General features: G+C 38.6%; 3 protein-coding genes across 6 annotated transcripts; 2 read left to right on the top strand and 1 right to left on the bottom strand.

Moving 5' to 3' along the window:
- The first annotated feature begins 11,295 nt into the window (after window positions 1-11,295).
- hap1 (huntingtin associated protein 1) lies at window positions 11,296-26,876 on the top strand. 3 transcript variants are annotated; one of them, XM_055184030.2, is made up of 15 exons: window positions 11,299-11,658; window positions 16,548-16,624; window positions 16,730-16,846; window positions 18,138-18,229; window positions 18,339-18,447; window positions 19,454-19,532; window positions 19,617-19,747; window positions 19,883-19,957; window positions 20,304-20,515; window positions 20,593-20,808; window positions 20,888-21,207; window positions 21,283-21,477; window positions 21,670-21,772; window positions 22,463-22,497; window positions 25,342-25,481. In XM_055184030.2, exons 1-14 carry the CDS (start codon window positions 11,508-11,510, stop codon window positions 22,494-22,496), a joined length of 1,911 nt encoding a protein of 636 aa, XP_055040005.1. In that variant the 5' UTR covers window positions 11,299-11,507; the 3' UTR covers window position 22,497; window positions 25,342-25,481. The 3 variants fall into 3 exon arrangements, with proteins under 3 accessions (XP_055040006.1, XP_055040005.1, XP_055040004.1); XM_055184031.2 differs by lacking the exon at window positions 21,670-21,772 and having other exon boundaries at window positions 11,296-11,658; window positions 25,342-25,525; XM_055184029.2 differs by lacking the exon at window positions 22,463-22,497 and having other exon boundaries at window positions 11,300-11,658; window positions 25,342-26,876.
- An 81-nt stretch (window positions 26,877-26,957) lies between these two features.
- On the bottom strand, window positions 26,958-38,655 carry LOC129427503 (uncharacterized). Of its 2 annotated transcripts, XM_055184032.2 has the most exons (4): window positions 38,438-38,655; window positions 29,516-29,602; window positions 29,203-29,408; window positions 26,958-27,104 (listed from the first exon to the last, which is right to left on the bottom strand). In XM_055184032.2, exons 3-4 carry the CDS (start codon window positions 29,405-29,407, stop codon window positions 27,031-27,033), a joined length of 279 nt encoding a protein of 92 aa, XP_055040007.1. In that variant the 5' UTR covers window position 29,408; window positions 29,516-29,602; window positions 38,438-38,655; the 3' UTR covers window positions 26,958-27,030. The 2 variants fall into 2 exon arrangements, with proteins under 2 accessions (XP_055040007.1, XP_073732036.1); XM_073875935.1 differs by lacking the exon at window positions 38,438-38,655 and having other exon boundaries at window positions 29,516-29,999.
- Window positions 38,656-43,985: 5,330 nt separating this feature from the next.
- LOC129428103 (keratin, type I cytoskeletal 19) lies at window positions 43,986-50,342 on the top strand. The gene is made up of 12 exons (XM_055185003.2): window positions 43,986-44,315; window positions 44,917-45,045; window positions 45,308-45,390; window positions 45,719-45,875; window positions 45,974-46,135; window positions 46,516-46,641; window positions 46,912-47,132; window positions 48,866-48,961; window positions 49,224-49,297; window positions 49,376-49,420; window positions 49,499-49,555; window positions 49,689-50,342. The coding sequence occupies exons 1-12, from the start codon at window positions 44,091-44,093 to the stop codon at window positions 49,793-49,795; spliced, it is 1,482 nt and encodes a 493-aa protein (XP_055040978.2). The 5' UTR covers window positions 43,986-44,090; the 3' UTR covers window positions 49,796-50,342.
- Window positions 50,343-70,470: the final 20,128 nt, after the last annotated feature.

Genomic DNA, 70,470 nt, shown 5'->3' with positions numbered 1-70,470 from the left:
GATATTACGCAGTGCCCGAAAATAGTCCTCTACTTTTGTAAGCTACAAAGGGGACTATTTTTGGGCACTGCGTATATCTTTGCGCCCCCCTACAGCTATGTCATGGCAGCAAAGTCCTTGATTATTATGCCAGAATGAGAGTATAGTTCCTAGCCATATCTGCCTAAAAAAATCGCAACTTTTAATTTTCTGTTGGTCTTAGTACACGATGTAACTACAGAAGAGCCAAGTTTTAAATAGGAAAAATATCGAAACTCTTTTGTCATTTTTGAGCGCGATGCTAAATGGTCTAATTAGATTCAATGGATTCTGCTTACTAGCTATGCTAAAAGTGGTACCGCAAAACCCGAAGATTAACTGAATGGATTCCAAAACGGTAAAAATCAAATGTTTAACTCTAGGGGTGCTGGAAAATTAGCATTTTTTTTAAAAAGTGTAGTGTCCCTTTAATAGACATGGTGCATGATCTGTGAAAGCCAATGTTGATATATGAAATCACCTAAACAAACACGCACCTACCCCAATATAATTTCAATTTTATTTATATAGCGCTTTTCACAATTGTTAATTGTTTCAAAGCAGCTTTACATGAATAGATATAGGGGAAAACACAGAAACATCGATAGATAATATAAGAAGCAGAATACAGCGGCTAAGAATAAACCGTACAAGCAAGCGTAGTAATAATGTAACGTATACAGGAAAGTGCTAAGTTAAGCCAATGTTGGGATGAAAAAAACCCCTAGGAGAAAAACCCTGTGGGAAAACTCCTAGAAGGAGAAAAACCCTTGGGAGAGATTAATATTATATATATATAAACACGACAGGGATATGAAACAGGTAGGCGGATTAAACTGGTTCAGCCGGTGGTCGCTGGTCAGGCATCGGCTGGGCATCACAGTGAAGGACAGCCAGTAGATCAGAGGTGTGATGACCTTCACAGCATCAGGAACTGGGTCTGTTTGTCTCATTTTCCTCGGGGTCGAGGACGAGACAGGGAGAGAAAAACTGAATCCTATTAGCGTAGGGGCCATTCGCATGTAAGGCAAGTGTCATACAGTATTTTGGTTTAAAATCCGCTCGGTTCCAGACAGGCTAACTATTGCGGCATAAGTATATTACCCAGATGAGTTATGTGAATGCTTTGTTCTGGACACACTAACTATTGCGGGATAGGTACATTTACTTGACATTTTATGTGAATGCTTTGTTAAAGAAGAATGTCTTAAGTTTAGACTTAAAGTGATCGACTGTGTCTGATTCTCGAACATTATTTGGTAAATCATTCCAGAGCTTAGGGGCTAGATATGAAAAGAATTTGGACCTTCTTTTGATCGACCTGCCCCACACATACGCAACCCAGGCAACGATGTCATTTAGTAGACACGCCTCTTACTGCTTATTGGTTACAAGTGTGTTTTGGTAGTCGGCCCGACTCCCTTTTCCAAAGTGTTTTTCAAAAATCATGCACCCTGCCTTTAAAAGACAATGTCTGTTAAAGGCGGAGTCCATGATGTTTGAAAGCCAATGTTGATATTTGAAATCACCTAAACAAACACGCCCCTACCCCAATAGAATTTGGACCTTCTGTTGATAGACCCGCCCCACACATACGCAACCCGGCATTTGATTTGATTTGATTGGCTATAAGTGTGTTTTGGTTGTCGGCCCGTCTTCTTTTCCAAAGCGTTTTTCAAACATCGTGGACTCCGCATTTAATTTAAGCTCTATTTTCTTTTTTCTATTTTTAGATGATCAGTTTGTATTTTACCATTATAAGTGATTTTTTATGTCCCCCTATATACATTTAAAAAAATCATTTTTTAACTGTTTTGACCATTGTTCACATGTCGATGCTGCGTCCTACAATTGTTCATGACTGCCTGTGGTTCACTGATTTAAGTTTGTTATGATACATTTTTAGCGAAAAGCAGACAAAGGCAGGAAAGGTGCTAGAATAAGGAAGTTACATTATGTGCAAGCTGCTTTCTAATTATGGTCCATTGTAAGCAAATAGTTTGAGCTGTCACCTATAACACCTGCTATTTCTATATGCAGTATACGAAGAGTTTGGTTCCAAAACGCAATAAATCCATTTTGACAAATTTTGGTAAAAACGTGTTTTCTATACACTGTCAAAAATAAAGGAGAGTGTACCAAGAAAGTGACAAGATGAAAACAACTATTTTCTGTTACAAACTTTCACATAGCATCTTTAGGTTATAAAAACATAAAAAATTCAAATCCATAAGTTGATTTTCAAAGATTTATTATAAAAACGGATTATTTTTTCCACAAAATGCAATAAATCCATGACAAGTTTTTATTCAAAATGCTATAAATCTATTGAATCAATAGCCTATATAAATGTGCATTCATCTTTGCCATGTTATATTCATTTAGTTGACTAGTTGTACACACTAATTAAAAATATAAACATTAATGTTATTAATCAAAACACTTACTTTGTCATATTAAGAACCCTGTCATTGCGGTTACTTGACGTCTTCGCTTAACGTCTTTCACAGCGATCGACTGTAAAATGTTTTTGGTCCTGCTCGATTTTCGTTGACTTTGAGTAAAATTATGTACAGTTTTTCATAAGATCCTCTCCTCTGGGGTCAATGTGTTAGCATGAGAAGCTTGATGCTGTCGGGAGAACAAGCACCCGTCTCCCGAGTGCCTCTCAGGGAAATTGTTAGATGCTGATGGCTTACGTTTCTTTCCCATCACAGAAAACCATCACAGGTTTAGCGATGCAATTAAAGTATTATTTTGTTTTGTTTGTTGATCACGTAGTACAAAGTAGATGAGGAAAACCAGGACTCCGTGTACTACGCGCGTCCGCCATTGCTTGTTTACATTGCGTGAACGGTCCGCTGTAATATCAGAAATGGAGTTATTGCGTTCTGGAAAAAAGTGGGAGTGGCGTTTGTCGCATTTTGGGAAAAAAGGGAGAAAAGATGACAGAATAACACGGCGGATATTGGATTTTGCGTAAAATTAAGAATTTACTTTTAACTACTGACCTGATATAATACTGATTTTGGCAGTAACTCATTTTTTTCAAAAATGGCGTTTATTGCGTTTTGGAACCAAACTCTTCATATATCAACCCTGGTGATCTACCTATGAGATTAGGAGGATCAAAGTTTATTTTTCAGTCATTAATTTCACATTGAGATCAATCTTTGACATGACCTTACTCAGTCAATATTCAATATCAGCTGTATTTTCACAGAATGGGTCACAAATATTTAAGCTACACTATCAGAAAAATGTCAAGAATGGTCCCAAGCTGTCATTAGGCAAAAGGTCCTTATAGGTGCCTTATTGATAGAAATTAATATGTATTAATATGCATGCTTTGGAATCTCTGATATGCACTCACAAAATGTGCAAAAAGTGTACGTTTTGAAAGGGTATTTGTTACTATAAAAATAATTGTTAATATAAGTGCTGCTTCATTATGGTTTGCGCACTTTACGGCTCTGTTGCAGTAGAGATAAAATCATATTCCCACTTTGCGATTTTAATTGTCCAGTTTGGCTACCAGATAATTATATGCGTGTCGTTTCATTACATCAATAAATGTGTACAATCATCTGAATTATGTAACACATTTTTCTGTTCTTTAAATAAACACAGATCTGTGCTCCAGCGTGGATTTGCCAGAGGTGGAGATAGTCAGCTTGTTGACAGAGGAGTTGCCTAAATACACTCTGCGGGCAGACCATGTGTATGGGTACGAACATGATGACTGGCTGCACACCCCCCTGCTGCCACCAGAGGCTGCTCTTGGACTTACAGAGGAGCAGATCGACGAAACACTCAAGTACTTCTGTAAGTGTACACATTCATCCATTGTAACCTGCATGGTAATATGAGGGTCTGCTGTGAGGTCCTTACAATGTCTTTTGTGGAAAAAAAACATTTACAAAAAAAAGAGATTTTACAGAAAAATTTTTGCATGAATGAAGCAAATTAAACCATTTGTTTATATTGTATTACACAGTTTAAATGTTATAGTTACTTAGAGTTTCTAGGTCTGGGCTAGGGCTAAATTTGACTTTTGGCCAATGTCACAAAAAGTCTGACCATCTAGGTTAAGTTATTGTTTTAGTGGGGTCTCTCATAGCTGGAAGCTGCTATCCGTTTGGTTAAAGGAAAACACCACCATTAGGGTTGTGCCGATAGACGATAGTATCGTGTATTGACGATCTTCAGACATATCGCCAATGGCAGGCTTTCATGGCGATAGGTCATGACGATAGTTGGCGAATGGTTATTATTATTATCATCATAGTTTTATATTAACACCCACAATGCATGCTTTTCCTCACATGAGGGTTTGTGGGCTTCACTTTACGCGGAGAGCTTGTAAAGAGAGAATTCCTTCTTGCACGTACCTATGCGCGCGTCTTGGTCTCCTTCTACCACTAAATCCAGCGCGCCGCGTCATGAGCAGCTGCGCTTCTCTCTGTCTCATGTGCACGCGCTCTCGCGTCTGTCCGAAGTCTAAACATAAACTAAAGTAGTAATCCTTATGTATTTGTTCAGTTTAATGCGTTTCATGCGAGCTGCGGCAAACTTTACTTTTTGTTTAAAATATGACCCGCTGCATATTAGCGCCTCTCTCTCACTCTCGCGTACGTGCAGAGAGCTGCGCTCTGTCCGAAGTCAGATCACTAGGTATTAATCCTGTTTATGATATGCATTTCAATGAGTTGTAGCAACACGTCCCTCGTGTTTAATATATGATTGTATTTAAAATATGATTGCGTTCCACTGGACCGATGCGTTTAAAAAGGCACCTCATGAGAGCACCACTGCTTGACACGTGTAGTCTTCTGCAACAGCACTAAACCAACGCATTGAATTGTTTGTGTGTGCGCGCACGTGTGTGTGGGTGCACAGATGCATGTTTTTACAGTTATTAAGTAATCATGGTTAGGGTTTTAATGACGCGCTCGCATTAATGGCATCAGGTTTAAAAAGGTTGCGGTCATGACGGTGTTGCTCTTGATCTTTTTTTGTCCACCCATCAAGTGACTTGTTATAATGAGTAAAAAATTAACAAATAAAAAAATGAGTAAACTACTGCCCCGCCCCCCGATAATATCGTGTATCGCCGATCTCACAGGCTGACGATAGGGCGATCTGAAAATAGGGCATATCGCCCAACACTAACCACCATGTTTCAATATTTTACTATGTTCTTACTACAGCTTACACAAATTAATACATACCTCTCTTTTTTCAATGCGTACACTTAATCTTTGTACAGTGCGTCTTGAATGTGCTAGAAATTAGCCTAGCCCCATTCATTCCTTAGGATCCAAACAGGGATGAATTTAGAAGCCCCCAAAACACTTCCATGTTTTCTCTATTTAAAGACTGTTACATGAGTAAGTATGGTGGCACAAAATAAAACATGGCAATTTTGTAAGCGGATAAAAAGTGAGAACTATATTGTATGGCGGAAGAGCACTTAGTTTGCAGCACTTTGACCTCGATGTGCAGTAACATCATCACTCCTGACTACTCCCCCTCTAGCTCAAACTTCCGTCAATATTACTGCACCCGAGGTCGAAGTGCTGCAACATAAGTGCTCTTCCGCCATACAATATAGTTCTCATTTTTTATCTGCTTAAAAATTGTTTTATTTTGTGCCACCATACTTACTCGTGTAACTCGTCTTTAAATAGAGAATACCTGGAAGTGTTTGGTGGCTCCTAAATTAATCCTTCTTTGGATCCCAAGGAATGAATGGGGCTAGGCTAAATGCTAACACATTCAAGACGTGCTGTACAAAGATTAAGTGCACGTATTGAAAAATGATAGGTATGTATTAATTCATCTAAGTTGAGGTAAGAACATAGTAAAATATTGAAAAACTGTAGTGTTTTCCTTTAAAAACATACAAAACCTTACTACACAATTCACAACGGTAAGCTAATTATGATTTATAATTTGAGCTGGTTGGATTTTGGGTTTGATGCCCTGCATCGCAATTCGAATATTATCAGTACTAAACAATAGTCAAAATTTGATTTAGATACTTTTAGGGCAAAGGGCATAGTATGCAAATTAGTTTACAGGCATATAGATATAGTACTTAAAGTAACCTGCAGTTTTATGTATTAAACAGAGATGGTGACAGAGAGGTAAAAGTTACAGATTGCAGCTCTAACTGTTTGGGACCCCCACTTTCCCCCATTAATATGACTATGTTGCTATTTAAAAGTTGCATGTGACACTTTGTATATCAGGTTACTTGTCATACACCAGCTGCATTTCATTCAAAGCAATTTACAGTACACTGATTACAGTTACCCTCTAGATCTTTTAATCTTCAGCTGTCCCTCACTGTCCTCCCAGCTCAGACACAACCATTAGGCCTATCAACAGCCTCAAATTGGTGACACAGATCTTAAAGGGGTCATATGATGTGATTTTATGTTTCCTTTGTCTTTGAAATGTTAAAAGCTGTTTGAAGCCTATAGAAGATCTGTAAAGTCACAAAGATTAAAGTCTCAAACCCAGAGATATTCTTTCTAAAAGTCAAGGCTCATACACGCCTCCCTAAATGCCTCATTCAAACACGCCCCCACATATCTACATCTCTGTGTGTGGAAAGATTTGCATAACACCGCTCAAATATATACAAATACAAAGAAGTAAAGGGCTTGTTATAGTCGTGCGTAGGTCCTACGGCGTAGGTCCTACGGTTTTCATTTATACTTTTGCGTCGTCCTCCGTGTCGACGTGCAAACATACGCGGAAACCGCTGGTAGGCAGTATCCACGCGTGTAACCACAGTAGCAGCGCGACCGTCAGAGAAGAAGAAGCTTGGCAAGTTAACCCACAAATGAAGAAGAAATAGCAACTTGTTGTGTATGATTTGATAAGACCAGCAATGATGGATGTAAATAAACAGTGACTTTTGTTACAGTTTGAGTTAAATCACTCCTCAATTTGGCTCATCTTTGTTTTCACGGTCGCAAACGGAAATACCTATGACGCAGTTTTTTAACCTGATGGGAGGGGTTCTGGTGGACCAATCACAGCGCTTGCGGTCCGCGTAGAACTGACACGCTGTTAAATTTTTTGCGAGGTGCACCTCAGGCTATGCAGAGCTACACACAGGCTACGGATAACCTACGCTACGTAGCTACGGCGTAGAAGTTACGCATGACTATAAATCGGGCTTTACTTTAATTCTAACCGTATTGTTGCCGACGCCGCCATATCGTGGTGACGCTGCGCTTTAAGATGTGATATTCCAAATAAGGGGCGTTACTGTGGGTTCACACCAGCCGCGTTTGAGGCGTAAAATTCGCATCTACTGCGTCTAGTTTGCCGCTTGAGCATTTTGAGTTTACTCACTTCATTCACGCGTGAAAGCTGCGCTTGAAATTCCAGTCATCGAGACATTCACACGGAAATTTGCGTCATGGGAGGGGCTTCTGTGACTCCGCTCGCTTCCTGTAATCACGTCACTATTTAAGCAAGCTCCTGATTGGTTAACATGGCATGTTTTTTCGCTAAAGTTCAAATTTGTTAACTCATGCATTTCCCGCTGCAATGCTCAATTTGCGCCATTCACTCGCACTTCACATTGCGAATGAATCGCGTCTACTGCGACGTGCTAAATGCCTCATTTGGGCCGCCAGACCTCCAGGCACGCATCATTGACTTCACTCACGCTTGATGCCTCTACCGCGGCTGGTGTGAACGCAGCATCACATTTCCATCAAACGCTTGAGGTATTTGACCAATCACAATGCACTGGATAGCTGGCAAATCAGAGGACATGGTGCTTTTTAGAACGACAAGCCTAGAGGAGCAACAATAATGTGGAAAAGAAGGTGTTTTCTAAACATTAAACACAGTTTTGCATTGCCCCAAATACACAAAATAATGTTATTTTTAGCAATGTCTCATGACTCTTTTAAGTGATTATAATTGGTGCATTCCTTTTGACTCCAAATTAATGTTTGTGACCTCAATGAACCAGTTGCTGAAGGCACCAGTGCCACTGTTGACTACTGGGATTGATGCCCACCTCCCCCTGCAGCAGGGTAGGGCTGTAATCCCAAGCACTTCCCTTCCTTGTGGTGCACAGATGCAAAATGCCATCAAGAGGATTAGCTCCTTACTGCTTAAGTATAATTAGACTTTCTGCTGCTCTCAGTCCTGGCAGTCTGCCCCATCCTGTTTCAGACATTGTGATTTACATTAGATGAGCACTGCTCGGTGCTTAGATCGGCTAAACCCAAGTCACTGCAGTGGACACTTTGGATCAGGAACATTTTAGTTTTGACAGTGGATTGTGTTTATGCAGTCTTTAAGATGTGATCATTGAGATATAGCAGGATAACATATATATGAAATATAGAGGCTGATATATGTGTAACATACATTTAGTCAACTTTGTTGGCATCATAATACTGGCAATGAGTCTAGTAATGGATAAATTCCAGAACCAAATAAAACCGCTAAGTTATATTAGTTCATTTTGTAGTTTTAAAATGGGAGGAAGGATCCCAACCTGTATCTCGTCTGCTTGACTTGGTTTAGGTTGCTGTTAATTTAGTTTTAATCCATGTCAAGGTGAGATGTTCTTGAACCGCCAGTGATGTCTTTACCTGAGGCACAGTCTCAACACAGCTGTTGCTTCTAATTTGAATATTTATACCTGGTTTAGATTTACACTTCCTGCCTTTAATCTGTCATAGATAAAGATGTTATTTAAACATTATTTCGTGTTATTTTAGATTTACTCTTACGGTCTTTAATCTATAAGAGATATAGATGATATATAAACATTATTTAGTGTTATTTTAATGTTATTATATTTAAATGTTATTATTAATTGTTTTACCTGTTTCTTTGTGTCTTTGGACTTTGGCTTATATAGTATTGTGGCTATCTTTTTATATTATAAAAGTGTAGATTGGTTTCACTTGGGCAATAATTATTATATATTTTCATTCACATCTTTAACAAGTGTCAAGCCAATATGTATGTATGTACATGCAGTTGGGGAAGTTTAGAAATTGGGTTTATTTTGGTTACTCCCTGTAATGGTTTCCTCATTGTCTGTATTCTTTTCAGAGGGTGTAAAACGCTCAATATGCGTTTTATACTGTAAGATGAGAAAGACTGCAAGATGAGAAATTCAAAAATCTTTTAAAAAAACTTGTTTTAAAACCACGCATCAGGCTTATTTCAGTGCACACAGTGCAGTTTAATGTGTTTTTGTAATATTTGTCCTGACATACGCTGAAAACCGCTCTTTTTTTCTAAATAACCTTTGACAAATTATGTAAAAATGTATGTAAAAAATCATATTAGCCTAAACTATATGATTATTTTTTTTCCACTCTTTTTTATGAATATATTTATATTTTCATTTAAAAAATACTAGTTACACCAACTGACACAGACCGGTTACACAACATTGACATTTTTGCAACTATCCCCCAAATATTCTTTCAAAATGAAATAAAAACAGAAATTTTTGACTTGGTCGTCAAAAAAGAGAATGTATGCAAGTAATTTGCAAATTTATTTAGAAATTTTAACCCTTTTACATTTCATTGAACCATACAGACACAAAATAATTAACGTCACTTCATTGACCCATTTTATCCAAAGAGGAATGCAGTGCATTAAAGATGCAATTTGTATTATCTGCGCCGCTAGATGGCGCAAGATCAAATCAATAATAATGACATGGTTTAATGACGCTCTGAAGCAGGGTAAATTGTTAGTCATACATGTTACAGTATGCGTCCAAATTGATGGTTAACACAGCACAGAATTAAATTTTCAATTTACAATCTACAATGATTTTTCACATAATGTATTGACAGTACAAATCTTATTGTGAAGTGTCTTAAAATGACCATTTATATTGCTGTACAATACCTCTTGATGTGCATATCGTCCGCGGGAAGACGCGCTGATTACAATCTACACACTAATGTTGTGATCAATATAATAGCATACGTATTTTGAAGGGTAACGAATCAAACCAACTCACCCATCGCATAAAACACAAGCAGGATCAGAATCTCTGTCTAGTTAAATGTTGTCGTGAAGCTCTCTCCATCCAGATAATGGAACACCAAATTGATCCTCTCTCGTTTTGTTCCAAACTCTTCTTGGGTCGTTTGGTTGGCCCGTAAGCTACAATACTAATTTCTCGCTAGAAATGCACTTAAAATGTGTAAAAAGTGAAAATATACCGTTATTTACACTAAATTTGTGCTGCAGTCGCTTCCTTGGCCGCCATTTTATTTTTTCAAACTCGACCACTGTTGTCATGTGGTTTTTATGTCAGTAAAGGGTCACATGGATAATAAACGTCATTGACAGGAGTCAGTGTTTAGAATGGCAATTTTCTCACGATTTACAAGTAGTTGAAAACATTAGAGATATTGATAGTAATCAGCTGGACAAAAAATATAACACTGGCCTAGTTGTTTTTGGACATTTTACTGCAAATATCTTACAAATTGCACCTTTAAAGGTATAAATGTTCAGCATATGTGTCCCCTGGGAATCAAACCCACAATTGTTGGCACTGCTAACATATTTCTGTACCAGTTGAGCTACAGGAATATTTGAAAGTGCCTTTAAGAAGTGGACTTAAACGTATTTGTGAGCCAGATATGAGTTGGCTACCAAATTTGTTTTAAATAAAGATATGTGAAAAAATTATTTCTGGTTTTAAAGCTAAAGCACTGTTTTAAAGAAATACATTTCTATTGTTTATTAAATGGTTGACATTGTTGAGTGATATTCTCACAATTGCATTTACTCAAATCCCAAATATTGCTCTCAGTCAAGCAAACATGTGCTAAAACATGTTAACTTTATCAGATTTAAAGTGATGGCTTCTAAAACCTTGCTTGTATGCTCTCTCTCTCTCTCTCTCTCTTTCTCTGTCTGTCTCTCTCTCTCTCTCTCTCTCTCTCTGTGTGTGTGTGTGTGTGTGTGGGAGTGTCTGTCTTGTTTGCAGCAGTATTATGACATTAATCTGGAACGTACCATATTCTGTTTGAACAGGGGTGCATTTTATTTGCAAGACAACTCATAATTTTAAAATTAAAACATAAAAAATGTAAACAATTTTCTCATAATAATTACACAAAATCTAACATCCTAATACTTCATATTATTATCAAAATATTAAATACATCAGCATCTCAAGTTTTCCTAGTCTGTTCTTCCCCTGCCCTCCCTTACATACTTGTGCTTCTCCTGTGGCTCAGTGCAGCCAGGTGAGTCTGAGCTGCGATCAGTCATGAGCAGCAGTGACACACTCTTCACACACTGGGAACGTATAGGAGCCTGTGCATTAGTGCATCTGTTTCAGCAGGAGTTTGACTGGCAGCACAAGCTGGTGTCATAGATTAGCTGAGCACATACAGCGGAGAGAGAGACAGAGACAGATACAGACACACTGCAGATCTTAGTAGCACTGAAGTGCAGAAATGGAGCATGTGGGGAATGTAGAGGTGTGGAGCAGTTCAGGACTGGACGAGAGCGAGAGAGATAGCAGCATGAGTCATGATGAGGATGATGAAGAACCTGAGGAAGAAGAGGAACCCAACGCTAATGGGCTGTGCAGAGAGCTGGTGCAAGGTAACAGCAGAGCTTAAGATACTTTGGAAGGGATTGAAGGAGAGCTAGAGGGGTAACCGAAAGAAAAGAGCATGCAGAGGAAGAGTTAGAGATGAAGGTCATAGTTACTGCAGAAAAGGGTCTGGCATGCTGGGGTGCACGCACATGCACAGCCTGCCAATTCCTGGCTGTTATGTGTCAGGAAAATGATCAGTTTTAGTGTGTATGTTTGTATCACCAAAGTGCTTGTAATGTAAAATAACAATAGTGTGATATTAAGAAACACAATGCGATAGTGACAGCGCAGGGTGATCTACTAAAAAGGCATAAATTAAGATGTTATTGGAAAAGATAAATTTAGGATAAACAATATAATACGGTGTGTTGTTTCTCCTCAAACCTGTGATTTCCATTTTTTGGTTTCATAATAATGGTAAACAAATCAGGCGTTTGATTGACAGATGATAGCTTTAGAATTGCGTATCCACAAGGTCAAAACTATGTACAAAATGTCTTCAGATTACTTACAGATCACACCTTTATTTACCTTATACAATCTCACACTCATTAACCTTCATATGCAAATAGGAGGTTATGAAATGGCTGTCTGGTTTTATTGTTTTAGTTAATTCTTTGTTTTTAAATAGCATTACGTAAACATAAGGTTTAACCACTCCTGGCCCGATGGTTTGAATGATGTAGGATTGACACCCAATTTAGTAAATCACTGTAATCTGTCATGCATGCAGAAGATCAGTCCAGCTTGTAGTATCCTCATGTCCTTCATTTTCACATTGACGTAAATCACAGACTTAACTGAACTGCTTTCAGGTGTTGAGCAGATTTACAAGATGAATAAAGTCAAATTGTTTCAAGAACCAAATTTGAGAGTGGACATCAAAGTGTGCTGACCCAAAATAGCACCAAAATTGTTAATCATACAAAAGTGAACACAAATGTGACCCTGCTTGTGAAAATTAGCAGCTATTACTGTTTTTTACACTCAGAAAAAAGGTATAAAAGTTGTCACCGGGATGGTACATTTTAAAAAGGTCCTAATACGTTATGCATTATTTTGGTACAGATATGTACCTTTGAGGAACCAGTATGTACCTCTAAGGAAAAATGTGTACTTTTGAGGTACCAATATGCACGTTTTACATTTACGTTTTAAAATTGTACTTTTTGAAAAAGTACTATCCTAGTAAGAAATTTTGTACTTTCTTTTCTGAGAGTGAACATAAAATCATACATAACTTAAAGTACATTCTGTAAAAATATAACCTTGATATATTTAATATTGACAGAGTAAGGTCATGTCAGTGATTGAAATTAATGATTGAAATCAAACTGTGATGCTCCTAATATCATTATTAGATTATGAGACTTTACTCTGGATTGCACAGACAGGGTCACAATATCCGTAAAACCAAACATTAAAATATGTATTAACCTGATCTGCATGTGCATAATTGTTAACACAAAATGGTTGATATAGAAACCAAAACTGTTTAATGTTCCTTCTGTATGGCTATTTAATATCCATTTATTCTTATTCTTTATTAATTCATGCTGTATTTTGTTATTTTTTATTCTTTTGTGCAAAAGAATAGAGATAGCTCTATTTGTATATCTTATGTTTTAAAGTTTTATTGATATTTTCCAATGATGAGGGAATGTCACACAACCAGTCCATGTTGACATCTGCTTATTGTTACTGTTTTGATTAGAAGCACACCCTTTAAAATCTTATCTTCGTAAACATATTTATTTTGCAGTCTTGTGTGGCTAAGTGGTTAGTTGGTTGTCAATATGTACATGTAGTAGGGTGATTCTCACGAAAACTTGGTTTTAAAAATGCCAAGCATGAAAATGTAAAAATTGCTTAAATTGACTTTTTTTCCCACCAGACATTGAAAAACAAAGTCTGGAGTAAATGGGAACATTAATTTAAAAACTTTTACTTATCATTTAACACTTTTTGTAACATAATTAAAAAAATTAGTCCTAAAAAATCTCATTACCGCAACAGTCCGAAAACATCAACACTGACATATTTTCAAAATGACATGACAAACCTGAAAGAACATAATTTGGAGATTCTGCACATGCATTTAAAATCAAAGTATTATGCTTCTATTAATTAAATTAACATTTAATAAGCATCTGTTGCGGTAATGATAATCAAAATGTTGTGTAAGCATTCTGACAAGACAATATTTCAAATTAACTGTAAAAAAATGATCTTACCTGGTAGCCATCTTGAAGTAACTGGTCCATGTGCTTGGTGACTCAAAATCAAACTTTATTCAAATTCTGTATGTGTGCTTAAACTGTTCTCAAAAAGTGTTGCGGAGGATGAGAACATCAGGCATGGACACATCATTTTCCTAATTTTTCTTCATTATTATTATACATGAATATTCAGTAAATATTTTTTCTGTCATCAAAAGTAGTCTAGCAAAACATCCATTTATTTATTTTCTTAATATTTTTGTGTTCATTTGATTAAATTACAACATAACGCATGTTCAAACACAGCCGGACACATTGCGGTAATGAGAATTTCAGCAGAAAATGAGATAAAATTTACAATTATAAATTCTTATGTTGAAATCACACATTGTGCAAGGTAGAACACAGTATTGTGTTAATTCTGATGCTTTTTAGTGTTACTATATTACACATTTTAAAGCTAAAATCATTAGTGTCGTGGTGTTTCAATGGTTTCGTGAGAATCACCCAGTATTTTTCCCTTATCAGCATAAAGCCAAACATAAGCACATCTCTGTGAGGTCAAAGTGAAGATTTACCTTAAGCCAATGATAGCTGTTATTGACTTAAACTATTTTGGTTTGGTTTGTTACTGTAATTTGGCAATTGGCATGTAGAGGTTCAATATTGCTGTGGTCTGAGCAGTGGGATTTGCAGGAACGTTGCTTTTGATCCCATAGGTTTTTATTTTTTAAAAGGCACTACTGTGTAATGTGACGTCATTGTGTCCACAAGGCACATTAAATTATTTTTACGTTAAGAGCCTCACAAGCTCACAATGTCAAAATGATTGCAGCTGTCAAAGCCTGTATGTGCATGTATATCTGACACATTACCTAGCAGTGGATCTCAAACTTTTGAATGCACCCCCACCCCAATTATGCATCCCTTCACATCTCTCAAAGAAAATTCATGACATGAAACAATCTAAAACTTCTAAGAATTTGAATGACACATTGTACTATTGGTTAGTAGCCTTTTTTCTGATTTTTTTTTAAACAAAATGTATGACAAAATTATGTATTTTGTCATAAAACTGTACCCCCCGGGGGGCCATCACATGCCCCCCAGTTTAAGAAACACTGGTCTAACCTGTATGGGAGACCTGTTTTTGCTCTGGTTTCTGGTAGCTTTGTTCCTTTGATAACATCAGCAGTATGTTAAAGTGTGTCTACAAGGTTAAATCTTTCATTACTGTGGACTTTGAAGAGCCAAGCTGCAGTGATGTAAATTTCTGCCAAGCTTTTAGTTTAGCAAAGTCAAACACGCCTCATTCCAGGTTTGATTATGCCTCAGGGAAAGACTGAAGGACGCTGAGTGAAAATACCAGCGCTGAATAAACCAAACCAGCAAATGTGTTATAGTATATTTAGAATCATCTACAATATTAACATAAGCACATTTATCTTAGTGACAGATATAATTGATATTGAGCAAGTGTCCTGGATCTGTGTCCTTCATGCTGAGATGTTTGTAAGTACAGATCTGATTGGTATTTGTAAGCAGGGATAAGAATGAGAGATTTAACTCTTAATGAGGATCAGACTGAAAAGAGGATGTGCTCTTGACAGCACAGATGTCTTTGTTTTATTTGTGTCTTGCCTGGGTCCCTTTGACTTTGCAGTTCTGTGCAATGCACTTGTATTGTACACCGTCAATACAGACGTCAATACAGTCATATATGACTATTTCACTAATTGCACTTTTTTATATCAAAAACTTTGCTGTTTAATACCTACGTATTACTCAAATATGTTGCACATATGTACAAGAATGACATTTTTACTCATATATTTATAGTTTGTTCAAAAATGTAAATTCTGTCATCATTTACTTACCGTCTTGTATGAGTTTCTTTATTCTGTTAAACACAAAAGAAGATATTTTGATAAATGATGGTAAGCAGCACAGTTGACATACTGTACCAATTGGTTCCATAGTAGGACAAAAATACTATGGAAGCAACTGGGTACATTCAAAAGTTACCATCATATATCAAAATATCTTATTTTGTGTATAACAGAATAAAGAAACTCATACAGGTTTAAAAGAACATAATGGGAAAATAAATAATGACAAAAACTTTAACTCCTTGATCTCTGCGAACCCGCCGGCGAGTCCAAAACTGCAAATTAAAATAAACGTATAAGTTGTGAAGCACAAAGTTTTCTGTAGACCAGTTTTATCAATTTACTCCAAAGTATGTGGGTAGATGACTCTTTTAAAGCAACACCAAAGAGTTTTTTTTACCTTAAAATAACGTTTCCAAAAAAGTTTCAGTCGTTCATCCACTCGAAACAGGGTGAACAGCACTTTCACATTCGCTTTGCAGCCGTCTATCGGCCAAAACCGCACTAAAGAAGTTTCCAACCGTCGGGTTGCGGTCCTGTAGTTCGAGTGAAAACTACAAAAACTTGCTTGGCGGCAGACCTAAAATCCAATCAGAGCCAGCTATGCTGCAGTATGCTAAATTATTTACAACAGCAAAAACTCTTTAGTGTTGCTTTAAAATCAGGCATGCCCAATTTTGCAAAAATCTAATTGTAGGCTACTGCAGGTCATATGAATATGTATTTTTATCTGATACTTTAATCACGAACCCATCTCACTACCAATGTCTGTTTTTTCCTCTGCAGTGTTGTGCTCAGACAGAGTCGGTCAAATCACAAAGACGTATCGTGATATTGAGGCCGTCACACATTTGCTTGAGGAGGTGAGAGAGTCTTGGGCATGTTTGTATACGTGGTGTAAACTATTATGCTGCTGTTCGTCCACTAACGGCATAATAAATCTCCCACGTGATTGTGTTTCTCTGCAGAAAGAGAGGGATCTGGAATTGGCAGCCCGGATTGGCCAATCGCTGCTCAAGCAAAATAAAGATCTGACTCAACGCAACAAGCTACTGGACGAACAGCTGGATATCGCCAAGGAAGAGGTAAATAAATGTGTCCTGCATTTAAATGCACCAAAATGCTGGTGTGGGGCAGCACAGTGGCTCAATGGGTAGCACTGTTGCATCACAGCATGAAGGTCCCCGGTTTCAGCTAGGTCAGATGGCCTCTTCCTGTGTCAGGGTGGGTTTACACCGAGGGGCAACCTTACGATCTCTCTGATGAAGCCAATACGGAAGTGATTTAAACTGCAATTCATTGACTGGCCGCTAGAGGCAGGCTCCAAAAGGGAGTCAATTCCCGTAGACTACTATTGTTAATATGCCCAACTTTACAGTAGAAAATAATATGTTTACAGCCTGGTACAAAAAGTGTTTTTGGTCTGTATAGCTAATTTTGCCCTTCATGACAACTGTGAGGGGGGTGAATTTTTTTGTAACTCATCCTTTTAAATTATAATTAAGGGCGTGGCCACTTGAGTGACGGTTGAACAGCCACTGCTGTCACCATCGAGCTAGACGGGCGTGGTTTCAGCAGTCACATCAGCTTCACCCACGTCCTGCCTTTTTACCCAATTTGGATATCCGCGAGTGATGCGCGGGACGGCAGGCACCGCCTACTTTAAGCTTAAAAAACGATCTTCAGAAACCTATGGGTGACGTCACGGACACTACGTCCATCTTTTTTTACAGTCTTACATGGTGTACAGTGGGTACTCCGGTTTCCTCCCACAGGCCAAAAACAAGCAGTTGGGGATGCCAGATTTCCCCTCCCCCAACTGGTGTATGAATCAACTTGTGTATGAGTTAACCAGTTCTCGCCATGAATATAGCCATAGATGCTTGAATGTTGTGAAGAATAAAAAAAATGCTGCTGTGTCTTATACATTTTGATTTTATGTATTGTTTAATTACTATTTTCGACTTATAGATGTTTATTCACACTATGTTTTTTCCATCACAGATGTATGTCCTTTCTTTAGTAAAACACGAACAAATATTTTTTTCAATGCCGTCATGTTATCTTATATGGGGGACAGCATGGCTTCAAAAAGTACATATGTCCATCACTAAAGTAGTTCAAATAACTTCAGTGTGTTAATATATGAAGAGTTCAAATGTAGAATCCTCCAAATATTAATCGTTTTTTCTTACAAATGTATCATTTCACTTAAAAAAAAAACTTCTACGCCATGCTGGCTCCATATAGGTTAATAACATGATGCCATTTTTGAGTTGTGTTTAACTGAAAGAAAGTCAAATAAAATTGGGATAGTAAATTAAGAGAGAATTTTCAACTCTTCCATTAATGCTGATCCTGGATCTGTCCTTACAGATAGCACAGCTGCGTCATGAGCTCTCTATGAGAGATGATCTCCTGCACTTTTATGCCAGCACTGAAGATCTAGAGCATGCCACTGAAACACTGTGAGTGTAACACACACGTACGCACGCACGCACACACACACAAACAAACACACACACAGTGAAGGACTTGATTCTGTCATACTAATACATGTCTTGCTTTTCTTTTTAGACTTATACGCAATGATTCCTCAACATCTCTTAGTAACTGTGTCAATTATGACTTCCTTCATCAAAAACTCAAGGGTTTGGAGGAGGAGAACTTCAAATTACGCTCAGAGGTTTGTAAAAAAACATTCACTGTAAGGCCGCATTCACATTACATGCGACTTTGTCGCTATGTGTCGCTCGTCTCTTTCAACAAGGTCATTGGGGGCGTTTCTAAATCTGGTTGTCATAAACAAGTGAGTAACGTCCACTCCAGTAAATGATGTGAACTCCACTGCTTCACCTTTATTGGTAGTCGCTCCAGAAAGTCGTTCATAATTTGCATAAAGTTAAACTTTTCTCAATCTTGTCGCGTGACTGGACACGGCCCTTCCGGTCGCCAAACTTCCATTGAAATCAATGAGATTGCGTCGCTCTGCTATTGCTAGTCGATGCTAATGTGAATAAAGCTTAAGTCACCGTTAATAACTGCATCATTCTGGATAAATAAAATAATTAAAACTAATTGTAGGGCATCTTAGTTTTTTATTTCAATTAATAATATTCATATAATAATATTAAAATAAATGTTTAAGGTGCAATCAGGAAGTTTTAGCAGCATCTATCGGTGAGACTGTGAATTGCAATCAATGGCTCAGTCCAAAGGTCATCCGTCCTTTTCGAAGCACATAGAGAAGCTACGGTAGTCGCCAAAGGACAAACACGTCATTGTCTGTGACAACGTAAAGACAAAACGGGCTCTATAGAGCAGTTTGTCCGCTTAGGGCTACTGTAGAAACATGACAGTGACTTTCATGTAGATAAAAACAGCTCATTCTAAGGTAATAAAACAACTCTGTTTATTATGTAAGGTTTTTATACACCACTGATAATATAGTAATGTATATTATATCCCATTTCTGCCAGTAAATCCTCCGAAATTTTACACATTGTACCTTTAATACCCATGCCCAACAAATCCATCAGAAGTCAGTGCACATTTGTCACATATTTGTGGTAAATGACTACGTGCGAGATGTGAATGAGACTCACTGTCACAACAAATAACAAAAAGCTGTTTGGGAACTGTCAGTACTGTGACATAAGGTAAATGTTTGCACCCCTATTACTATTTTTCAGGCTGATGAGATAACATTCGAGACCAACAATTATGAGGAAGAAGAACAGCGGCTTATGATGGTGTGTGTGGACGAACTCAGTGAGTAAACTACATTACCCACAATGCTTAGCTCACGATTCAAATTGATTCATTTTCTTTAAAAGTTCTCGTATCTCTCACCAGCGAGTGTAAATAAGCAGGTCGTATCGCTGTCAGACGAGTTGGCACGGAGGGTTGAAGATTCTCTAAGACAACAAGAAGAGATTAGCACTCTTCTGGCACAGATTGTTGATCTGGAACAACGCTGCAAAGGGGTTAGACACACACACGCACACACGCAGAGACACTAGTATTGTCGTTGTATTTAAAGTTTAAACTTTTCAGACCCATTTGTATACTTTTTTCGGATCATTTAATGCAAATAAATATTCAAACTTGTCTTCCTTCAGGTCACCTCTGAGAACGAGGAGCTGACCCAACATCTCAACGCCTCACGAGAAATGCAGTCACAGCTTAAAACCGAGGTAAGATCCTTAGAAGAACAAATCATCCCAGGCATTAAAAGAGTGCATGTTTTTCATTTTTAACCCCTTGTGTACTGAGTATTGGACAACGTAGAAACCAGAAATCATTGTTGAATCTCCTGACGTGCTTAGATATTAAATATTTTGGCTTGCATGATTCATCTTTCAGCTACTAATAAGAATATAGTACACGTGCTTAGTGTGTAGTAACACGTCTATTTAACAAATTTATTATTTTCACAATTGTCACCCAAACTCAGCACAGCACATACAAGACCTGAAGTTTATGCTGGGTCTGCAAATGCTACTATTAACAATAATGATATTTGTCTCCCTCTGGTGGCAGCTGAAGGAACTGCAGGAGAGGTACTCTGAATGTGAAGACATGCTACATGAAGCAAGGGAAGACATAAAAAACCTGCACAATAAGAGTTTACCCAACAGCACCGTTCATCGGTACAGCACCCTGGCTGCCATCCTCCCAATGGACTCACTTGCGGCTGAGATCGAAGGGACTTTCCGGAAAGGCCTCGACAGCCCGGCGCCCACTGAGTACAAGTGAGTTATAAACTAATTATATGTTTATTATCCGTATGCAATGCATTGCTACCATTTTCTTGAATTTCCTGCTGCAGGAATCACCCATTCCGTGTGTTCGAGACTGTGAAAGTGGCCAATCAGGTGTCTCGGCTGCGTCCTCAAGTCCACTCACCCCAGGTTCCGGGTTCGAGCCCTGCGTCATTACGCTCCAGTCGAATCAGTACGCCGCGCACCAGTTATAATGAATCGGACTCTGCTAGCATCAACTTAGAGGATAAACACTCCCCGCCGACACACGCACATGAGCACGGGTCAGTGTCTGCGAAATCTACCGTCTGCTAAATTTAGGACGTCAATCAGTAATAAATAACAACTGTATTTCACACACAGGTCATTGGAGTTGAAGCGTTTGGGCGAGCCTGGGACACCAGGTGGGCAGGATTTACAGGCAGCGTTGAGGTCTCTCTCAGAGCGACAGGAGAGTCACACGTCAGAGCGGCCGTTCTTCGAGGTGGAGAGAGAGAGGAAACTTCGAGCCCTCCAGACCGGAAGCAGCGGGAGTGGTGGTGGATCCAGCGGATTCTTAACACCCAATGACAGCGTAGTTTCCACGGGAACCAACTACTCCGGCACCTCCGCACACTCCTCGGGTTCAGGCTCCTCACGCTCGTATCTGCCCGAACGTCTGCAGATTGTTAAGCCGCTGGAGGGTGAGCAGACATGCAGTGTTTACAAAGAGGAACTTTTGCTATAAAGTTGCATATTTAAATGTAGTTTGTCCATAGGTTCAGTCACTTTACACCAATGGCAACAACTTGCGAAACCCAATCTCGGAGGCATCCTCCACCCGCGGCCAGGAGTTCTCACCAAAGACTTCAGAGAGCTGGACGTCGATCTCCAGCAAGTGTATAGCCTCAATGACTTGGAGGAGGATGAACCTGATCCATCTAAATTTCCCAACTTCATGCCCAGCACTGTGGGTAAGGGCCTGTTTATTTGCTACACCACATTTTTGTATGTTTTGAAATTTGAATATGTTTATGATTTTCCACGCCCACAGCTGTTACCATATTTTTTATTGGCCTTGCTTCTAGTATAGTGGTAGATCATGTAGGTATTGATCATGTATACAGCAGCTGAATTTTAGTTTGTGTTTCCTAACATCAACGCAGTCACTTCATCCGGGCCTAACATCCCTCAGAACTCTTCCACACTCCCTGTCCCTAGCTGTCAGATCCTTCATCCCTCTGCTCTCCTCTCCTCATTCTCCACCAGGTAAGACATGATCACACAATGCTTGTTTCAGGACTTTCATTTAGCCATCATGCGCTTTCTTGCTTCAAATGCCTTATCAAGGTTTAATTCTAGCATTTGCTTTTTGCAGTACCCTTTAAAAAGGTCCTAATATGTACCATTAGGTATACTGCCCTCCAAAGGCTAAGTGCAGTGACTACGCAAACACTGAAACCGAGAAAAAAGCTCTTAAAGTTTTTACACCAGGCAGTCAAATATGTTACTGCAATTTTGGCACACATGTTTCTCTGAAATGGGACAAAATTGAATCAGGAGACTTTGTCACAAGACATCAGATCTCACAAAGCCCATTTCAACCCTTAACTCGATTTTGACCAAATGCGTAGTTACTGCGCTTTGGCTTTGTAGGGCAGTATAGATATGAATACATTTGGCACCAATATGTACTAATACAAACTCTTTAGGTCCAAAGTTGAAGTTTTTAAAAAGGAACCGTCTTAGTGATAGCTGGGGTACATATTTTGACCATTTTTGGTGACAGGGTACTGTATGGTACAAAATGTAAGAAGAAATGATTTATGACATCAAATCATGAGCTTTGATATTGATCCAAACCATGTTTTTAAGTACAAACTTTTTTTGGATCTGTCTCCCAGCATAATTTTTCTTATTTATTCTTGTTTATTATCTCTTCCTCCTTCTGTCCTTCAGGAAACGCTGGAACCGTCTCTTTGTACAGTTTTAATGTAAGAAGTGTCAGGCATAATTTTAACTGAATACTTTACTGGGATCATCATCATTTTGATTATACTTTATTTCGATAATCTACTTCATAACTATATATCAACTAACTCTCAGTATTAGTAGACTGTTAGGGTAGGGATTAGGGTTAGTAGGATAAGGTAACATATTGTTGCAAAGTTTACAATAAGGTTGTAAACATTAGTAAATGCATTGAAGGTGCATTGTATAGATTTTAGCGGCATCTAGTGGTGAGGTTGTAAATTGCATTCGAAGGCTTAAAGGGATACTCATAAACATTTGATTTTTACCGTTTTGGAATCCATTCAGCCGATCTCCGGGTCTGGGGCTACCACTTTTAGCATAGCTTAGCACAATCTATTGAATCTGATTAGACTTTTAGGACCGACGGAAAATTAAAAGTTGTGATTTTCTAGGTAGATATGTCTAGGACTATACTCTCATTCTGGCGTAATAATCAAGGACTTTGCGGCCGTAACATGGCTTCAGGGGGCGCAATGCTCTCTCTGTAGGTCAGTAACCCTAAGCTGTTTGTCAGTTTAGGGTTACTATAAAAAACTGTGCTGTCCATGTAAGGGACCCGCGGTGCATGTAGTGACAGCTCGTTTTAAGGTAATAAAAACATAACAGATCATTATCTAAGGTCTTTATACCAATGAAAACATAGTTATGTATATTACATTGCATTTTGTCAATAGATTCTCCTAAAATGTACACACTGCACCATGAACAAACAATGAACAACATAGTTTTAAAACTAAAACTAAAGTTAACAAACTTTTAATTTTAAAAATATATTAGTAAATGCTAAAATTAACATGAATTAACATTAATAAACGATGTAGAAGTATTGTTGATTGACAAGTAAATGTTAGCTAATGCATTAAAGGTGCAGTGTGTAATTTTTAGAAGTATTTCTTGACAGAAATGCAAAATAATATACAAAACTATGTTATCAGGGGTGTATAAAGACCTTTCATGATGAACTGTTATGTGTTTATTACCTAGGAACGAGACCTTTTTATCTACATACACCGAGGGTCCCCCTACATGGAAGTCACCATTTTGTGCAGCCATTTTTCTACAGAAGCCCTTAACGGACAATTTTTTTGTACTAAGTTGTCTCCGACGATGACATGTTTGTCCGGTGGTGGCTACTGTAGCTTCTCTATGTGTTTCAAAAGCGAGGGATGAGCAGTGGACTAAGCCGTTGGTTGCGGTTTGCAGCCTCACCACTGGATGCCGCTGAAATGTACACACTGCACCTTTAACTAAGTGTTAACAAATACAACCTTATTGTAAACTGTTACGAAGTTACGTAAAAGCATGATAGGCAGGAATTATCTAAAAAACTTTTTTACAAATTTGCTTAAACTGTCTCTATATACAAATACATAACTAAAATGCAAGCACTCCGAAAAAGAGAGTATAAAACTCGAGTGTCTGTAGACCTTTCACAACTGTTTTAAACACAGTTAATTATTTCCATTCGGGATGAAACAAATGATTGGCTTGCGTGACTATCACTCTGTCTCGCGACCATGGCACCACCCGTTGCTATGGGATCAGCCCACACATGCGCACACCCGATTGATTTGAACGTGCACGAGGCACTCTAGGAAGAGCAAAAGTACGGCAGAGAAAGAGCATTTAGAACTCTCAGTACCTGCATATCCAGTCAGCGAAGGCAAACAAGGCAAAAAAAGGAATAAACGAAGCAATCAAACGAGAGTAAATATCACGTGGCTTTTCCTCGAGTCGATGATGCGGTAGCGGTATTGTCTCCGGTGTGTAGTCCTCATCAGAGTCAACAATGCTTTCATCACGGAAACTCTTCCATGCAAAACTCTGACTTAATAGTGAGTACTAAAAGCCATCCTATTTGTTTATATTCATAGTGATAAAGTTAGGTGTATTATTACATGTGATTGTGACATGATGTTACTACATGCACCGCGCTCCTTCCTCTCCGCTCGTCTGAGGTAAATGCTGCTCCCAGCGCGTTCATGTGTTTTGGGGGCGTGGCTTTAGAAGAAACCCAGAAGGGAGGGGGTGGAGTGAATGGAATGGACAGTCGTGAGAAGTCTACAGATTTTTATACTCTCTTTTTCAGAGTACTTACATTTTACTTATGTATTGGTATATAAAGACAGTTTAAACAAATTTGTAAAAAAGTTTTTTTGGATAATTCCTGCCTATCCTGCCTTTAAATTAGTAAAATGTCTAAAGTGGATTATCGAAATAAAGTGTTACCAGTAACTCACTTACTTTTTCTAACCTTGGGCCTTATTTCTTATTCATCAACATAACAAAACATTTTAACACAACAGCATCAGGATCCTTTCGTTACTAACTCTGTCTTCTCTCCTCTCCTATACACATATATACTGGGGTCCAAAAGTCTGAAACTACTAGAGAAAATGATTTATATATATAGCACCAAATTAGATTTTGAATCCCAGATTTCAATATGAAAGACTTTTGTATCCCAGTTTGTAGGTTAAGGTATGACAGCTATTATATGAAATGAATTTGTAACATATAGCAGTGCCTTAACCCCAATTGCTACCCACTGAGTGTTTGTGTGTTCACTACTCTGGGATGAGATAAATGCAGAGGTCGCATTTTTGAGTATGGGCTACCATACTTGACCATTACATCCCTCACTTTTAGGTTTTAATGAGACTAAGAAAATAATACTACTAACATTATGCATGTTACATTAAACACTTCCTTTAAAGGGTTTTAAACGTGCCAATACCATTTTACATTTATGGCCTTTGAGTATCTCCACGAAGCATCTGACCATGTTCTCCTTTTCCCCTCAGCGTTCGGCCCCGCAGTGTATCCGCTTGTGGAAGCTGTGAGCACGTAAGACCTTCACCACCCCTCCAGTGGATCTCTGGGTCCACAACTCACCTCAACCATACCACCAACCCCTCATCCCTCGGCCTGCTGCAGTTGGTTTCAGAGCACGGGATCTCAGCATCTGCCCAATCCATCTTTCCTCTTACTCAAAAAGCCGTGACAGCTCACACTCTCACCACGGCGTCAGTGGACAGACAGCAGGACTTTGGTACTATTGCACAAAGATACAGAGGACAGGGACATCAGAGCATTTTCAGCATCAATCTCGTGGAAAAACTCAGAAGTCTGGGCCTGTATAAAGTGGTTGCAAGAGGCTTGATGGATTTTAGTAGAAAAGAGAAGCCAGACTCAAATAGCTGAGCATTTATGAGGCATCGTCTTCCTTGCGGCATTCAGCTAATCTATCCTCATTTATTATGGGGTCTTTTGAAAGCCATATCAATTGACAGACTTTAAGTTTAAGGCTGATTAGCGTCGATCTCTTATTTAATGTTCGTGGCACTGTTTTTTTAATCATCTCTTCAAAAGGGAATTGTATTTTTGTTTACTTTTTTTTAATGTCATCTCTTGTAGAGAATCCGTCTTTAAATCACTGTGTTTTAATTTAAGTAGAAAATGTTATTTTGTAGCATCACTACTGAATACTGCACTATACTTTACAACCTCTGTTTTGCTTGCTGGCAACCAAGCATCAGAAGAGCCTGTAGTGTACCCTGAAATGTTTCTTGATAGCACTTTTCTGAGCATTCAGATTCAGTTTATTTCCCAGGGGAATGCATGGTACATTATGTGTGGTTATGTACTGTACCTGCAATGTGCACGCTGTAAAAGGAAGGACAAACTCATTTTTGTGATGACTGTTGGTGATTGGGGAAACATTATACAGTCCTACTTTTGTACTTTTACTGTGCGTAGTTCAGCAACACCTTGATGTGCACACACATACACTCACCCGTGCTTATATACTGTATATTTATCAACACATTTTCACCAGTAAAGTTTGTATTGTTTATGATTGTTTCGCCAGAATCAGGGATGCAGTACATAAATGACTAAATTGTGATGTCACCTTTTTTGCAGTTTAGTTCTCGAGAGCCATAGAGAATAGTAACCCAGTTAACTGCTACTTCTCCATCAACATTGTATACGTGGATTTGCAACTGGCAACCAATCTCACATTTGGATGTCATGAGATACATATAATAAGATATACAGTGTTTGCTTTTGAGGTTTTCAAATGGCCATGATGTAGTATTTTCTAATCCAGAATCTCAGAAATAATAATATTTAAAAATTAATATATTTAAATGAAAGCAAACACTTCTTGTATAATATGTAAAGAATTGATTCACAGGTTAAATCTCTAAACAGATGCAATATTGTTGTTATTCATTAAGTATCCCACACTGAAGCCCTTGAACTCACTGTATGTACATGAACTGTTCTGGGCACTGTAAAAACTTTCGTATTACACGGGAATAAACATTTCAATGTATTTTCACTTGTTCTTATGTTTTAGTTTGTTACCCTAGTTAGTTTTTGTTTCAAATGGATACATTGACACACGACACAAAACTTGTATAGTTGCATTTGGTCATTTAATGACAAAGATTTGCTTTATTTATACATTGCTTTGCAGCCGGGTGTTTTCAGTCTGTATTCCGACGCCCAAAATCAACCCAACCTTGATAGTCGGTGATACAGTCCTCTCGTTGAATGATCTCTGCCAAATGAGAAATGAAGAAAACATGAAGATACTTCTATCATACATGTGATAATGTTCATCGACCTATGAACAACTATCAACAGCTGTGAACATTATTTTCTTAAGTGTTGTTCATTTAATTTAACTATCATGAGGTATTTCTTGGTACCTATAATTGCAAGGGCCAACCCAGCTCTGTTTTTTAGAGTTAAAGGGATAGTTTACCTTAAAAGGAATACTACATCAGGAAAAAAATATTCTGGAAGTATTGTGATAAATAAAGAAGAAGATACTTTGATAAATGATGGTAAGCACACAGTTGACGATACCCATTAAATTCCAACATATTTTTTATGGAAGTCAATGGTCACTATCTGCTGTGTGTTTACCATCATTTCTCAAAATATCATCTTTTGTGTTCATCAGAAAAAAAAATTAATACATGTTTAAAACAACATGAGGATGAGTAAATGATGACAGAATTTTCATTTTAAGGTTAACTATCTCTTTAACATTTTTGGCATTTTTAAGTATGACTTAAGTAATTTTTATGACTTAGTATCTCATAATAATGAGAAACTTTTTCATAATAATGTTTTAATACCTCTTTAGGAGCCTTAACATTGTAATGACTTTTATATATAGAATATATTGATTTTAATAGTCTCTACATTGGTCTAGGTTGGTGGATAGGAACCAATATAACACCTTTCTGTAACTTACACTTCATTTGTTGAAAGATTTTTTTTTAAATGTTTTTTTATGATAAACATGTAATGATATTTGTAGTGAAAACCTTATTAATCCGAGACAAGCAAAATGCACGGTAGTACTACTTCCAAGATTTAAAGCCATGGACCAGTTTCTAGACGAAACAATACAAATTTATAAATACATTTGTTTTAACTAATCCAATGTCAGTGATTAAGTAAGTCTCTAAAACAGAACACATATAGTAAACACAATTACTAAAACCTACCAATTACAAATAAACTTAATTGTAAAATTAATATAATGTATAAATATTGTAAATTATATTTTGTAGATTCTAACTTGATAATTGATATTATTTTGTAGTGCTGTAGTTTCTGCGTCATTTTCATTGCAGTTACACACTGTCACCAGCGGATGTCGCCAGCGTGCAGTGTCTTATTGGGCATGTGCAGTTTAAGGCATCATAATATTTCAAATTTTTATAAGATACTAAGTCGAAATTTTGACAAAAAATTCAAATTATTATAAGACACTAAATCATGATAATAAAATATTATGTCATTATTATGACTAACTAATTCTAAAAATGTTAAATGGTGAAAAATGGCCTTTATAGAAAGCAGTACACTGTAAAAAATTAGCTGTAATTATGCAGCTGGTTGCCAGTAACTTACTGTAGAAGATAAAGACTGAAAATGTTTCATTTTCATTTAACTTTGAGCAAACTGTTGCAAGTAAATAACATAAATGTAAAATCTACAGCTAGTTGCCAGTAATGTACAGTAATACTGTAATTTATACAGACATTTTTTTCACATACAAATTTTGTATTCTGTATATAGTGCAGTGGTGGCCGATGACTTCTTTTTTCGAGGGCGCTCGATGCAAAGTTCGTCACAATATGTATGTAGCACATCATGTGTGTGGTTCGTCATTTCAAAATATGTGTTCAGCGCCTCGAGTGATCTTATGTGCATCACGTGTTTTGTCAAAATAAGTGCCTGCTGCAGACGCGTCTAAAGCATTTATGATAAAAGAGACGCTCATGTTTGCCAGATACTCGCATAATCTCATGCTTAATCAGAGTTTACTGTTAAGGGGAGTGTCTTGCATGTATTTTGTGAACGTGAGCGTCTCTCTTTTCATAAACGGTTTTGATGCGTGTGCAGCAGGCACTTATTTTGATAAAACACGTGATGCACATGGTTCACAATCATGATGCAACAAACACATATTTTGAAAACACGAGCAACACACATGACACTCCGAACACTTGAATTTGCACCCCTCGGAAGAGAAGTCACCAGCCGCCACAGGTATATAGTATGAAAGTAGGTGATTTAAGATGCAGATGTGCCTTTCCCACAGTATTAGCATTATCAGCATCTACATAGAAACGCACCTGACAATGCCTGTAAAATCTGCCGGGATATGAACTCTCGCTGATCCTCAGGTAAAGGCACGGCCCGCTTCACGCGTGTCTCAGGAGCCTGTGGGGTGAGTTGCCTGACTTCTGTGTTTGTCGGTGTGTCTTCAAACAGAGGAGACGCCACACATGCCACTGCCAACATCGTCATTACAGTCAATGCAATATATTTGGCCATCATTCTGTGAGGAAGATTTTCATTTTTTAAGCAGTTAAATATTTTTGTCAAATACAAAAACAGTTTCAGTGTAATATTTTGTATAATTTTAATAGTAAAAATAACCATTACCTGAATAGTTACGAGCCTGGACACAGTCTAGCACAAGATCTGTAGTCCAGCAGCACGGTCCAGTTCTCTTTATATTTCATTTTTCAGCTAAACAAATGTTTAATGATCAGATAAATATTGCACGTCACCTGATCAATAAACAAAACCAGTCCTGAGAAAAACACGATAATCTCTGGGGAGATTTTGTCCTAAAGGATCAATAATCAATGAAATAGCACTTAACATGCATATGCAAACTGGCTTGCAGTATTGAAAGTACAGTACATGCAGTATATTAAATAAATGAATTATTTAAGCATCTGATAAGAGTTCTTGCATAAACAATTGTCCTGATGTTAATGAGTTGTTATCAAACAAAAAATGTCTTATTGATTTAAATAAGTAGTTGGAATAAGGCTGTGACGCAGTACGCTTTATTTTATTGGTGGTAAGGAGATCATAGTTTCCTCTCTGGATCATTACATTTATGTACCTAAAGATTTTACCCTGACATAATGATCGTTCAACACTCTCATTTAACATTTACTTCATAAAATACATTGAGCTATGACATCATGGTGCACAAACATTTCTTTCGTAATTGCTAAAGATCTATCTATAGTCTGATCTTTAGCTGATCATTAGCAAAAATAATTATCTTTTTAACAAATGAATAGTACAAGACAGACAAAATGAACTATGAAGGATTTTGTGTATATTTCTAACATGTGTAATCAACTGATGTGTTATATTAAACGGCTGTAAAAATGTATCAGATTAATTTTTTTTCACATTTTTGGCATAAATTGTTAATCAGCCTCAGTACTGAACAAAACCAACGCATGCACACAAAAATTCCACGATTGTATCTATTCAACTGCCATAATTCATAAGTGATGTAACTGATTTATAAAAAAAAAAAAGATCATAAATACAAAAGATAGGATAGGATTTTATTAAACCTTTTTGGGCATGTTAAAGATTAGTTTTTATATTTTTAGTTTTTGTGCAGATTCAGATTTAATTTTTTTCTTTCCAATAAGTTGTTTGTGGCTTTTTTGCCCCATTGACTTCCATTATTACATAATTTTTTCTATTGCAAAGACATGACACCATATTATGATGCATCTTTGATTGTTGGTGTTTCTTCCCTTCGCCAAGAGGTAAAATTTTAAATTTTTACTGTTGATTACCATGTGGCACCATTTGCCTGCGCAAAAAACAGAGCTTAATACTTGCTTGAATTTTACCAAACCTTAGCAAAAGGAAAAAGCACCAACAATCAAAAATGCATATGGTGTCATGGCTTGCAATCAAAAAAATCAAAAAACTAATCTTTGACAAGCCCAAGACTGTGAAAAAGGTCAAATAAAATCCAGTTCACAATCACTTTTTATATTGAAAATCTGTCATTTTGTGGGTTTTTCCCAAACAGTGACATCACTTATGAACTTGGCAATTAAAGAGTTAACATCAAGAAATGTTTGTAAACATCTTGGTAGTTCTGATCAGAATTGAGGTTGATTAACAGATTCATGAAAAAAAAAATCTGGTACATTTTTTACAGCCGTTTAATTTAGCCCACGGTATATTATTGAGTTTTTAAAAAATTCAAAGCATTTTCTCAAAATATGTGTCTAAAATTATTATGTTTACATACTTAATAAATATATAACTATAGCACACACACATGATGTAAAGTGTTATTAATATAACAACAAACCTATATTAATTTGTATGTAAACATAATAGTTTTATAATAGTTTTAGACCAAACATGTAGGCTATATAAGGAAGAAATAATAGATAACAAGAAAAAGATGAAATATTTAATAAATGGTATTATATAAAATACATGATAGTATTGCTTAGTTTTTATATGTACTAGCGATTCTACTGTAAAATAATTGATTTACCAATAAAGAACAATACATATACATTACATACATGCACACATATCAGTAGCCATGCCATTTAAACTTTTAATTTATCTAAAAAATAAATGTAAAGTGATGAAAGAAACATTACACAAAATAGAAACAGACTTTGACAGAACACCGGATCCATAAAAATCACAGATTAATGCTAAACACTTCAGACCGCTATTGCAGAGCAGTCACTTTCTGCCACCAGTTGGGCTCCGCCCACTAAAAACGTCATCTCTGTTTGCAAACACGCAAATGGTCTATGGGCCTTGTGGGCATCAAAACAGCTTACGGAAAGACGCTTAAGGACAAACACTAAGAAAGATGGATGGTCTGTGATTTTGCACAAACAAATTTAACAGCACCTGCAGAAGTGTGAGACTGATAAACTGCAACATCAGATTAAAGCTGAGAAGATTTGAGCATTAAAGCGCAGCTTCAGCTTTTCTCTTGCATTGGAAGCGTTTTGTGCATGCAGCATTTAGTGCAAATTATCTTCAACGGTGCCTGCCACAAAATGCCATGTCTGGAGAAGGGACAGGGTTTTGGGTGCACGAACAAGGCGTGAACAAACTCCGCTTCAGCACTGTAACCGTCACCGTTTTGCCGCTTTCTGCACGTCTCCTATTGAAAAAGAACTGAACACTTGTGGTTGCCGTGTACCGTGTGAAACGCCCTTTAGCAAAATGAAAAGAGAGATAAAGAGCAACTGTTAAACCAGAATGAGAAGTTGCTTAATTGATTTCCAAACAATGGAATCAAAAGACTGTTTCATAACAAGGACATTAATTAAAGTAACTAGTAGCTGTGACAAGCAAGTGACTGGACAACAAGTTAGGCTACTTAAAATCAACAGCGCAGGGCTCTGCTGAGAGAGTTACCACATGATCACTGTGAAAGATGTGATTTAGATAAAGAGGCTGAATCACCTATTCACACAAAGAGCAGATCTACAGTCAGGCTTGCTCCTGTTATCGTCAAAAACAGGACTGAATGTTGAAATTGACCATGAGGAGGAGGAGTATGAATGAAGAGAGACGAACTCGCACTGTGACAAAAGTGTTCAAGAAATATGTTCCACATAGAACATATAAACCAGCAACATCTAAGCAAATGTACCAGATGTATACAAGCATCCACAAAAGGGTTGTCAAGTTCTTCAGTGACTGTACAAAATCTACACACCCGTGAGCAGTCATTCCCAATGTCAATTTTAGGAACAGCGACCAAAACAGGCAAACTGAAAATGTAAAAATCAAAGTTGGTGTGTCTCAAGAGAACACCGAAGCGGGATGAGGAGCTGTAAAAACATTTTTGTTTGAATTAAAACCTGCAATTATTAAAATTAAAGGTAAAATTACATCTTGCATGCAGAAGTAACACTGAAAAAAACTAAAATTTTTTAAGGTAAGTGTTCAAAATCAATTAATTGAATCTACATTTAAACAACAACAACAACAAAAAATTGAAATCCAAAACAAAACAAAAAACTTCTGTTTAAAGGGGCATTATGTGGGTGATTCTCACGAAAACTTGTTTTAAAAATGTCAAGCATGAAAATGTAAAAATTGCTTAAATTTACTTTTTTCCCACCAGACATTGAAAAACAAAGTCTGGAGTAAATGGGAACATTAATTTAAAAACTTTTACTTATCATTTAACACTTTTTGTAACATAATTAAAAAAATTAGTCCTAAAAAATCTCATTACCGCAAAAGTCAGAAAACATCAACCCTGACATATTTTCAAAATGACATGACAAACCTGAAAGAACATAATTTGGAGATTCTGCACATGCATTTAAAATTAAAGTATTATGCTTCTATTAATTAAATTAACATTTAATAAGCATCTGTTGTGGTAATGATAATCAAAATGTTGTGTAAGCATTCTGACAAGACAATATTTCAAATTAACTGTAAAAAAATGATCTTACCTGGTAGCCATCTTGAAGTAACTGGTCCATGTGCTTGGTCACTCAAAATCAAACTTTATTAAAATTCTGTAAGTGTGCTTAAACTGTTCTCAAAAAGTGTTGCGGAGGATGAGAACATCAGGCATGGACACATCATTTTCCTAATTTTTCTTCATTATTATTATACATGAATATTTAGTAAATATTTTTTCTGTCATCTAAAGTAGTCTAGCAAAACATCCATTTATTTTTTTTCCTAATATTTTTGTGTAAATTTGATTAAATTACAACATAACGCATGTTCAAACACAGCCGGACACATTGCGGTAATGAGAATTTCAGCAGAAAATGAGATAAAATTTCCAATTATAAATTCTTATGTTGAAATCACACATTGTGCAAGGTAGAACACATTATTGTGTTAATTCTGATGCTTTTTAATGTTACTATATTACACATTTTAAAGCTAAAATCATTAGTGCCGTGGTGTTTCAATGGTTTCGTGAGAATCACCCACGTAGGTTATTACTTAAAGATATCTTTAAGATGGAGTTTTTATTTGTATATTTATGAGCCAACCATAATGTAATAGAACGAATGACACCTTGACTGTCCGGCCAAAATAGAGCGTGATCGGTGTCGGGGCAAAGACGAGAGTAAACATCGGATTGGCATTTAGCGCTGGGTATGAAAACAGACCCTGAGCTGGCTTTCTTTTTACTGCAAAGGTAAGACATAGTTACAGGCCATTTGTAATATATTATTTTATTGTTTTTGTGGTGTAATGCTAACGATAGCATACTAGCCAAATATGGATGCTAGGTAACTTAGCCAGCCACAGGACCGTTTAAAAAAGTTACTGTCTTAAATGAATTATCTTTATTCAGAGCACGAGTGCATTAAGATTGTGAGTGTCGGGAGTGTGTTTTACAGTGTAGTGTTACAAAACTTTTAGAAGTAGACTTCAGTTGAAAATATAAAGTAGCACTGCAACATTTTACTAAAATGGTCTGTCAAACAATAACTGCAACATTTGTAGAGACTGGCTGCAGTTTCTCTAATGGCCTGTGGTGTCAGTAAGGTTTAGAAGTTTCAGAACCTACGCAATGCTCCTTTAAATGTAGCTTAATGGAACAGTATGTAGGATTGTGGCCAAAACTGATATTGCAATCAGAAAACTTGTGGCTAAAACTGGTACTGCAATCACACAACTGGTGGCCAATACACAACATGACAACATAAACATCAGTTGAGGGCTGCAACTCCACTTTTTAAATGACAATATCCTGACCAGACCACAGTTGTCAGTGATATTAGTACTTGAAATGAAAAGGATTTCTTAATGTCTAGTGACATATCAGGGCCATTTTATGATTAATTGATATAAATTTCTTACATACTGTTTCTTTTAAATAAATTGATTGCAACCACTTACCTTAAAAAATTGAGTAAATTGAATTAATATTTTTTTTTCAGTGCAGAGGAAAGTGTCACAGAGTTTGAAGATCGCTTTAAACAAACGAGATTGTAGTATTAGGAGGCCAAAATGTTGATGAGGACCACCTGGATAGAAGGTTTTAGCAGCTGACAGTAGAACAAAAACAGACTCTACTAAAAGACATATGCGCTTCAGGGAAACTAAAGACCCCCTCTCTACAGCATTTAGAAAAAAAACAGAAACACACTAGAAAACCCAATGACAGAAACAGAAGGTGATGTAGTGGATGATGCTGTAAACCGAGCCTTGAAGGAGACGGGTGCACACGTGGCATTAAAGAGTAACAAAACCCTAAACCAACTTTTTTTAGTAAATGACCTGTAAAAATGATGCTTTATTATTGCTGTTCATTGATTTTAGTAAGTTTTTTGACATTTGGATATAAAGTCTTCCAATACTACAATATATGGTGTAAAAACGTCTGAGTGCTGCCCTCTTCAGGTTGAATGGTGGCTACTGCAGTTGAATTTTCCTATTGGATGTTGGGTCCAAAGAATAAGTCATGACGTAAGCAAGTTCAAGCTCACCACGCTCTTGTTACGATCTCCCCACACACTTGGTACGAGCTTAGTTCGTCCCCTCTTTCTCCGTTGGGATCTGCCCACTTTTCTCACATTTTTCAAATATTGCCAGTGGGTGGAGTCAGGCTCTGAACAGGGGTTTAGTTACGCTTTAAGGAATCTGATACATAGGCTGTAAAAAAGATGGACGACGCCCGTTCGTTCTCTTTCATTGGTGAAAAATGAAGCCGCCAGTGTCCTAATACAGTGCTGACATCTTGGGTCTTCTTCTTCTTTGAGCTTATTGGCGGCTCGCATTCTTAACAGAGCATTACCGCCATCTACTGTGGATAATGGATCAGAGACACTATAATCCTTTCCCCCACACCATTCAGGACTCAAGCTTTCGATGTTGCTGCATGTGGGTCTTCTTCTTCTTCGATGAGTTTTATTGGCAGTTTGCAATAAATGTGCATTACCGCCATCTAGTGGACTGAGGTGTGATCACATTGGGATGGAAAAATAATGATAATAATAAAAAAAGACATCTTGGGTCTTGAGTCTGTGCAGTAGTGATTTCAGGACCAGTCCTGCACAGTAGTGAGCAGGAAGTAAAGCCGTGAAATAAAGGCCCCGCCCTAGCAGAATGAGCATATCACAGCTGTCAATCAAGACATGACGCCACTGTTTTCATCATTAAATAACTAACTAAAACCAAACTTTTTTTAAAAAACAAACACTTGAATTTAAATCAGCGTGATGAAAATTACAGTAAATGAAAGAAACCAGCTTCGGAAAAAAGATATTTGAAGTGTAATTACATTGTTTAGTTGGTCTCATTGAATAACAAGGTGGAGGTGGGGTTTATGACCCATACTAGGACCAGTCACTGGGGGGCAATCAAGACGTTTTGGCTTCACCTTTTAGGGCTTGTGCGGCACGCTTGATCTGATACAAGAAAGAGACTTGACTTCAGACATTAAGCAAGTTGAAAAGGCAATCTCCAGAGAGCAAATGTTGTAGATTCAGCAAACCAGAGGAATAACAAACAATGCAGTAATTATGTCCATAAGAATCCTGGATAAAGCCCTTTAAAAAATGTCACAGGCAGGCCCTTACTCAGAACAGAACATATGCTTAAAGCTCATCTGAATGACAGCCAAGTCCTGAGCAACTCTGAACGACTCAGCCTGACAGTACAGGATCCTGGAGCCGGTTGCACCAGCCAGACGTAAAAAAGTTGGGTGTAAGCCCTACATCGGCCTTAGCTACATCAAATGTTGGAAAAATATTTACGCCTGTTTCACCTACGGCCAGACGCAGCTACGCTCAGCGTACGATACGCGTCCCCGCGTATGCGTTTAATTGCAGTGATATTGAGACGCCTTTGGCATTTACTCTGGTTATAAAAATTTCCTGGCGCCAGCTAATAGATGTCAAATGAGAGCTTTCCCTCCTTATCAGTGCACTCTACCTCAAGATACGTGTGTCACGTAGGGTTGCCACCCATGTCTGATAAAAAACCTGGACATATCGATGACATGACCAATTGGTTTGCTCACAAGCCCCCTATCCCCCCACCCCCAATAGCATAATATTTCGATAGGCCTATGCAATTATTGGCAACACTTTACAAATCTTATTTGTTAACATTAGTTAATGTATTAACTAACATGAACTAACCGTGAGCAGTGCATTTGTTACTGTATTTGTTAATCTTTGTTTACGTTAGTTAATAAAAATACGGCTGTTCATGGTTTATTCATGTTAGTTCACAGTGCAATAACTAATGTTAACAAGATTTAAATAATGTATTATTAACATTAAAAAAGATTTTAAAAAATGCTTTATAAGTGCAGTTCATTATTAGTTCATGTAAACTAATTTAGTAAACTAATGTTAACTAATGAACCTTATTGTAAAGTGTTACCCAATTATTTGTTAATTATATTAAAATATGTAAATCCCTTTTACAATTGAAATAGCTGCTTTTACTTTTTATGTAAATGTGTTTTTATTTATATTCCATAGCAACTAGCCAGCCTGAAAAATATGCACATGAAATTAAACTTGTTGAACTCACCTGAATTTCTTTTACAATCATTTAACGCGCCATGGGAAGTGCTGAAGTCAATGTTACAAACTGTACAGCATGCAAGATTGTCATTATTTTTTAACTCTTATAAGACAGGGGTACACTTTTGTGTAGTCTGGCGTAAAATGTGTCTTATATTTTCGCTTTTGGGGAACTCTCCCTCTGCCATGGCGCTCCTGTTTCTAGATACACTAATTAATTCGGTTCTGGAGAAGAGATAAAAGTCCGCCCACACTGACAATTGATTGGTTGACTTACTGAAACAGGCCAATCAGGATGCTCTCTGTCTTACATGCACTTAAAGTCGCCATGAAACGGAAGTAGCGATTGCCTTATTTTCCCCGTGGTGACGTATATCCGAATGAAACGGCTTTTGAGATGAAATAAGGCAGGGCTGGATTTGAATTTGTCCATCGAGATCTGATTGGATTGTTTGAAGTTGGGTCGTGTTGCTAATTGCTAATCGCTGCGATCCTCTCCCGGACCCCGCCCACCTGCCATACTTTTGACCGGAAGTGAAGTGAGATCGTTTTGAGGAGGGGAGGAGATTTACATTTTTGATTAAAGATTATGAGCACACACGAATTTTTAAAAAATAATGAAGCTCACAGATAAGTCATTTGTTAATAATCCCACAATATTAAAAATATATATATAGTTTTTCATTTCAATTTCATTGCGACTTTAATGAGGCACATACACACACAGAGATGCAAAGGTCTCCCTCTCTGCCGTGCACGCGCGCTAAATTACATATTCACATAGCTTTTCGAAAACCGGGACATTCAGTGTCCCGGGAGAGTTGATAAATTTCCCGGGACAGGTTATTAAAAAGAAGGACAATCCCGGTAAAACCGGGACAGGTGTCAACCCGAGTGTCACATGCAGACCACAACCTGCACATTAACTAAACGAAAGCCTTTACCATTTGCACAAAAGGTAATAATATGCAGATACAATACAATTAGCCCCTTAGGTCATCATTAAAGCAAAACCAAAGAGTTTTTTTACCTTAAAATAACGTTTCCAAAAAAGTTTCAGTCGTTCATCCACTCGAAACAGGGTGAACGGCACTTTCACATTCGCTTTGCAGCCCTCTATCGGCCAAAACCGCACTAAAGAAGTTTCCAACCGTCAGGTCGCGGTCCTGTAGTTCGAGTGAAAACTACAAAAACTTGCTTAACGGCAGTGGAGCACCCTGCAGGCTGTGGGTGGAGCATATAAAGTACATATAAAAGAAAGATACCATTACCTAGCATTCATGCAGCTTTTCAATTGTCATCTTGGCGGAGCCTGCAAAGAAAAGGAAGGGTTTAATATGGGAGGAGGCGAAGAAAAGAAAATGGGAGCATGCTTTGCTGCAGTGGGCTAAATTATTTACGACAGTGGTAATGGACAATTCCGCTTCCAACCTGTAGGGGGAGCAAAGAGCAAAAACTCTTTAGTGTTGCTTTAATTATCTCTTTTATCCTGAACCTCCCCTGGTCCGGCATACTTTTTTATCTATGCAAAAGACTAAGCAGCCAAATTCAAGAAAGTCTAACACTACTAACTACATGCTTTGCATGAGGATGTTAGTTTATCATTTGTTTTGTAAAGACCTGTTAATGTTTAATATTCATTTAACATTGAACAAACTGTTGCCAGTACTGTAGATTTAAATTTATGTTATTTACTGGCAACAAACGGCTGCATAACTACAGCACATTTTTTACAGTGTTGACGTTGGGGTGTGGTTTTATTATTGTTTTTGTATGATAATCGTATGTTTTTGTAGGATTCACTTCATACAAATTCATACAAATTAGCGAACTCATAAAATACGTTCAAATTCAGTGAATTGTAGTTTATTGTTTTAAAGCATTCTTAATTATTTATTAAGGGCGGTATATTTTTTCTTTTAACTTCTCCTTCGTGCACACATTTCTTTGGCAACATCGTTCAGCTACCTTGTGGTTTTTCTAAAGACTTCTAACCTAGCATATTTTTATTTAGTGAAAGAAATGAACCTGTCTTACTTGTTCACCTTGCTCTGGTAACATTGTCCAGGTTCCTTGTGGTTTTTCTCAATAAATGGTTCAAAATTAATTTTCATCTCTTATAATCCTGTGAGAAAGAAGATGAAAACATCTGGGTCAACTGATTGTTTGTAAAATATACCGTAGCCTATGTAATAACAGATAGATGGACAGATGCATGTGTTGTATGAATAACGAAATGGTGTGGTCGACATTTTCATGGTTGTTGTTGAGCAGCTCCTCATTGAGTGTACTGGTTCTCCTGTTCTCCAATGAACAGTTTATTCTTTCTCAGAACCATTTGCAGTCGAGGGGAATGTGCATTTAATGCCGTGTCTTACCTTTACCCACTTTTACCTAAATGTTCTTAAAAGAAACATTTCTCTTAACTCTTCTAGACCTGCATTCCTATACAGCGAACCCCTTTTGCAACATCACGGAGATGAAAGTACCGTAGGCCCTCAAGCGGCTATAGCCAACACCTTAACATCTATTCATTACCATTCAACGTATTCATATAAACCTGTCAATCACGTAGCCCTGCAGCTTTTAAAACATGCTAACTATTTTCTGTGAACTGATATTGTTTACATTGGTCGGCTTCCAGCTTCCATTAAAATAACTTTTATGATTTTTATTTATTTAAAATACAACCAATAAAATTAGATATTTAACATTAAACTTAATCAGAGAATATCAAATAATACATCATATTTTTTTAATATAATTTTGCAATAGCTGACAGGCTTCCTTAGGCTATCTGTTAATTTGTGTAATCACCACAGCATAACATGACATGACAAACATGAAACTTGCTCAACCTTGGTAAAGCTGCAGATGTCAACAATAACCATTAACAACAAGCTCTCACTTGATTTACTTTAATGTCATGTCAGAACAGATTGAATTAAAAAGTATTACATAAAGCCTTTTAAGCAACCGTCTCTTTCAAATCATTATCTCCTGTAAGTTTGTATTTAGCTCCAGATCAAAAACGATTAGCTGTTTAGGAAATGTAAGGAAAGACGATACATGTGAGCTTTTTTTAAAGTAAAACTTTTAACAACTTCAATTGTGTTGTCAGACAAACTGTGTTTATGTCAAGGAAATGGTCCTGATTTCATTTATGGGCCATTCCACTTTGGCAGAAGGAGTTTGAGATGATTGAAGAACATAAAAGTAAATTCCCAATCAGATGTTTACTTAAGCTTTTCTTAAGAAATCTTATTCAAGTACATTTGAAGTGGATCAAAACATTTCATAAAAGTTGGCTTTGTGTTTTGAACAATACCAATTCTTGTTTTAGGAGATCAACTGTTTTGATCCATTTCATGTGTTGACTAGTGTAAATCACATTTGAAACCTGTTGATGGCTATTGTTGTAATCTGTAGCTTTACCAAGCCTGACCAAGTATTGGAAGACAAATGAAGTCACACTTTAATGTGATATCCCTTGTTGACTATAAGTAACGCTGCACATGTCAACAAACTCTTAGTGCCCTATTTTAACGATCTGAAACGCAAGCGCGATCTTGGGCGCTGTCGCTATTTTCCCGGCGGGAGAAATAACTCTTGCGCCATGCGCAAATCAATAAGGGGTTGGTCTGAAGTAGGTTCATTATTCATAGGTGTGGTTTGGGCGTAACGTCAAATAAACCAATCAGAACGTCATGCAACATTGCCTTTAAACGCAAGTGCGCAAGTTCCATGGCGGGTTGCTATTATTATGACGGATTTACCAGGTGCACGCCAGGAGCGGTTCAGAGCCGAGGAGACCCACGTTCTTGTAAGAACAGTCAAAGACAGAGAAGTTGTCTTGTATGGGGATAGGAGAAACCCGCCCAAATCAGCGTCGGTTAAACAGCCGTGGGAGGAAATAGCCACAATTGTCTCATCAGCTGGCATCCCCAGGACGTTGCGCCGCAAGCGCTACAATGATGTCAGGAGACGGGGGAATCCCAAGCTTGCCAACATAAATTGGGCACGCCGTGTAACGGGAGGTGGATCTGCCTCTACACATGACCTGACGCCAGCAGAGGACATTGCTGCGTCCACCCTCACCACTGAAAGCCAAGAAACGCAAGCAGTCCAACCCCAAAGTACACTTACAAATCAAGTTCACATACATTAATGTTTCTTATGAAAACATTTTAATAATTATTTACATAAAATAAACGTAATACAGCCACACAATAAACTTATGAAAATATTTTAATTGTTATTTGCATGAGAATTTTTTAACGCAGCCACACAAAATAAATAAAAACTATCACCACAATGCTCACCACTATGATTTTCCTTATCTCATGTATTAATATTTTTTATTGTAACAATTTATGATTTGCAAAAATTACTGTTGCATCTGTTTAGATTAGATTAGCAAAGTGTGTGCGCGTTGTGCATGCTATACATTATGGTCAAGCATGCGCCCTTAAAATAGCATAATGAAGACGCGCAACGTGCCACTGACTTTAGACTAGTTTTTTTTCTGGTCAGTGGTGCAATTGTTTTTTGAAACTGCAAAATAGCATCAGGGATGGTTTGCGCCGGAGCACGCCTCCTTTTTTGCGCTGAACCGCCCAGGGAGCGCAGGTTCATTCCCTAGTTTGCCGACGTGCGTCTGTGGAGGGAAAAACCCGCTGTGCGCCGGTGCAAAATACGAAATGATACATGCGTCACTGACAAAGTCAATTGCGCTGGGTGGAAGATAGGGCCTATTGAGTTTTAGTAGACTGTCAGGGGTAGGGTTAAGGAGTGTAGAATAAGTTACTATTATTTGTCTGCTCCAGATAGTATTAAAGTAATGAAGACATTGAAGTATATTTATACTGAAGGGAGAAGATTAGCGGACAGAATACACAGCCCTGTGGAGCACCAATGCTGAAAGTGCAGGTGATGGATGAAAACATTCCCTGCTTTCTTAGCTGCTATCTGTTAGTTAAAGGCCACTGAGAGATGGAGGTGGGTACAGTTGTAAAACACCAAACTGACATCAAACAACTAGTGAAAATATTGTGCCACGTCACCTCTGTCTGCGTCAAAAGTTGAAGACACTGCAAAGAAGACTAATTACAATGGCCAACTAGTATGCATGTAGTATACATTTGCACCTACGTAAGAGTAAATAACTCTCACATACCAGCAGTAGTCTGGATTTTTTCATTCAAAATGGGAAACTGGAGGATCTAGAACTGTGAACTGTGTATACACTCTAAAAACAAACGGTGCTATATAGCACAAAAAAAAAACGTTTTTAGTGCCATATAGCACCGGTGAGGCACCTGTGAAGCACCCGTGTAGAACCATATAGTGCTATGTAGAACCATATGTGGTGCTATATGGCCCCTTTATGGTTCTACACAGGTGCTTTACCGGTGCTATATGGCACTAAAAACAGTTCTTCTATGATTACGAGCAAAGAACCACTTTTGGTGCTATATAGCACCGTTTGTTTTTAGAGTGTAGTCTTTAAATACATAACTTAAAATAAACAACATATCAGCTATATACACAATTAAAAAGTATAACATATATTATCTTTTATTAAAATAAGAGTTTATAGACAAATAATAAGCTGAAAAGCCAATCAGGGATGTGTTTCCCAAAAGCAATTATGATTGCAAGTTCTGACAGTTACAATGATTCGGGTGTTACCAGAAACCAACAAACATTCGCAAACTTGTGTGGTTGGAACTACAGCTCTAAAGTATGACATGAAGACATCATGTTTTTGATCAAAAGAACATGTAGTACATTGTATAACCATCATTCCAAATAGAAATATATTTGCGATCAAACATTTACATACACAGAATCTGGAAAATGCTGAATTTTTTTAAAAAAGATGAGGAATTTCGAAAAAAAAAGATTAGTTTTTAATTAAGTCTTGCCCTGAAGTTATTTCACATGAGTGTAATGACAATGTTTTCTTTTTTTTGGTGTTTTGATTACCAGTGTTTTTATTGCAGTAAAAACGATAAATATGGTTTTATAAAGGTGTATAAACCAAGGGTGTCAGGTTTTACAAAAATGATAAAATAGATCATTGCTAGCTTATATAATTGTTTTTCTCTGGTAAAATAGTATTGGTTGTCAGAACTCAAATATTAGAGTGTCCCATATTATAAATAAAAACAAATCAAAACATTAAAGTAATTGTATCATTAGGGCCCGTGTTTTTTTCTTCTTTCTTTCTTTCTTTACTCCTCACGCCATTCCAGCATCTTTTGCTATATTCATTACAAGAACTGGTTAATCCGTACACAAGTTTATCCACACAAGTTAATCAGGGTCTGTGTTTGCTGGATTAATGCAAACAATATAAGTTAATCCAATAATAAAATAGTTTTAGGTGTAATCATTTTCAGAGCTGCTAATCATTTTACGGGGGTTTGGCAGAGGTGCGTGTCAGACAGGTTTTTGGAGTCAATAGGTTTGCACATGGGAACAGACAGGTCTGTGATCACATTCCATGTACTTAGTGGTTTTTACAATCTTACAGTATGTGGGATGTGACAAATGATTTTTTTTACCCATTGCTAAGGCCTATATAAGACAACGTCCGGCATGAATTCGTTTAGATGACAGCTTTGAACTGAAACATCTTTACTTGCAAGTACACGGGTATCTTCTCACGCCGATTAACCATGTCAGCCGCTTACAGCAGTAGGAGTTTGAGCTCACGGGTATCATTCGGATCAAACACCCGGATGAGTTCCTCTAGGGCCATGAACGCAATGGGGAGTTCAAGTTTTGGATATGATTCCTTCAACTCCAAATCTGCGATGGGTGCTTGTGAAGTCGGAGTGTGTGGAAATGAGAAGCAGGATATGCAGAATCTCAATGAGCGACTGGCATCTTACCTGGAGCAGGTACCATACTTTATATTAAAAATAAATGTGATAAAAATTACTACTTAAAAAAAATTCTTAGAGAAAGTCTTATTAAAAATTGTATTTTTAATTACTAATACAGTAAAATAAAAATCATAATTAGAGAAAAGTATCTTAGAAATAGCATAATTAATTATTAATAAAAAATCAAATAATATTACCTGGTTGCCTAATATTTTAAGTTAATTCAACTAATATTTTTAAGTTTAATTAACTCAATTTTAAGGCAACCAATTTACTGTTTTTAAGTTGAACCAACAATTTTTTACAGTGCTGCATTGGTATTGGAGAATTTTTACATTGGACTTAATCATTATAAAACTTGTATAATTCCAGTACAAAATTGCTATAAAAAATAGACTGGTTGTCTCTGCCTGGATTAATAAATTATTTAAAGGGATAATTAATAACTTTAATACTTAAAAATAAAAATGTTTAATAAGGCAGTAAATAAACAAACCTTTAATCACTGGTATACCTAAACTTTAGCTGGGGTTTTACAGGCAGGGTCACAAATTGTCTGATAAAAATTTCTGTTTTTTTCTACCCATTTATCTTTTATTTTATTTTTTTGCTTTAGGTGCGCTTTCTGGAGCAGGCCAACCAAAAACTGGAAATGCAAATTAAGGCATTTTATGACAACAAGCTCCCAATGCAGGGCAAAGACTACAGTCATTACTTTCAAATCATCTCAGATCTCCGTACACAGGTAACCCTGCCGTCAATCACCATCAGCCAGGCCACACCCCTGAAATAAATGAAATGCCTTGCTGTGAAGCTGTCAGCATTCTGTGTTTTAAATAGCACAGAAGTGTACCGAGTACATTTTCAACCTTGTATGCATGTCATTATTACACAATGGATGAGCTCAGGAGTGGAGAGCAGCTGGCAGCCATGTATAATTTTGAAAATATAATGAGGTAAACAGAACATTTCCTTGTTAACTATATATGCAAATTTTGTCCTGATAGATTCAAGGAGCTTCTGTGCAGAATGCCAGTATCATCCTAAGTGTGGACAACGCCAAGCTTGCAGCTGACGATTTCAAGTTTAAGTGCGTGACGTGCATGCTTACAAACACACTTTCAGAAAAAAGGTTCAAAAAGGTACAAAATTTGTTACGGGGGCGGTACTTTTTCAAAAAGTTCACATGGCACCAAAATGGCACATGTATGACCTTTTTAAAAGGTACCGTGCAAGTGACAACTTTGTAACTTTTTTTCTGACAATGCACTTTTCAAACTTTTGAAAGCACATGATATTTCTCGAATTTGCGATGTTATTTACAAACATTTTGGTTATTTCATCAATATTACTGTACATTTAAAAATTGCATTGTTGCGTTTGATCTTCTTTCACATGATCACATCATGGCTCTGCAGGTATGAAAATGAGATGAACTTCCGTCTGACACTGGAAGCAGATATGGCTCAAATGCGAAATGTTTTTGGGGAGATCAGACTGTCCAGTGAAAACCTGGAGATGCAGATCACTGGGCTGAATGAGGAGCTGGAGTTTCTCAAGAGCAACCACGAACAGGTCACCCAACCGTTTCATTCATCCCTCTCTCCATCTATTCATCTGTGGCTTCAATGCATTCAACACACAATCGCTTTTCCCTCTTCTTTATCTGACAGGATCTGCTTATGGCGCGAGAGCAGCAAAGCGGAGGTGTTAATGTGGAGATGGACTGCGCATCTCACGTAGACCTTGAAGGGATCCTACAGGAGATGAGGGCGCAATACGAGAGCCTCATTGAGAATTCTCGCAAGCAGTCTGAAAAATGGTACCAGAGCAAGGTAGGACAAGTTCATGTCTTTCAAAGGAAAAACATGCCTCGACTTTTATTTACTTTGTCCTAAAGGCACGCTGTTAAGCAAGAGGAATGTAATTCATTATCTATGACATTTCAAGGAAATCTTTGAACAATAAAACTGATAACAAATGTCTATATGTTTGGTTCAAAACAACAGATTCAATTTTTGGAAGCTATCTGCTGTCAAGATTGGTATGATAAGTTTTTAGCATTCAGTCTATCAGAATGAGTCAGAATTGGTTTTTGTTCAGTATAGACAGACTAACAGACTATATTACAGGACTTTTCACAAATATTGACTGGACAGACTGGACATGCCTTTTAATTTATAGCTTATCGAGTGTTGCTGTTTTATATTTAAAGGTGAAAGAGTTGGAGACTGCGGTGACCAGCAGCGTTACTGAAATCAAGACATCTCAGACCGAACTCACTGATCTTAGGAAAATTATCCAAAGCCTTGAGTTCGAATTACAAGGACTTATTTCATCGGTATTATCCCGCTCGTTCACTTCTGATATCATTACTCTGATCAATAGGATCTAAAGTCAAATTTACAATAATATGAATTATAACACTCAATATATAAAATGTTTAGATTTGACCCAAAAGATACATTTGTACAGATAGATAGCGATAGATGTTGATAGTCTCATCTACAAATAAATATATATATATTTATGTAAAAATATACATTTGTTATGAATATTTTAATGTATTATCTCTCTTTTATTAACCATGTCATGTATTCACTGCCCACAGAATCAGCAGCTGGAGCAGAATCTGTCTGAAGTGGGCGTACGCTATTCAAACCAGCTGAATGGGCTGCAAATGAAAATAGACTACATGGAGGGGAATCTAACTGTACTTACACATGACATACAAGTCCAGGCCTCCGAGTATGATCTTCTGCTGAACCTCAAGATGAGGCTGGAGATGGAAATCGCGGAGTACAGAAGGCTGCTGGAGGGAGAAACACAATCGTACGTAGGACACAAACGGCAAAAGTTACTCCAAAATGATATTGCCGTCATTATTTACTCACTCTCGTTCTAAAGCTTTATGCGGTTTTTATTTATTTACACAATTACAGCTTATATTAACCATTTATCTGTTAATAAATGAATTAATGATTTATATCAGGGGTGGGCACGGAGGGCCACTGTCCTGCAAAGTTTAGCTCTAACCCTAATCACAGACATATGAAAAAAATGTGTGTTTGATTAGGGTTGGAGCTAAACTTGCAGGACAGTGGCCCTCCAGGACCAGGAATGCACACCCCTGATTTAAAGCACTATAGTATGCTAGGGTAGGCATAAACAACATATTTATAAAAATGTTTTGTGCTATTTGAAAGTCTCTCTGATAGCAATCAATAATGGGGTTTAATAGATCAAACATATCTATATCTTACGTGGCAGTCCATAAATTGTTTGTCTAAATATTGCATTTGGCTAAATATTTATGGTGGATAATGTAAAGGCAAACAAAGCAAATTTTGATGGACGCTTTTATAACAAAAACAGTATATACTTTTAGGGCATAGTATTAGCAAAATTAGGATGCTGGACTAGTGTACTAGTGAGGAAGAGAAGGAATGGGATACTAGTTTGAAAACCTGTAATCCGATCCACACCCAGAAGGTGGCGGTAATGCACCAATAAGCTGGTTGTCAAGAAGGTCTCTGGTTTGCCAATGTTGTGGCTAGAAGGGATACAGCTATGGCCATAATCTCGTGAAATCTCGCTTGATGAGCTCTGTTTTTACATCAATCCAACCCCTAATGCTGCGTTTACACCAACCGTGTTTAAGGCGTCAAAATCGTGTCTACCGCGCCTAGTTTGCCACTTGAACAGTTTGAATGCATTCGTGTGTCAAGAGCGAAGTAGACGCGCGGAAAAAGCAAGCATTTGACGCGCGTCAGATGCAAAATCCGCTTCTTGTGGGAGGGGCAAGTGCTATGCGGTTGTCTGTTTGCTGGATGGCTAATGTGCATTTATCGAGAGAGTTACCGGTTTGTATTTGGTCACCTTACTATAGGGGGAAAATAAACGACGCGGGTCAATAAACGTCACGTGACTCAAAGGTGAAATGTGTATTTACAACTTACCAGGTTGCCCAATGTCCTTACTGACACTCTTCCAAGCGAGGTCCTTTTTATTCCTGTCTCTATAGAAATAAGAACTTGTGTCGTATAGCTCCAGGTGACTGCTCACGGACAATATCAAGCCTTCATGCTGAATGAGAGACTCCGGGCGGGGCTGCCGCCACAGCAGCAAGCAGGCTCCTGATTGGTTAACGCGGCGCAAAAATCCGCCAAAGTTCAAATTTTTCAACTTGGGTGTCAGCTGCAAATTCGCGTCAAACACAAAATGCACAAAAAGCACCATTTGCGTCTAGCTCGTGTGAATGGCGCAAATTGAGCACCTGCCAATGTACACGCGATTTTGACGCCTGAAGCGCGGTTGGTGTAAACGCAGCATAAAAGCAGCATTACCCTAAAGTCACATTAGCTACAAAAGTGAGCGACACAGAGACTCAAAGGGTCTGAAAAATGACGCCAAGGTTGCAGATTTTCTTTTGGACAGGTTTACATAGTTTGAGTTTTGTTATATAGCCTACTATTTCGCTTACACGTTTTGTTGTTTACGTATCGTTACGAATTACGTTGACGCTCACAGCAGTGTAAAATAAAAATGATGTTATGTTTTCAAAGGGGTAGGGGAAAAACAGGAGGATCCACATCTATGGCGAATGGGTTTTCAAGATCATCAGCTGCTTCCAATTCTTCTTCTTCTTCTTCTTCTAAAGTGTGAGTGCAGACTGACTGTGCGCATTCACGTCTATGGAGAGAGATATGTGAAGGACGGTTGGATCATCCTCTCTTATTTTTTAGGCATTACAAAAAAACTGCCCACCCTAGATTTTAATTCCCCAACTGTGTTCCACATTAATACAACCTGCTTACAGGTTTTGAAGGGCATGGGTTAAAAATTACAGTTTTAAATAAAATATTAATTTAGTGTAAATGCCAGTTGATAAATCCGTAATGTGAGTTTGTTTTTGTTGTGAAGGACCGTCAATACCGCTGACTCCACCAAGATTGCAACAGAGACAAAATCAGTGAACAAAACAATAGATGAAGAAGGTGAATAAAGTGAAAATTTATCTTACCTTTAATCCTTTAATTTATCTAACACGTCTGTATCTTTCATGTTTGAAACAGCGAACAAAACAAAAGTGAAAAAGGAAGAGATCAAGAAAGTGGAAGGTGAGTGAAGTAAAAGTCATTCTTCCCTTTAATCCTTTAAAATCACCTAACACTTTGTATTTTTCATGTTTTAAACAGTGACCAAAACAATAGAGGTAAAGGAAGAGAAAAAGGAAGAGATAAAGAAAGTGGAAGGTGAGTGAAGTAAAAGTCATTCTTCCCTTAATTTTAATTAATTTTAATTCAGCCAATTTATCATCTTCTATCCAAAACTACAGAGTATAAATGAATGGAAACATTAATACATATGTTTGTTAAACCCTTGCAGTACATAATCCTCAGATTCAGCGCCGAGTCAAAACCATTATAGAGGAGGAGATAGATGGTAAAATTGTTAGGACTGTTGTAGACGAGAACGTCGAGGACATCAACTAACAAGATCATCAAATGTAATCTTGTTTAAAACTACAGTCACCAATGTTAAAGGACGAAAAATAAAGCTGAACTAATTCTGTGTCAGTTAATAGCATATAATAAACATGTAATTGGTTAGTTTTCCTTCCTATTGAAATCATAATTTTTTCTTCTTCTGCAATTAAGGAAAGTTATGAAATTAGGCACATAGATAGAGGGCTGTCTAAATAGTTACCACCACACTAGATTACTCATACCCTCTAGTGCCACCAACAGTTCAAAATTTGACACAAGTTTTTGCTGAACTTAGGATGCACAAGTCAGAGAAACAACATTTTCCACCATTTTTACATTTTTTTCTCCTAAAGTTTGTCTGATGGACACTAAATCAAGAGAAGACACTATGTAGAATCTAGAGACACTCAAGACAAAAAGTTATTAAAATATTTCTGATACACTAATTTGATGTTGTATGGGTCAATGATAAAACAAGCTCCTAAAACTTTTTTATCTTTTAAAAATGAATGTAATGCATATTTTCTGAATAAACATTTATTCAAAAATCTTATTCAAGATTTCATTTTTTATTTGCCAGACAAGTTTATGCGCTCCCTGTGTTGATTGTTTATTTGATGTGGTGCTGGACATTTAAAATACCAAAAAAAGCGTAAAACAAATTTACCATAAAACATTTGAGGACTCTCTAAATGTAAGAACAATAATTTAAAAAAGTACAATAACAGATATTGACAACCTTAGCTTGTTTTCATTAAAACTAAAATTATTAGCTAAAGTATCATGTTATTAAAATAATTAGACTTAATGTTTTTTGTTTCTTCTGGGCATTCATAGTTGCACTCTTTGACTTACATTTAACCGACATCTACTTGCAGGCTGGTATAAGATTTTGACTATGATTTAAAATTCATAAATACAATTCAAATGTGTTTGATAAAATAGCATTTTTCTAGTTTTGCATTGGTTGTACCTGACACAGAAAGTGTACCAGCCCTCCTATTACATTAAAATGGCTTTTTTCTAAACGTTTTCTACAAATCTACAAACTTTTCTTTCAGCCATAAACACCATAAAGTTCACTGGATTTTGTGATATCATGTTTACTCTTAATACTTGTTAACTTCTTTTTGGTTGTACCACCCTGACATTTCAAAACATCGAAATTGTAAGACAGAAGACTTTTAATTATTTCAACATCACAACAACTGATATTTGTGAAATGTGATTTGTAGGAGAGGTTTTGAACATAAACATAATGTCACAGTATTTTAATTTTCAATGATTTAAACAAAATTTTTAACAAAAACATGAACTAATATTTATTATTAAAAAATAATAAAAAAGTGTTCAAACTATAAAAGTTTTATAGAATGAAGTGACACGTCATGAATTAATATTTTTAATGAAAATAATGCCGCTGGATACAAAATGTCATGCCACTGACCTATATGTTATTTATAGGTAAGAACTGTAGTGTGATTGTCAAGTTTCTCCTTCATGAAATTTTATTTTGATGTGGTTATATACAGTGACAAGTTTTTTTGAAAAAGGTACACAAAACAAAAAAAAAATTTTGTTATTAAGAACTTCATTTGTGTCATCTTATACAGGGCTCCAGACTAACTTTTTTCACTAGGAGCAGAGTGACCCCCAACCGAAAATTTTAGTGGCGCAACCAGAAAATTTAAGGGGACACACCATACTACTTTTCACTTTATTACTAATAAATACTTTGATGATAGATGCAAAAATTACAATGTGCTGTTTAAAATTCAGTGTCACGTTTTATTGGGCACTTTTGAAGATGCAACATAGAAGCTACACTGACATTTTTTATTAAAACGTATGGTATAATTAAAACTATATTCCCCTACACACATTAGCCACTTACAGTGCCCATTCCCTATCCTTGTCACACTCATTGGCCTGCCACAGATTCCGGATTCATTGACGTGTCCCTTTCATGTTTAACGCGTAAAAAAAAGGTCAAATTTACTGGTCGCACACGTGCGACAGGATGTAAAATTCAGTCGCACACCATCAAATTTTGGGGTCAAAATGAGACCATTTGGGGGCAGTCTGGAGCCCTGTTATGAATTTGTTTTACCATGGCAAAATATTGAAAAACACACATTTGACAGGATAAACAAAAATGTTATATCCTATATTTTTGCAGCTTGTCTAATTTACTTAAATGAAACAAGTTTCACAATTTTTTATTATTTTTTTGTCTCAACCTATTTTTATAATGTTCAATCTGCTTAAATAAAAAAAATACATGAACTTAATCATTTTATATTGGGAGCACATTAATGATTTTTGTTGCTATTACTTACTGGGCCGTGAATCTGTATTTCCCAGAATGCTTTGCTTGCAACTGCCTTTGGAAAGTAAATTTTTTAATTAAGTGTTATTTTATGCATTTTTAGGTAAAGAGAAAGACTTTATAGTGTTTAATGTTGGTTTATCTTATTGATTTAGAAGAGTTTGTTTTATATTTTTACGAATTGTTTGGTTACCATCGTGCAGAAGAGTGGCACTTGTGGTTAAGTTGTGGATGTGACGTACATACTTCTTTAACTGTGTTAATGCCTGTTTGAAGATCAATCTCTTCTCACATGTTCATCCAATGTATCATTAGCATGCTTACGCGTGCTTATGCTAATTAGTATTATAAAGAAACTGACAATTGGTTTAACTAGACTTTATTGCTTGAATGAACTTAATTCCTTAATTCAATTATGTTGAATGAACAAACAATTTTGTGGGAGGTGAAACACAAACACCCGAAAATTCTCGGGGCAGCCGCATGTCGAAATTTCAGTTTATTTCATCATAAACAATCTGAAAACAGGGCTTTAAGTGTAAAATACCGAACTTGTCCTTTAAGGATGGAATCTATGCAAAGTTTTATACATGAGGCCCCTGGTCTATAAGTGTGTGCACCTGTTTGGTTTAACAGTTCACATAATGGATGTAGTGGGACATCTAGTGGCCATACTGTGCCCATACAGCAGTATAACACCTAGGCATGTTATTAAAGTTAAGGAAAGCTCACAAAAATTACATTCACATAATTTACTCACCCTCATGATCCCAGATGTACTGTATATGACTTCCTTCCTTCATCTGAATGGAAACAAATAATTTTATTTTCAAAATGCCGTCATTTTATCTTCTTATATGGGTCAACATGGTAAATACACATGTGTGTGTTATCAACATATTACAAGTTATCAATTTATGTATCTGTCTTAATTTCAAGCTAAACAAGCTTAAAATATTAAATGACTGATATTTTATAATAAATCTTCAGTTGTGTTCAGATAAAGAAAGAAAACATCTCGGAAGACATAAGTGAGTAAATTATGTCTAATATATGTATTTATGAAGGATGTATACAGCACACTCTAAAAAACAAACGGTGCTATACAGCACCAAAACAGTTGCCCTGGATCGCAACGACAGAAGAACCACCTCTAGTGCCATACAGCACCGGTGAAGAACCAGCGAAGCACCAGCGAAGCACCCGTGCAGAACCATATAGTGCCATGCAGAACCATATGTGGTGCTATATGGCCCCTATATGGTTCTACACTGGTGCTTCACTGGTGCTTCACTGGTGCTTCACTGGTTCTTCACCGGTGCTATATGGCACTAAAATGGTTCTTCTATCGTTACGATCCAAAGCAATTGTTTTGGTGCTATATAGCACCGTTTGTTTTTTTAGAGTGCATATAGCCTGCTGTTTTTCTACTGTACAGTAGACATGTTCTTATAGGTGCACTGGAACAATCCTTCCTAAAATGCATTAAACTTTCGTTTACAAAGACGTGAAACTCACCGAGTGGTCAGGGGTGTTCACTGATATGCTCACACAAAAATAACTGCAAAACATGCTTTCCAACAGATGTTTTAGCATTCGTTGTTAACATGTGGACCTATTTTTCCAAATGCCTCACACCCGTACATTCTTCCGATGAGAGCTTGAATAATAGACACTCCAGCCCAGTTGGTGGCGATGATCCGCCATTGCCAATTGCAAGAATAGAAACAAAGTTCCCGGTGCGGAGTAATACCGTACCTCACAGCACATATAATACAAGTCAATGGAGTTGGACAAAACTACGATAAAACCTGTTAGAATGCGTATTTTGCAGTATTTAAGACTTGCTTGGACTTGACCACACACATCTGTGTTATTTGGCTCATCATTACAGAAACTGAAAGTGGAATGACATTTGAATTTTTGACCTTCAATTTCTCTGTTTGTGAGATTCTTATCTGCCTAAAATGTTTCTTGGACATACTGGCCATGTGGTTTTTAAGTGTCGTCCTCTGTTTGAGTGTCTGATTTGTACCCGCATAAAAGTGTCTCCAACGGGTGGATTGTGACATTCCTAAAATTCACGGGCGGGGCCGCGGGCAGATAATTAACTCCGCGCGGGGGGTAGTAGTGCAAATGAAAATATGTGCAAAATTTGTATGTCTAAGGATGTGCACACCAAACTTTGAAACACGGCTGTTTTTTCAGCCAAGCGCTTTTTAGCTGTGATACTTAAGCTGTGAGCCGGTTGGTTGTTGTGAGACTTGTCCCGCCCTTCCTCCACTGTGATTGGACGGCCGTGTGACAACTGACAACTGACATTGACGAGCGGAGCATTTCACCCAAACTTTAATCTCTTTCAACTCTCGACGCTCAGCGCCGAGCGCGGAAAAAACGCTGACCGCCGGCTTAATTACACGCGGAACATAAGACATTTGACCCATCATGTCACCACCACTACAACAGTGCGCGACCAGTTTGTTGATTCTTCTCGTAGCCTAGTCGGAGCGAGCGTTGCAGGACTCTGGCATAAAGTTTTGCTGTTGATAGCCGGAAGCTGAACGTCTTCTCTTAGAAAGCATTTCGAGACGAGACGAGACTTAGGAGCACAGCAGGGGTTGTGTAGGTAGGTTGTTCTTTTTCTTGTTTTTTTATTAATATGTCTATTTCTGTATAGTTATCAGGTTCCATTTGTGCCGATAGGCTACTTAAATGGCACAAAACAGAGCGCACTTTAGCCTGTTTCATTAGCCTATTCATGACGCTGTTGTGATGTTGAGAGAGGTACGAGATAAAAAATAAAGCACTTTAATTGGAATGATTTTAGCGTGTGTGATTTATGCGGGTTAGGGTCGGGTAACGGGCCAAATATTAACGGGTCCGGGCGGGTGCGGATTTAATTTTGATATTATCACGGGTGACGGGTCGGATCTGGTGCTTAACTTTGCGGGTACGGACGGACACGGGTCTCCAAAAATGGACCCGTGCAGGACTCTGTTGAGCGTTACCTGGCAGTGGTTCATCCTGTAACCTTTCTGAAGTTTAAACCTCTTAGATATAAATCATCTGCTGCACTATTGTCTGGATCATCAGTCTTGGATCCTGTTTTGCCTGCATGTTTGTCATATTTCTTATAGATGCCCTGGCTGTACGTATATGGCTTTTCACAGTCCAGACCACCGTTTTCCTCTTCATCCAGATGTTTTGTTGTTTGGCCGCTCTCAGAGCTCTGAAGCAGTCAGGACCTGGAGAGAGAGGAAGAGAAAGAGAGGAGGAAAACCACATGAAGAGAAGAGCGTTTCATATCATTCTCATAATAAATTATTGATACTGTGTTTTGAGCCAAAACTTCACATATGTGCTCTGGGGACACCAAAGATTTACTTAAAAAAGTATTGTGCCATGGCCCCTTTAAAAGCCTTCTTACTTAGAGGAAACAGGTAAAGGTCCTGTCCCAAATGGCACACTCCGGACTTGTGGTCCTCCTCAGAGTCCACACTTTGATGACATCACGTAGTCCAGACTTTAGGGACCCTTAATGCGAGTCCACGTGTGTGCTACGGAGTCGTATTTTGGGACAGACTCGAGCGTCACACTGGAAATAGGTAGAGAAGTTGCCCGTCAGTGTGAGCTCCTCCCTTCCGTCGTCTGATTGGTCTGATTGCTATTTCGCAAGGACTTCTGGGTTGGTAAAGTGTGCGAAGCCTGCTGCAGTGCGGGCTTCGCTGAAGACCGCATCAAGGGGGCAAAGGAGGCGCTGATGAGCACACTTCAAAGCGTAAAAATGACAGATGGGACACCCTACGGACTCGTGGACTAAGCGAGCACGCGCAATTTAAGGCCACGAGACCGAAAGTCACATGAAGTGCGCCATTTGGGACAGGGCCATAGACGGTTTCATCGGACGCACGTGATACACGTCTGGATCCGAACTTTACTTCCGGTTTCGTTTTTTTAATGGTCTGACTAGTTGCTAAACTGATCTCTTGATCAAATGCCTCGTCGAAAATAACAATGCTATGTGTTGTTGTCTTTTGCTTGTTATATAAATAAACTACGTTTAAAGTACTTTGTGGTTATTTATTATTAGCGGAGTTTACCGGAAGTTACGTGCGGACCACGACAGCCGCTTGTTTATGTTGTTACTGCTACTACACATCAAAGCATAAAGACACGAGTTAAAAACCACTGGCTCGAACAGTTAACATTTCAACACATACACATACAGAAAGAGAGTCATCCACGTGTATCAAATAAATAAATTAAATTATAAAACACCCAAAACAACTTACATTAAAAGCCATTCACAGCACATGCGTCCTTGCCGCTTCAACCCACGTGACCACAATCAGAGAGAGAAAAGCACGCGCGCCCTCTAGTGCTCAAATAATAGATACAGATTTACGAGTGATGTGCAAAGGCTTTACATTTACATCAATTAAATTATAGAAAATGTAAGAATTTAAAGTGGTAAAAGAACATATTTATTATTTATTTTAACATTTTATACAAGGATTTTTGAAGTACAATTAAAACATATAGTTTGTGAATTCGTCTTTCAAACATCTAACGGTTAAAATTCCGTACTCACATTATTGTACATCTAGCGTTAATGTCGTAATCCTAGAAATGCGGGGGGTTTTATGCAAGCATTTTTTTATTATAATGAATAAGACCAAAGACAGTCAAAATAACACAACAACACAATGAACAGTAAACATAAACATAAAGCCATGGGGAGGTAAATGAGGAATTTCACAAAAATAGCCTACTAAAATATTTACATATTGTATATATTTTAGTTGCTTTCTGATTACTTGAGAAAAAATTGTCTTTATATACATTTTAATTAGCTAGACATGCGTTTTGTCTGTTTCTGTCTAAACCTTCACCGGCGTCACGTGACACAGACACGATATTTTTATTTTTTTATAGACGCGATTCCTTATGACCTAATATGGAATCCATGACCACATAGAACGCCAGCGCTCAAGCTGTAAAGCGCAGTTCCACACAGTGTGGTGAGCTTAGGAAAAGAACGGTCAACCTTAAAGCACTCTGCTGAGGACAGTGCAGGACAGGTAGGGGAGGAAACATCTTAAACCTTATTAAGCATTAGAGAAAAAAAAACACTTGTGTAAAACGCTAACTGCGAATTAGTTCACAACTATGATAATTAATTCATGTGTTTTTATTAGAGAAACAGAGATATATGATCTGTTTCGACCTCACTCTGACCGTCACTACGGTCCAATAGGATGATAACCTTCGTTCCGCCTTCTCTCGAGACCTTATGTAAACAAAGTCATGCCCATGACCCCGGAAGCGGAACGTCACGCGCTATAAAAGGCGCATTAAACTTCCGGCTCGTTCTCTTTACCTTTCTCGCCTATAGAGACCTGGTACAGGTAGGAAACAAATTAATATTTCATCATTCAATTCATCACCCAAGTGGTGCAGGTGCCTTGTGCCCCTGTGAATTGTGATGTCTATTTGTATATTTGTATTATCTGTACCAATCACTTAATTCATGCTGTTTGTACTTGAATTGTGATGTTTATTATTTGATATTTTGAGGCACTCACATGATCGCCATGAACCACATAAATCAAGATATGAGAAAGTGGTGGATGTGGCTAAACGCCCAACTCCTGCTCCACCAGCAGAGAGTGGCAACACAGACACTCAACTAGAGATCCTGGCTGCTATTCAGAGTTAGTGCAGAGGATGGACCGAATTGAAGCTCGTCACTCAGCGTCACCATCACTACCTCCTGGTCAGGAATACGTTCCTCCACCTGCACAGCAAGGTAATCCTGAAACTGACGCAGAGGAGGCTGATGTATTATCTCTTCTTGCTCCCTACTCGCTGGTTGATGATGCACAGCAGGCAGAAGGAGAGAGTCAAGGAGAGGGACCCCATTCAGATTCTGCCGAAGTGGATGGCGAATCAACGGGAAGAGACGATTTTCCAGCAAATACTCTTATTGCTAGAGTAATTAGTGCAGCAAAAATTCTTTGTTTGCAGCCTTCTGTGCCTGACCCAGCTCCTGTCGGGGGTATCTGGGAAGGCATACCTCAGACTAATTTTCCATCTTGCATTCAAGTAGCAGATGATTATACCTCAATGTTGAGGACAGCATGGAAGAAACCATCTCAAAAGCCCAAATTCAATGCAGGCTACAGACGTTTGGCCAATGCCAGTTACCCAAAAGAAACGGGACTGGGGACATGCCACCAGTAAAACAGGAAATAGCATCCTGGACAACTTTGGGACCAGCCTATGCATCTGCTAACCCTCGCTGTCCCAAAAATGAGTGTGCGAAAACTGACCGTCTGATCTCGCGATCCTTTAATGCCACTGCACGTGCAGCTCGTACAGGCAATGCTTTGGCTATCCTTTTGGCAGCCTTATGGAAAACAGTAAATGCAGATGACCAGGATTCTAGGAACCTTGTTGATTCTGCTCTGGCGGCTCACTAACAATTGACACGAGATGTGGGAGAGGCGATGTCTTCGGCTGTTTTATGTCGTAGACAGGTATGGCTGGCACAAACTTCTTTGCCAGAGACCATAAGAAGCGAACTAATGAATTTGCCAGTAATTCCCGGTCACGTTTTTAATTCAGATTCCCAGGAGGTGCTGGATAGGGCTGAGCGCTCCATCACAACAAGAGAAGCGGTCCAGCGAACTTGTCGTAAACCAGCTCCAGTCTTCAGGCCGAGAGAAACACAAAGGCTGCAGCAACCTGCTTGGTCTAGACACACAAGTGGCATTCCTGTTAGTGTTCCGGGGCAGAGCTTTCATGCCCAAAGACAAAATCCTGCCCCGTATCTCCAGAGGAGATTTCAGTCCCGCGGGGGAGCTCATCAGAGAGGTTCACGAAGGGGTGCAGGACGTAATGGTGGACCTGCATAGGGGTCAGGGGCTGACCGTCGACTGTTCCTCTCAACTTTTACGGGCCAGTTGGGAGAGAGTGGTCTCAGACCAGTGGGTTTTATCCACAATAACTCACGGGTATCGGCTACAGTTTCGACGGCGCCCCCCCCATTTTCAAAGGTCAGAATGACCACTGTCAAGGACCCACTGTTGGAGCCCGTATTGAGGGAAGAGGTACAAGCTCTGTTGCAAAAAGGAGCAATCGCAAAAGTGCCCTTCAACGCACAACAGACTGGGTTTTATTTAACCTATTTCATAATTCCAAAAAAAGATAGGGGTCATCGCCCCATTCTGGATCTCAGGCACCTCAACCAGTACTTAAAAATTCTTCCATTCAAGATTATTCATACAAAGATGGTAATGCAGTCCATAGGTGCAGGAGAATGGTTCACATCCCTGGATTTAAAGGACGCATATTTCCATATTCCAATTTGTCCAGAGCACAGGCCTTTTCTCCGCTTTGCTTTTCAAAACCAGGCTTTTCAGTTCCAGGTTCTACCATTCAGCCTGTCTTTGGCACCAAGAGTCTTTACTCGGGTGATCTCAGCCGCCCTAGCCCCCCTTCAGCTGCGCGGTATCAAAGTCCTGCCATATCTGGACGATTGGTTAATTTGTGCTCCTTCTCGAGAGCAGGGGATCAGGAACACAGAAGATGTACTAGCTCACATTCAGTTCCTGGGGTTCACAGTGAACTGGGAAAAGAGCAGTCTCCAGGCTCAGCAGCAGGTGAAATTCCTAGGGCTATATTTCAACTCCATAACAATGAAAGCATGTCTCACTCCCCAGAGAATAGACAGCCTACAGAAAGCATTACGTCACTTCCAGAAAGGGAAGCTTGTAACAGCTCACAGAGTTCAGAAGCTTGTAGGACTGTTGGCGGCAGCATCAGTGGTGATTCCCTTAGGCCTACTAAGGACACGCCTGATACAGAGATGGTTAAATTCTTTTCATCTTCATCCAAAGAAGGACAGAAGAAGGAGGCTGCTGGTGACAAAGGCCTGCATGCGGGCCTTACTTCATTGGAGGGACAAGGACTTTCTCTGCAGGGGAACCCCACTGGGCAATCTTCCTCACAGAAGATCAGTGGTGACAACAGATGCATCACTGACAGGCTGGGGAGCTGTTTGGGAAGGCAGGTCAGTAAGGGGCAAATGGGATCACCCTTGGTCATCAGAACACATAAATGTGCTCGAACTGAGAGCTGTTCATCTTGCACTCCAGGGTCTGTTACCATTTCTACACCACAAGCATGTGCTAGTGAGAACGGACAGTACCTCAGTAGTTTACCACATAAATCACCAAGGAGGGACAAGGTCACTACGCTGTCTCCAGGTAGCAACGAACCTACTGACATGGTCATGGCCGCAGCTGTCTTCACTGAGAGCAATACACATCCCGGGTGTGACAAACAGAGCAGCCGACATTCTGTCCAGAGCAGGGCCTCTCCCAGGAGAGTGGCGGTTGAACACTGAGGTAATAGCCCAAATTTGGACCCGATATGGGACAGCTCACGTAGATCTCTTTGCCTCCAGGGAGACAACCCATTGCCGGGGATGGTACTCCCTCACGGTACAAGAGGGCAGTTTAGGCCTGGATGCACTATCACAAGAGTGGCCGACAGGCTTACTATATGCTTTTCCCCACTTTCCTCTGATTTGCCAAGTCCTCCAGAGGATCAGGGAGAGTCATTGCACAGTTCTACTAGTTGCTCCACGGTGGCCGGGAAGACCATGGTTCCCAGACCTAGTTCAGCTGATTCAGGGTTCCCCGTGGCAACTCCCATCACGGGCGGATCTCCTATCCCAAATAGATGGGCAGATTTAGCATCCAAACCCGATGGCACTACAATTGTGGGTATGGCCTCTGCAGAGTCCATCCCTCAACAACTAGATGAAACGGTACGCGAGACACTGAATAATGCCAGAGCTCCATCTACTCGGGCTAATTACTCCATAAGGTGGAGAATTTTTTCTGAATGGTGTGTAGGCATAAATGTTGACCCAGTAACTTGCTTTGTGCCACTTGTCCTTAGATTCCTACAGGCTCAACTGGATCAAGGCAAAGCAGCCAGTACAATCAGGGTTTATGCTTCATCTATTTCAGCATCTCATGGGGGAGTGGATGGCCAACCAATAGGCCGACATCCCTTGGTAGGTCAGTTCCTGAAGGGAGCTCGTCGCTTATGTCCAAACCGCTCTTTGCGGGTACCCAATTGGGATTTGCCTTTTGTACTAGACTCTCTCACTAGGCCCCCATACGATCCTATGGCTGATACAGATTTAGAAGCTTTGTCTCTCAAGACCGCTTTTTTTTGGCTATATGCTCCGCTAAAAGGGTAGGAGAATTGTGTGCGCTATCTATTAGTGATGAATGTTTATGCTGGAGGCCGGATGGCTACTGGGTGACGCTCTGGCCCAACCCGGCGTTTTTACCTAAAGTACTTAATCCTCAGTTCAGGAATCAGGTTCTGGAGGTAATTCAATTTCAACCCCCTTCCCAGGCAGATCAGCAGAATTTGCTCACCCTGTGTCCAGTAAGGGCATTGCGCTCTTATGTAAAATTTACTCAGACCCTGAGGAAGTCTCATTCTCAGCTTTTTGTTTGCTATGGAAAGGCTAGATTGGGGTTGTCACTTTCTAAGCAACGTTTGTCACATTGGTTGGTTAAGGTTATTTCCCAGGCTTATAAGGGAAAGGGGTTACCAGTCCCTATGGGAACACGAGCCCACTCAACCAGAAGTGTAGCTACCTCATGGGCTGCACTTAAAGGAGTTCCGGTGGGGGAGATTTGTGCTGCAGCATCATGGTCTACACCATGTACATTTGCTAAATTTTACAGAGTTAACGTAACTGCCAATACGCCTGTCAGGACTGCAGTTTTGATGTCTGTTGCCCAGCGAGGTTTGAATAATTCAGAGTCTGTAGTTCATCGCGACCCTGTTGACATGAGTCATCCTATTGGACCGTAGTGACGGTCAGAGTGAGGTCGAAACAGATCGTAAGTTATGAATATAACTATGGATCTGTGAGACCGAAGAATGACCGTCACTATCCCTGTCGCTTGGAACACTGGGCGTTCAAGGTAAGAGAACGAGCCGGAAGTTTAATGCGCCTTTTATAGCGCGTGACGTTCCGCTTCCGGGGTCATGGGCATGACTTTGTTTACATAAGGTCTCGAGAGAAGGTGGAACGAAGGTTATCATCCTATTGGACCGTAGTGACAGTCATCCTTTGGTCTCACAGATCCATAGTTATATTCATAACTTACGTTATGCGTCCTGTGAATTCACCCGAAAACAAATGGAATACTGAAATACCTTCAAACTTCCAAAATTATTTTAAAAAATCAAACATCAAACAAACGTCACATAGATAATTTCAAAACGAGCCCACATTGTATAAGCCTGTGCCCTTAAGGCAATTTTTCCACCACAGGGACCCGTTTAATCCTACAGAAAAATCCAGCTAAGACCAGCATAAACTGGTACCTGGTTTAAGCTGGTTTTAGCTGGTTTAAGGTGGCAGTAGCTGGTCCTAGCCTGGCAAAGCTTGCAAAACCAGCGTAAACCAAATTTTTCAGTAGAGAAGAGAAGTAGCTTTCACTGTAAATGTGTAAAGGAATAGCCCTACTTTTGGAACACCTACGGTAAGCATAGTAAACACTTTGTTTTTAAACATCAACTTATGATAATGAATTGACTTACTTTTATAAATCAGAAATGATTCTGCGTCAAGTAAATGAACACAAAAGGCAGATGTAAAGGCAATAAATAAATAAATAAACAAACAAAACACTATAAATAAACAAAACACTATTAGATGTTTGGTCCTGCTTTGTAATGTAGTAATATGGTAATATGATAAAACAAACACCATTTGATAACATGCTTTTGCTAATATAATGCTTGACATGTTTATTAAATTAATGATTATACGCTAAATAGAAATAGAAATGCTAACAAATTCGATTAGATAGAGTGACCTGCCCTGTGATGTTGAATTGTTGATGGTGGGTCGCTCACAGGGCAGAGCTCTATAGTTATTTACCATAAAATATTTAAATACACTGAAAAAAATGATTCATTGAATTTAAAACATTTTTTTAAGGTAATGCAATCAATTTATTTAAGCTACATTTAAACAAAAATATTAGTAAAGTAAAATGAAATATAAAACTGTTGTTTAAATGTAGCTTAAATAAATTGATTGCAACCACTTACTTTAAAAAAATTGATTAAATTCAATGAATCATTTTTTTCAGTGTACCTTGTTTTAAAACGTCCCAAAACTATTTTGGAAAAATAATTATTTTCAAAACATGCCAGCCACGTCGACCTACTGTACAATACTTATGATTAAATTGTCATATTTTTGTATTTTTATTAACTTGTTTTCTTCTGAGAGTTGAATTTTTTTAACAGAAAGTAAAAACACTTGATGACATGCTGTTAAATGACAAACTCATGTAAATGGATTTCTGTTGTACTTCATGTCCTTTGTCTTGTCTGATTTTTTTGTGGACAGAGTTGTCAATACCAAATGCCTGTTGCAGTAGATGTCGTCTGAAAGTCTTAAGTGTCACATGGACATGCAGTATTGCCATTCATCCACTTATACAGTATACTGAAGAATGATAGTTGAGCTCATTTGGTTTGTGCTTTAATTTAAAGGTACATTTGACAATTCAAAACTTCAGGAGCGGGAGGCTGATCAGAAGGGCACATCTCAAAACATGCAGCTGGACAACAAGAGGTATTATATCAATTAGTACAGCTTTATATATTTCTTACCAAATCTTCAGTAAATGTTAAAATGTGCTGCAGACTAACTTGATTTTGTTTTTGAGCCTGAATGCATTAACACAGGAAGAAATGCAATTAGTTGAACTTCATTAAATTTATGCCCTGATCTCCACCCCTCTTACAGCTGCTGCTTCAAATTGCTCTACAGGCTACAATGTGTGTCCTCGCTCAGGGCGAGTAGCCCCATTATTGCTTCCAGTAGCCCCATCCTTTAAATTATATTCACATTATTATTCTTATTATTCAATGGTAACTTGAGTGTTTATTGAGGAAGTGCATCTTTGTGTCATCTGCCACCGGTTAAAGTCTCTGCCCACTGAATGCTGTGTCTATACTAGTGAGAAACTTCTGTAGAAGTTACATCTCTGCACATGACTTATTCTGTAGTGAGGGTAAGAACGGTAAACCTTAAAACACTCTGAGACACACTGCAAGACAGGTAAAAGAGGAAACATGTTTACCTTATGAAGCATTAAGATAATATGATAATTAATTGACAGTTTTTTTTTATAGAATTATGCTGCGTTGTGTAAACTAATTTAAAAAATCAGACGTAAAGCCAAACTATATATATATATATCAGTTATCAGTTCAGTTTATATATTAAATAAAAAAAAAATACTTTAAGCAAAAACAAAGAAAAACCCCAAGGCACTCTCTAAAAAAGTAAAAAGCCTTTATTAATACAGCTTGAATAAACCTATTAAAACGGACGCATTTCGGCAAACAAGCCTTCGTCAGGGAGTACTGAGAACACATTTATCTTTACTGGGAGTAAAGATAAATAAGGTTTAATAAAATAGTCAATGTACTTAGAGATGGGTTCGGTGAGGCTTTCATTGCCTGAGATAACAGGTCTCCCTGGAGGATTATCAACACACTTGTGGATTTTAGGTAGCATGTAAAACGAAGCCACTCTAGGGTTTTCAATCCACAAAAAATCAAATTCAGATTCAGAAATCCAGTCATTGTCCTTGCCTACATACAATAGTTGTCTTAACTCCTCTTCAAGAGATTCAATAGGGTTAAATGCCAGTGGTTGGTAAAACTCTGTGTTGTACAGCTGACAGAAAGCCTCTTTTAGATATATCTTTCCCCCAAACAACTATAGCACCACCTTTATCTGCATTCTTAATAACCAAATCATTGTCATCGGATAATACTTTCAAAGCCTTCATTTCTGTATAGGATAAGTTACTGTGCCTAGGTGGTCTTTGCTGTTTAAACAAATTCTCAATATCATAATTAACCTTTTTGGCAAATACTTGTAATGCTGCATTTTGAACCAATGGGCAGAAATTTGATTTAGGCTTAAACAGTCGTCTATGTGAAAAAAACGGAATAGGTCGATCTTGGTATCAAAATATTTTGCAGAGTAGGTCGGTGCGAAAGACAACCCTTTTGAAAGGACTTGGGTACTCTCTTCCGACAAAGCTTTTCCAGAGATATTAATAACAACTCGTGTCTGGTTCTGCTCCATGTCCATCTGGGTTCCACGTTTCTTTCTACCTCTGCGTAATCTCCTCTTCCTTTGCTTTTGCTCTTGTTTTTGCCACGTCCTCGGCCGTGCCCACAGCCCCGCTCCGAATCTCTTCCTCTAACATTGGAGTACGGTTGATGTTCTAAAAAAATCATAGGTGTCTGAACTGTGGCAGGCAAAGAACTTTCATCATCTTCACTGCTGGAAAAATTAAACGAAACTGTTCTGGATCTGGGTTTTCCTGATAGACCATCAAGGGTACCCCTAGCCCTAGGTGCTCGCTTTTTCCAGCTATAGACATTGCCCTCCTTGTAGTCTGTAGCATCCCTCTGAAACTTGCCTCTGAAGATCAGTGATAGGTAACTGTCCATCTGGAAAGTCATCCAATAAGGATGTAGTTGTAATAATCCGTTGTCCCTCTTCAAGGGAATAAGAGAATGTATTTTCCATTATATACCATCCATATAAATAGCAGGTCCAACACAGAAAAAGACTGTAGAGCAACTCCTAAAAGCACATCCCAAGTGCATAGAAAATATCAAATATCAAAAAAATGAGTGCTGCCCGGAAGTTTTGAAGGACCAAGGAGGACATCTAGTGGACTGTTTATAATCCTACAACTCTGTACCTTAATTTCTAACAGATGGTGTTATTCTGATTGGTGTCAAAGGTTATAAATCTCTTCCTGTTTGTTGAAATGTGATTACTCTCTGACGAAGGCTTGTTTGCCTAAACGCATCAGAGTTTTAATAGGTTTATTATGACCAAGCCATATTAATAAAGGCTTTTTACTTTTTTAGAGAGTGCGTTGGAGTTTTTCTTTGTTTTTGCTATACCACTATTCTCCTATCCAAAGAGCACCTCGACTTTTATAGACTTTTACATATTTGTTGAGTCCGGGCAGCACTCCTTTTTTTTGATATTTGAGAAAAAAACACTTTAATTGTCTCAAAACTTTAGGTTGCTCGAAGGTCCTTGTTATTAGATTTGCTTGTTTTACTTACTCTGGGTGCAGTGCTCTGTGCATGACTATCAGCTTCATGCCCACAATGCGTTGTGCACTCTGTACCGCGTGGGTCAAGGTTTGGGACTGGCAGTGGTGTAGTGCAGGGTATACGCAGGTATACGGAGTATACCCACCTCTTTATTTGATGGCATGGGGTATACCCACTTCTACTGGGGGCATAATTTAAGAGTATACCCACTTCTCCAGACACCACTGCATCACTGGGGACTGGCATAAAGACAGGAATGGCCCTACTTTTAAAACACATAAGCATCTAATGTAAAGACCTTGTTTTTAAATATTACCAATTTTTCTAGCATAATAATCAATAGATATATATTTTTAATAGAGATTATTATCCATCGTGTAAATACATTAAAACAGATGTAAAGGCCAACAAGTTTTTTTTAAATTAAACTAATACGATTAGAAGTAGGGTACTGCCCTGTAATGTGGGTTGTTGGCTCACAGGGCAGGGCCCTTTAGTTATTTATTATGAAAATATCTAAATACCTTGTTTCAAAATGTTTCATAACCGGCCAGTCCCAAGGAGAGGTGTCTAGAGCATACGCTCAAGCGGGACAGGGCCGTCTGCCATCCTGGAAGTCTTGCCATTTTAGAAATAATGGACTTCTAGGGTCTCCAACCCTATCGGCCGAGGCTGACAAGAAGTCTTGGACTTCCAGGGTCTCTGACCCTACCGGCCAAGCCTGACATGAGGTGTCAATATTATATGCACAGGTGGGACAGGGCTACCTGCCGTCCTGGAAATCTTGGACTTCCAGGCTGTCTGACCCTACCGGCCAAGCCCAACGAGAGGTGTACCCTAACGGTAGAGCCCGACGAGAAGTCTTGGACTTTTGGAAGTCTTGGACTTTCAGGGTCTCCGACCCTACCATACAAGCACAACGATAAGTCTTGGGTGGGACAGGGCCACCTGCCATCCTGGAAGTTTTAAATTTCCAGATTCTCTGACCACCGGTGTCTAGAGCATACACGCAAGCGGGTCAGGGCCGCCTGCCATCCTGGAAGTCTTGGACTTCCCGGGTGTCTGACCCTACTGGCCGAGCCCAAAGACAGGACTCAGGAACGGATGCGCAGGCGAGACAGGGCCGCCTGCTTTCCTGGAAGTTTTGGACTTCCAGGGTGTCTGACCCTACCGGCCAAGCTCGACGACAGGTCTCCAGAGCATACACACAAGCAGGACAGGGCCGCCTGCCATCCTGGAAGTCTTGGACTTCCACAGTGAGTCTTGGACTTCCAGGGTGTCTGACCCTACCGGCCAAGCTCCATGAGAGCTGTGCAGAGCATACACGCAAGCGGGACAGGGCCACCTGCCAACCTGAAAGTCTTGAACTTCCAGGGTGTCTGACCCTACCAGCCAAGCTCGGCAAGAGGTGTCAAGAGCACACACAAGCGGGACAGGGACGTTCAGGGTGTCTGACCTTACCGGCCAAGATTGACAAGTGGTGTCCAGAGAATACGTGCAAGCAAGACAGGGCTGCTTGCTGTCCTAGAAGTCTTGGACTTTCAGGGTGTCTGACCCTAACAGCCGAGCCCAAAAACTCTTTGGGCACAGGCAGGACAGGGCCACCTGTTGTCCAGGAAGTTTTGGACTTCCAGGGTCTCCGACCCTACTGGCAGAGTCCGACGAGAAGTCTTGGACTTCCAGGGTGTCTGTTCCTAACAGCCGAGCCCAAAGATAGGACTCAGAAACGGATGCACAGGTGGGACAGGGCCGCCTGTTGTTTTGGAAGTTTTGGACTTCCAACCCTACTGGCCAATCCCGACGAGGTGTCTAGAGCATACGTGCAAGCGGGACAGGGCCACTTTCCGTCCTGCAAGTCTTGGAGGGTGTCTGACCCTAACAGCCGAGCCCACAGACTTAGAAACTGATGCACAGGCTGGACAGGGCCACCTGTTGTCCAGGAAGTTTTGGACTTCCAGGGTCTCCGACCCTACCGGCAAAGCCCGTCGAGAAGTTTTGGACTTCCAGGGTCTCCGACCCTACTGTCCAAGCTTGACTTTGGCAGGATAGGGCTGCCTGCCATCCTGTAAGTTTTTGATTTCCAGGGTGTCTGACCCTACCAGCCAAGCTTGACGAGAGGTGTCAAGAGCACACGCAAGCGGGATAGGGCTGCCTGCTTTCCTGGAAGTCTTGGATTGAGCCCGATCAGAAGTCTTGGACTTCCAGGGTGTCCTACCCTACTGCCCGAGCCCAAAGAAAGGACTCAAAAGCATATGCGTAGTTGGGACAGGCCCACATGCCATCCTGGAAGTTTTGGACTTCCGGGGTCTCCGACCCTACCGGCTGAGCCCAACGAGAACTCTTGGACTTCTGGAAGTCTTGGACTTCCAGGGTGTCCGACCCTTCCGGTTTAGCCCTAAGTGAGGACTCCGAATAGGACATGCAGGCGGGACAGAGAGCTCACCCCTATACACGGTCATGGTTGGCATTGGCCATTACATTGGCGTTGTGAAAAAGCTTTAGCGAAATCTTAAGAGGGAGAGGCTCACATAGCATCAGCTTCAAACGCAATGTTGAGAGACTGTTCTCGAAAGGGTACAACGTAAAGCTAGGCAAACACTAAACATACTAGCCTAAACTGAACAATAAACTTAACATTAAACTAAACTTTAAATAACTAGACTTAATGGACTTCATACAGGAAACATACAAACGAATCAGCACAGGACAGCAAACACAAGTTTATCAAGGGGGCAAGAGGTGTGGGCCATATAACAATAGCAAGATAATTAACCCAATTAACACCAAAGCAAACAATGACAATTAATGCTTCCACACAAAACAAGTAACGTTGTCACGATCCTGACAAAAGACTAGAAAAGCATGAATGATAGAGGCAGGACCGTGACATAGGGTGAAATTGTCATATTTTTGTCTTTAACTTCTTCTGTGAGTTCAATTTGTTTTTACAGATAGTAAAAACAGTTGATGGAATGTTGTTAGATTACCAACTCATGTACAGTAAGTAGATCTCTGTTGTTTTTTCTGCACTTTGTCTTGTCTCATTTTTCCTGACCACAGTTGTCAATAACAAATGTTACCCTGGACCACAAAACCAGTCATAAGTCGCACATGTATATTTATAGCAATAGCCAACAATACATTGTATGAGTCAAAATTATTGATTTTTCATACCGTACTTTATTTTTATAAGTGGATGAAGTTGCTAAGGACTTCATTTGGACAACTTTCAAGGCGATAATCTCCACATTTAGTTTTTTGGCCACCCTCTGTTTCCAGATAAATAATTGTATTTTGGCCCAATATTTTAATATTTCCTAACAAAAACCATACATCAACTTTTAGGTGATATGTAAATCTCAATTTAAGAAATGTACTCTTATGACTGGTTTTGTGGTCCAGGGCTGTTGTTGTTGTGTGTGCGTGCGTGCGTGCGCGCGTGTGTGTTGCAGAAACTTTCTATCTTAGGTCTAAACTTAAGATATGATATGTTAAATTTTTATATTTTGCAAATTCATATTACAGAAGAAACTCTGACAGACAACTCAGACAAATTGCCTGTTTAGAGCCAATTTAACATAGAATATTTATTTAATAAAAGCAGAAATATTAATCGACTTTAACTAAAGGTTTCATACGATTATTTCATTATCGTATCATTATAGTAAAACCATGTTTTGCCAATGGTAATCAACAGTCGCGTAGCTATGGGTGGGCCTGGGTGGGCCTTGGCCAGCCCATCTGTCAGCTAGGCCCACCCACCTGCCTATCCAGTAAAGCCTATTAGTTATCCTAATGAGTAAATTATGTTACAATTATCACTATACTTGACCTATAAAATAAATATTTTTTTAAACTCTTGTTTGCTATTATAATTAGGAATAAGTTAATTTTGTAAATAGTAATGCAATAAATAGCGCATTTCGAACAGCCTCCTCGCCCCTCCTACACCCCACATCAACACCCGGTTTAAGGCTGACACGTAAGGAATAATGAGAGCTGCGCTGCTTCATTGTCTTAGACTGAAGGTCACGAAGACCTTCGGTGAGAAGACTTTATTACAGCTTGATGGTGCACCCTTTAACATTACCGTTAAGGATTCTGAACATGAGGTATTGATTCAGCAGCTAAAAAAAGA

The sequence above is a fragment of the Misgurnus anguillicaudatus genome, chromosome 14 (genome assembly GCF_027580225.2).
Source record: "Misgurnus anguillicaudatus chromosome 14, ASM2758022v2, whole genome shotgun sequence".
NCBI classification, from domain to species: domain Eukaryota; kingdom Metazoa; phylum Chordata; class Actinopteri; order Cypriniformes; family Cobitidae; genus Misgurnus; species Misgurnus anguillicaudatus.
This window is presented reverse-complemented; position numbering and strand designations above follow the sequence as displayed.

Coding starts and splice junctions, on each gene's coding strand:
- LOC129427503 (XM_055184032.2), bottom strand. CDS start 29,407: ATGATGGCCAAATATATTGCATTGACTGTAATGACGATGTTGGCAGTG. Junction 27,105..29,202: donor GATTTTACAGGCATTGTCAG/GTGCGTTTCTAT, acceptor CTCATTTGGCAG/AGATCATTCAACGAGAGGAC.
- hap1 (XM_055184029.2), top strand. CDS start 11,508: ATGGAGCATGTGGGGAATGTAGAGGTGTGGAGCAGTTCAGGACTGGAC. Junction 19,533..19,616: donor GGTGTGTGTGGACGAACTCA/GTGAGTAAACTA, acceptor ATCTCTCACCAG/CGAGTGTAAATAAGCAGGTC. Junction 21,773..25,341: donor CTCTCCTCATTCTCCACCAG/GTAAGACATGAT, acceptor TTTTCCCCTCAG/CGTTCGGCCCCGCAGTGTAT.
- LOC129428103 (XM_055185003.2), top strand. CDS start 44,091: ATGTCAGCCGCTTACAGCAGTAGGAGTTTGAGCTCACGGGTATCATTC. Junction 45,876..45,973: donor TCAAGAGCAACCACGAACAG/GTCACCCAACCG, acceptor TTTATCTGACAG/GATCTGCTTATGGCGCGAGA. Junction 48,962..49,223: donor TCTTCTTCTTCTTCTAAAGT/GTGAGTGCAGAC, acceptor TTTGTTGTGAAG/GACCGTCAATACCGCTGACT.